We start from the raw sequence: 72,089 nt of genomic DNA on the forward strand, positions 1-72,089 counted from the left end.
CCACGTATTTCACTTGACATACAACCTTCCCTTCACATTGGTAATACCGTCATAGACATTTCCAGTGAAGCACGGTTTCTTGGCGTCATCTTAGATAACGAAGTAACATTTCATAAACATGCAGCATCACTCGTTAAAAAGATTGCATTTGGTATTCACGTTATCATCAAGACACGAACTTATTTTCCGCCTCACATCATATGTACTTTGTATTTTGATTATATTCATAGCCATATTTTGTATTGCATATCATCTTGGGCCAACACATATTTCACACACATTGAACTTTGCAGCGACTTCAGAATCAAGCAGTTAGATTAATGACTTCCAGCCCATTTTACTTCTCCTGTAGCTTGTTGTTTCCTCAGCATAACATACTCCCATTGAGACAATTATTTTGTCGCCTTTAGTCGCTTTCGTCGTCTTTAGACTCATCAGGCATGACATTTTTATTGCATGTATTGATCATCGTCACTTAAATAATAGTAACATCACCCGCTTTTCCCAGTGCAATAATCTTCTTTTGCTGGCCGTAAGAACAAACTACGGCAAGTTCTCAACCCTATTTACTAGCATAGCCATTTGGAATTCATTGCCTTTCGAATTGAAATCATCGCATAACATCCATTTTTTCACTTCGCGCAGCAAGAAATATTACGTTCAGGAATTAATCAACTCATCCGATTTCTGTAATTAACTGCTATTAGCTCTCCGCATTTCTGTGCTATTTTACTACTTCAATTTGCCTTTGCATAATTGATAACACTGATATTGAAACGTGCTGCATTTGTCACGTAGAGTTGTTCATTAATATTGTATTTGTCTTCACTTGCTTTTGACTATTTCCTTGTTATTTTTCAATAGTGAGTACTACCATTATGTTGTGTATTGATCGTATTTTTATTGTTAATCAAGCTTATTCATTATTACTCACAGATTCGTATAACATTGCTGTATTTTTGTAATTACCCCATCCATGTAGCCATAGGATGTCCGCCTGTCAGTTTCTCTGAAACTTTGGGACCTCCTGCTGTAATAACGCTAACTATGTAACTCAACTGAACTATTTAATATACTTGACTTGACTTGACTTGATGGCTTTTCAGATGACGGTTTCCAGCCTGTGCGGAGCCGCAAAGAGAAGTGGAGGAACATGAGGACATCCTAATTCTCAAGTTTTCAAACTACAAGTGAAACACCAAAGTCAAACACTTATATCACCCTGTTTATGCCTGCACTTCTTACCGTCAGCATGAAACGCCTTAACAGACAGTTTGTGTCGAGGTCTCCGGAAGCGCTTGTGCCAAATGAGATCATTGACATAAGAGTAAACGCCAGAAAAGGATATACTGGCTGTTCATGTCCTGTACGCAAGTACTTTGGGCGTTCTGCGCAGTGTAACGGACATAGACGGCAAGCAGGTGTGCTCTCATGTCTTCTTGGGATCTCATGTAGTAACCGGCGTGATCTACGACATATATGTGGCTATTTCAAATAACGACTTACTAGTTTATGTGAAGTCAACAACTGAGGCTCCCATTGTTGATGTCCTCCAGCTGAGCAAGCCTCGCTGTGTGAATATTGCGTTTAAGAGCACATCCCTCCCCCATCGTGTTAAGGTGGGTACTTCAGACATGATGTGTGGCCTTTCATTCTAAAGCCTCTCCAGTGACATATCTGTAAGAAACTTAGACATGTGAGCAGCGTCTGCGAGAATACAATGGTATGCCACCACTGCACCGAGCCCCAAAATGCGGATACGTGCGTCGCTACTGTCAAACATGTTGAAATTGCAATGGATTCCATGAAGCTACATTGAAGGATTGCCTGCGTATTTAAAAAGAAATCGCCATCTTGAAGGATATGGTGCGCAATCACTCATCTCATTGAGAAGCGAGAGTAAAGGTCAGGAGGCGTCGTTCACGTCGACGTTGGAATTCAAGAACGCCCGCTAACTCTTCGATGCCTTTGTCAGCTCTCTCATCGTTACCACCTCCTTTACCTCGCATGAGACCTGCTGGATCACATGAGACCTGCTGGGATCGCATGATCCCACCACGCTCGACTGCACTAGTGGCCGCGAAATGTGACGTGCCAGGCAACTACGAGAACCTCGCCGAGCAAACTCCGACGTTGCTATTCAGCCATAGATTGTCTGTTGCATGAGGTGTCGTCAACATCAAATGCGGACACACACATGTCATCGTTACGAACTTCAGCGCTAAGCACCGGCATCTTAGGCGAGATACGGTAGTCGCGTACGTGGAAGAGTTCACCAAGGTTACAGATTGCCTGACTGTTGAGTAGGATCATTCAACTGACCTGCCGCCCGAACCTCTACCCGTAGATGTTGGTCCAATTTCGCTACCTGCACAGATGAAAAGCATCCTAGAGCCTATTAACAAAATTCAGGACTCTATTTCTTCGACTTCCAGGGTTCGTGAAACGCCGCTGAGAAAGCATCGTACTATGACGAATCATATGTCAAGACCCATAAGGCAAAACCCGTAACGGGTAGCTCCACGCGAACGAGAAGTCATTGAAAAGCAGGTGTGACAGACGATTCAAGATGTTGCTCAACCGTCTAAGAGTCCTTGGGCTGCACCGGTGGTATTAGTAAAAAAAATGGCAGCTTATCCACGAAGTGATAGATGGAGAGTGGGGCGAAGCATTCGTCCGTCCAATAGTTCTTGCTTCCGTCCGTCTGTTTGATCGTCCATGCGTCCGTGCGTGCGTCTGTTCGTGCATCTGTCTCTGCGTTTGTCCATGCATCCGCCCTGCGTCCATTCATGCGTCCATCCAGGCATCTGCCTGCGTGTCCGTTCGTCCATCTATTTAACACTCCAAGTACCACTATCTCGCATCTTTTCATCATACATTCCCAATATAGAAGCGCCGCCATCCAGCGGACATTCTAAGGACTAAACAAGAGGTGGCACACGCACACTTTCTTACGGCTTGCGCTTCAGCTCTACTTCGCTTCTTTAACCACCTCGAGTTCATGGTGTATACTAGTTCACTGTATTCATGGCACGGTGGCCCAAGGCTCGCTAAGCCTTTCTCATACCAAGGAGGTTAAACCAAGTGAGTATAAATTAGCAACCTTTTCCTGTCAGATAGTACTCAACGTACAAGCCAATGGCTGCTAACAGGGATTGCAGCGTGCGCGTTAACTAAAGGCTGAATGCTCCTGTCTCGCATTCTCCCTTAGCAGCCATTGGCATGTACATTGAGAACTATTTTTTATTGTTCAACAACGCACAGAAGAAATCTCTCACCGGCACCACCTTGGAGGTCAAAGGTCAAAATGTTATACTTGTTACACACTACAATGGCTACAAGGGACGAACAGGTGCCGCTATAAGGAGCTTCGCCCCTAAAAAAGAGGGCACCTTAAGCTTCTGCGTGGATAACCGCAAGCTCTATCAGGTCACAAAAAAGACGTTCACCCGCTACCACGTATAGCCGGTTCACTCGATCGACTACACCATGCTAATTATTTCTCGTCGATGAATTTAAGGAGCGGGTATTGGCAAATAGAAGTCAACGAAAGAGACTGTGAAAAAAAACAGCATTCGTGACACCCGACGGCGTTTATGAATTTAAGGTACTTCCCTTCGGCTTGTGCTCAGCACCTGCTACATTTCAAAGGCTAATGGACGCCGTAATATCAGGATTCAAGTGGCAGACGTGCTTAATGTTTTTTAATGACGTCATCGTATTCTCTGCTACATTTGACGATCACACTAAGCGACTGCAACCAGTATTTCAAGCTATTCGTTCTGCAAGACTAACGCTTCAACCGGAAAAAAAAGGGCTTATCCCGTGTACAGTGGGAATCGATGATATGCGAAGCACGAATGATAAGTGTTGATATGTCACTTTAAAATCAGCACAACGTTACGAGGTAGAGTTAAATGATGCCTACATGACTTCCGTGTCAAGATTATCATGTTTAAATGTGTCGTTTCTGTTCTTCATCTATTGACGTCCCGAGATACCAAATTAAATGGGATATATTAGGGCTCAGGGAGGTTAGGAGGACAGATGAAGCCTATATGAAGCTACAGAATGGGCACGTCTTTTGCTATCGGGGCTTGGCAGACAGAATAGAACTGGGAGTGTGGTTCCCAATTCACAGAAACACAGATGGCAACATAGAGGAATACTATAGCATTAATGAAAGGGTGGTAGGTATCGTAATGAACCGAATAAAAGATACAAGATCAAGGTAGTACAGGCTTACGCGCCTACATCCAGCCATGATGATGCTTCAGTTGAAAGCTTCTATGAAGACGTGGAATCGGCAATGAGTTAGGTAAAAACACAGTATACTATAGTGATGGGCGACTTTAATGCAAAGGTAGGGAAGAAGCAGGCTGGAGACCAGGCAGTAGGAGATTATGGCATCGGTACTAGAAACGCCAGAGGAGAGCTACTAGTAGAATTCGCAGAACGCAATCATTTACGGATTTTGATTACCTTCTATTGAAAACGAGAAAACCGCAAGTGGACATGGAGGAGCTCTAATGGCGAAATTAAGAACGAAATAGACTTTATAATGAGTGCACACCCAGGAATCGTGCAGGATGTGGAAGTGGTTGGCAAGGTACGATGCAGTGACCATAGAATGGCACGGTCTCGAACTCGCCTAGACTTGAGAAAGGAACGACAGAAACTCATACGCAAGAAACCAATCAATGAGCTAGCACTGAGAGGGAAAGTTCAGGAATTCAGAGTGTCGCTGCAGAACAGGTACTCGGCTCTTAGTGCGGAAACCAACCTTAGCCTAGATACAATGAATGATAATCTGACGAGTATCATTACGGAGTGTTCAGTGGAAGTTGGAGGCAGGGTAGTTAGACAGGACACTGGCAAGCTTTCCCAGGAAACGAAGAACCTAATTAAGAAGCGTCAATTTATGAAAGTGTCAAGTACAACAGACAAAATAGAACTTGCAGAGCTTTCGAAGTTGATTAATAGACGTAAGATATGCGATGTAAGACGGTATAACTTGGATAGAATTGAACACGCTCAGAAAATTGAAGGAAACGTCCAATTAGTGAAGAGGAAACTTGGGATAGGCAAAAGTCGGATGTATGCACTAAGGGACAAAGAAGGCAAAATAACTACCAATATGGATAGGATACTTAAAATAGCGCAAGAGTTTTACAGAGATCTATACAGTAGCTGAGACAACCACGACCTTAATACTATAAGAACTAGCAGTAACCCAGATGACACCCTACCAGTAATAATAGAAGAAGTCAGAAAAGCTTCGGAGAGCATGTGAAGAGGCAAAGCTGCTGGTGAGGACCAGCTAACATCAGATCTGCTGAAAGATGGAGGACAGATTGTGTTAGAAAAACTAGCCACCCTGTTTACGAGGTCTCTCCTGACGGGAAGAGTACCAGAGTCTTGGAAGAACGCTATCATCTTAATAGATAAGAAAGGAGATGACAAGGACTTGAAGAATTACAATCAGCTTGCTCTCTGTAGTATACAAGCTATTTACAAAGGTAATTGCTAACAGAGTAAAGAAAACATTAGAATTCAATCAACCAAAGGAACAAGCAGGATTTCGAACAGGCTATTTAACAATTGACCATATTCATACTATCAATCAGGTAATAGAGAAATGCTCAGAGTATAACCAACTACTATACATAGCCTTCATAGATTAGGAGAAGGCATTTGATTCAGTAGAAATATCAGCCATCATGCAGACACTGCGGAATCAGGGCGCGGATGAAGTATATATAAACATTCTGGAAGAACACTACAGCGGATCAACTGCTACCATAGTGCTTCATAAAGGAAGCAACAGAGTGTGAATCAAGAAAGGTGTAAGGCAGGGAGAATCAATCTCCCCAATGCTATTTACCACTTGCTTACAGGAGGTTTTCAGAAGCCTAGAATGGGAACAGTTAGGGATAAGAGTTAATGGAGAATATCTTAGTAACCTGCGCTGCGCCGATGACATTGCAATGCTGAGTAACTCAGGGGACGAATTGCAACTCATGATTACAGAGTTAGACAAGGAGAGCAGAAAGGTGGGTTCTAAAATTAATCTGCAGAAAACGAAAGTAATGTACAACAACCTCGGAAAGGAGCAGCGCTTCGAGCCCCGCCGCGGTGGTCAAGTGGCTAAGGTACTCGGCTGCTGACCTGCAGGTCGCGGGTTCGATTCCCGGCTGCGGCGGCTGCATTTCCGATTGAGGCGGAAATGTTGGAGGCCCGTGTGCTCAGATTTCGGTGCACGTTAAAGAACCCCAGGTGGTCGAAATTTCCGGAGCCCTCCACTATGGCGTCTCTCATAATCAAATGGTGGTTTTGGGACGTTAAACCCCACAAATCAATCAATCAGCATCGCTTCGAGATTGGTAATGGTGCACTTGAAGTTGTAAAAGACTATGTCTACTTAGGGCAGGTAATAACCGCAGAGCCGAACCACGAGATTGAAGTAACTAGAAGAATAAGAATGGGGTAGAGCACATTCGGCAAGCACTCTCAAATTATGACAGGTAGATTGCCACTATCCCTCAAGAAGAAGGTATATAACAGCTGTATCTTGCCGGTACTTAGCTACGGAGCAGAAACCTGGAGACTTACAAAGAGGGTCCAGCTTAAATTGAGGATGAGGCAGCGAGCAATGGAAAGAAAAATGGAAGGTGTAACCTTAAGAGACAAGAAGAGAGCAGAGTGGATTAGGAGACAAACGGGGGTTAAGAATATCATAGTTGAATTAAAGAAAAAGGAAATGGACATGGGCCGGGCATGTAGCGCGTAGACAGGATAACCGCTGGTCATTAAGGGTAACTAACTGGATTCCCAGAGAAGGGAAGCGGGTTAGGGGGAGACAGAAGGTTAGGTAGGCAGATGAGATTAAGAAGTTTGCGGGTATAAATTCTCAGCAGCAAGCACAGGACCGGGTTAACTGGCTGAACATTGGAGAGGCCTTTGTCCTGCATTGTACGTAGTCATGATGATGATGTTGATGGTGATGATGATGATGATGATACCAAATTTAGTATATGTGGAGCTAGTGAAACGACTGTGAGCATGCTGTGAGCGTGGTATGTTGTCATGTTCTTACATGACACGGGTGTCGGGATTATCATGTTTGCACCAGTCATATACCTTCGTCATTTATTGACGTTACGTACGTAACACCAAATTTGGTATATACGGAGTTAGCAAAAGGGCTGCGAGCGCATTATGAAGGGCCCAATATATTCTAAGGTAGTGGTGACGTGCGCGCACGTTGGGCACATCAACGCTACGTTAGCATAACAAGAACACTCTGTAGTCTGACGCCAGGCGCGGCTAGCGTCCGTCGGCGTGGCCCGACAACAACCGGCGCGAAATGCGACATGCAGCACTTCACGCCGATTCGTTACCCCGACAACACTGCGTCTCCCTCTTTTCAACGCGAAGGAACGCCGGACGCGCTGAAACGTACGTCAAAGCAACGAAGCGTGGCGCGCACCTGCGAGTATATGGCAAGACCGGTGTCTGGCGTGACAACGCCCGCATGACCCGAAGAAATGAACGTCATTGAGCACGCGCACTGCGTCACATCGAAATGTATTGGCGCTATGATTGTGGCATGTAGCCATGTTCTCACATGATACGCATCTCATGATTATCACGTTTTCGCCAGTCGCATACATCGTCAATTATTGACGTCACGTAATACCAAATGTGGCATCTGTAAAGCTAGCGAAACGGCCGTGAGCGCATCATGAGTGTGGCATGTATTCATGTTGTTACATGCCACGCATGTCGTGATTATCATGTTTGTATGTGTCATTTACATATGTCGTCCGTTCGCGTCACGTAATACCGAGTTTGGTACATGTGAAGCTATCAAAATGGCCTCGAGTACATGAGGAACGTAGCATGTAGTCATGCTGTTAGATGAATCACATCTCATGTTTACCATTTTTGAAAAAGTATCATACTTTCATCATCCATTCATGTCCCGTAACACCAAATTTGAAATAAGTGACGCTAGCGAAACGGCCGCCAGCGCATCATGAACGTGGCATGTAGTCATGTTGTTACATGACACCCATCTCATGATAAACATGTTTGCACCAGTACCATACCTCCGTCATCCATTCATGTACTGTAATACCAAATTTGGTAGATGTGACGCTAGTGAAACGGCCGTGAGCGCATCATGAGCGTGGTAAGTAGTCATGTTGTTACATGATACGCACGTGATGATTTTCATGTTAGGGTCTGTCGCTTGGGTTCGCCATGCAATCATTCCATATCATACCAGTTTAGCAACATTTCATCTGAACGAAACCACTGCAAGAGCTGCAGGACCATGGAATGTAAATCATGTCATTCATAAAATCCGTGTCACAATTTTTATGGTACGACTTGTCAAATATGTTCTTCATACAGTCACGTTATACCATCTCAAGTTTGGTATCGATGCCCTTATCGAAACGGCCAGGGGAGCTAAATGTCTTAGGTGGCTAGATAGATAGATAGATAGATAGATAGATAGATAGATAGATAGATAGATAGATAGATAGATAGATAGATAGATAGATAGATAGATAGATAGATAGATAGATAGATAGATAGATAGATAGATAGATAGATAGATAGATACGTGCAAAGTCACCAAAGTTCGCTAAAAAACGCTTCGCATTTAAAACGTGACGCGTTACTCGTTCCTCGTGCCACAAATAAATATGATATGCGCCAACTTGCATTTGTTTCATGCACGAGTAGTTTTTCTCTGATAATGCAAGCACAAGGCGTGACAGAAGGTAAAAGTTTGCTGTTTTTGGCTAACATATCATGTTTGGCTGAGTTCTGACAACAGTATCTCGGCGAAATGTTGCGAGCATGTTCATGTTTAACGCTGAAAACCATCTAACAAAAGCATGAGACAGGACTTCAAGGATTCGCCTAAATCTACACTCGGTCAAATCTCCACCGTTCCTCTGCTTCTAATTAGTTTGAGGCCCACTCAGCTTTACGTGTCGTAGCGACGGCTCAGTGCTCAGAGTGGGTATGTGCCACATACCCAGTCTGAGCACTGAGCCGTCGCTACGACACGTAAAGCTGAGTGGGCCTCAAACTAATTAGAAGCAGAGGAACGGTGGAGATTTGACCGAGTGTAGATTTAGGCGAATCCTTGAAGTCCTGTCTCATGCTTTTGTTAGATGGTTTTCAGCGTTAAACATGAACATGCTCGCAAGTATGTGCCACATGGGATACGAGATGGTAAATGGCTGTACTTGGCGTGTTCACTAGATGAACGCGCGGACGGCCGGACAGACAGACTAACAGACAGATGGATGGATGGATTGACGCACGAGCATACGAACGAATGGACGCACGAACAGACAGACAGACAGACAGACAGACAGACAGACAGACAGACAGACAGACAGACAGACAGGTGGATGGACGGACTCATGGACTGACGCATGGACAGAGAGACGGAAGTATGTATGGACGCACGGATGATCGCACGGACGGACGGAAGCACGAATGGACTGACAGACGCTTCACTTCACTCATCGTCATTCACTCCGTGGATATGCTGTGATTTTTTTCGAAACTCCAGGAAGTGTCTTCATTTTCGGAGCACGTTGAAGAACCCCAGGTGGTCAAAATTTCCGGAGTCCTCCACTACAGCGTCTCTTATATTCATATGGTGGTTTTGGGACGTTAAACCCAACAATTCAATCAATATCAGGAAGTGTCTACATGTAACATGAATGTAACATGCATGACTAGACAAATATGTTCTTTATACAGTCATGTTATGCCATACCAAGTTTGGTATTGATACCATCATCGAAGTGGCCTGGAGAGCCAAAAGTCGTAGGCGCATAGATAGATAGATAGATAGATAGATAGATAGATAGATAGATAGATAGATAGATAGATAGATAGATAGATAGATAGATAGATAGATAGATAGATAGATAGATAGATAGATAGATAGATAGATAGATAGATAGATAGATAGATAGATAGATAGATAGATAGATAGATAGATAGATAGATAGATAGATAGATAGATAGATAGATAGATAGATAGATAGATAGATAGATAGATAGATAGATAGATAGACACGCTCAATGTCGCCGAAGTTCACCAAGAAATGCTTCGCATTTAAAATGCCACTTTGGCTTCGAAGAGCTTTTGTTCCTTGGGCACCTGGCAGCAGTGAAAGAGTTCGTGCTGACTCCGAAAAAACAGCTGCAGCTGCAAATTTTCAAGTGCCATCTGACAAAAAAGTGGTCTACCGAGTTTTAGGCCTCCGCGCTAACTATCTACGCTTCATTGAGAACTTCTCACGCATTGCCTCGCCGTCGACACGCCTCACCAGGGAAGACGTCACATTCTTGTGCGATGACGAACAGCAAAAAGCATTCAACGAGCTGCGGCAGTGTCTCAAAAAAAAAAAAGAACACCAGTCCTCGGACACTTTGATGATGATGTTGGATGTTTTGTGGCGCAAGGGCCATTTCATGGCAAAAGAGCGCCAGTTAATGTTACAGGAGATATGGACAATGGTTGTGATAAGCGGCTGTATATGGGCCATAAAATCCCTCGCTCTAAGGCGGGTAAAAACATAGAAGTAATAAAAACATAACCATGCCGTGAAAAGTATGCGGTGTTAATGCATTACAAAGTTTGTGAAAATAAAAACGATGGTTGACATGTATGGCATTAGCACAAGTGCCTCCGTCATTCACACTCTTGCGTCCAAAGGCCGTGAGGCAAGTGCTTTGTTGAGTGTAGCCACTGCAGCGGAGACCTCTCGGGAGAGGTCGTGCTACGGAACTCCCGCGTATATAATATAAAAAGTATGAACCTCTCCTTAAAAAGCTAACAATTATTTATGTGTAAAAAGTGGGTCCTTACCGACAAACATAGCAGGGTGAAGGGGTATCTGCTGTCGGTAGGGTAATGGAAAGTGTTGTCTTCTTAGCGTGTCTAACTGGTTACACTGGATCAGAATGTGAAGTACGGTGAGCGCTTCTCCACATCTTTCACACAAAGGTGGATCGCCACCAGACAGAAGAAATGAATGTGTAGTGTATGTATGCCTGTTCTTAACCATGTGAGTATTACTTCTGTGTGGCGTGATTTTGATACTGGCGGCCAATGACCAAGTTGCGGCTTGATGATATAAAATTTATTACCTGTGTGTGTGTCCCATGAGCTCTGCCAGTAATCCCTGAGCTTTCATTTTAGAAAGGCTTTCAAGTCGAGTGCAGGAACTGGTATCGATGTATAGCTAGCCGTTTTGTGGGCTGATCCAGCTAGCTGGTCCACCAGGACGTTGCCTTGTATTTCGCGGTGTCCAGGCACCCAGCAGACTACATCATACTGCTTGGATGAGTACATTGTGCATAGGAGTGAATATAGCGAGACAAGGACAGGGTTTTTGTGCTTTTTAGGTGTTTTCAGAGCTTTTACTACGCTTAGGGAATCTGCATATATTATTGCCTTCTGTATTTTTATTTGCTTAATGTGTTTAACAGCCGCAAGTATAGCATAAGCTTCGCCGGTGAAAATGCTTGTGTTAGAGTGCAGAACGCCGGCTTCCGAAGAGGATGGGCCAACGGCTGCGTACGAGACGAAAGCGTTAGACTTTGAAGCATCCGTAAAGAACTCAAATTGATTGATTTATATGTGGGGTTTAACGTCCCAAAACCACCACATGATTATGAGAGACGCCGTAGTGGAGAGCTCCGGAAATTTCGACCACCTGGGTTCATTAACGTGCACCCAAATCTGAGCACACGGGCATACAACATTTCCGCCTCCGTCAGAAATGCAGCCACCACAGCCGGGATTTGAACCCGCGACCTGCGGGTCAGCGGCCGAGTACCTTAGCCACTAGACCACCGCAGAGGGGCGTAAAGAACTCAGGACATGTGTATTTATGTCATAGTTCAATGACGGATGTCTGGATATGTGTGATTGGTGCAAGCTTTGTTACCTCCAAGAAAGACACGTCGTGATCTATCGCCTGCCACTCTCACGGTGGCAGGCATACTGCGGCAGTCATCAAGTGGTGTTCGAGTTTCACACCGGTTTCCTTCGCTAAGCCCCTCACACGGAGTGAGTAGGGCTGTCTCATAGAAGGCCGTTTTTCAAACACAGCAAGGCTTGACATGTCATTGATTGTGGAATGTGATGGGGTACCCTTGTCTGCGTTTACATTAAGATAATATTTAAAAGACATGTAACACCTCTGTAAGTGGAGCGACCATTCGTTCGATTCCACATTAAGGCTCTCTACGAGGCTAGTGCGAAAAGCACCCGTAGAAGGGCGGATGCCTAGATGATGAACAGGATCAAGCATTTTAAGGGCAGACTGATATGATATTGCCCCATAGTCCAGGGGGGTACGTACGAGGCTTTTATACAGATTCATTAAACACTTCTTGTCACTTCTCCACGTAGTGCTGTACAACACTTTTAGAACGTTCATAGCTTTAATCACTTGTTTTTTTAAATATTTGATATGTGGTATGAAGGTTAGCTTGGTGTCCAAGATTAGGCCTAAGAATTTGTGTTCGGTATTAACGGAAAGACGTTGCCCATGCAGTTCAATATCGGGTTCGGGATGAATACCTCTCTTCCTGGAGAACAAGACACACGTGATTTTCTGTGCATTCAGCCGGAACCCATTTTCTTGAGCCTTATTGGAGACTTTAATCAAACCAAGCTGAACGTGACGGTCACACATGGCCAGATTGCAAGATCTAAAACCGAGCTGGACATCATCGACATATGTACAATAAAACATATTGCGAGGGGTGGACAAGTGCAAAGAATTCATTTTGATGAGAAAAAGTGTGCAACTAAGTACACCACCATGCGGCACGCCTGTTTCTCGAACAAATGTTTGCGAGAGTACGCTGCCTACTCGAACTCGGAATGTCCGGTTTGACAGGTAGCTTTCGATTATAGTAAACACTCTGCCACGCACGCCAAGGTGGGACAGGTCTCTAAGTATTCCAAAGCGCCATGTTGTATCATATGCTTTTTTGATATCAAGGAACACAGAAAAAAAGAATTGCTTATGAGCGAAAGCGTTTCTGATCTGTGCCTCGATACGAACAAGGTGGTCGGTGGTGGATCTACTCTGTCGAAACCCGCATTGAAATGGGTCGAGAAAACTGTTTGTTTCAAGGAAATGTATACAACTCTGCAGTTTATTATTTTTCGAAAAGTTTGCACAAGTCGCTTGTAAGTGCAATAGGCCTATAACACGAAACTGAAGGAGGGTACTTGCTCTGTCTCAAAATGGAAATAACAATAGCCTTTTTCCAGGAAGCAGGAATAGCGCCAGATAGCATTGTACAAGCAAAGTAAGGTTTTTGTGTTCCAATTGGTAGATTTTTTAACATTTCCTACACCACTTGGTCAGAGCCTGGGGCGGAACTACTGCAGAAGTTTAAGTGATGTTTGGAGCTTAGCTAAGCTGAAAGCTTGGTTATATGCCTCGTATCTAGTACACTTGTGTTCGGGTTTCTGCTTTTCTCCTCTTGTTCTGAATTTTTGAGAAGCATCAGTATAGTGTGACGAGCAGGACACCCGTTCAAAGTATGCGCCGAGGAAGTTCTCCTGATCTTCTAAGGCGTCACCCTGTGTGTTTACAAGTGGGAGTGAGTGCACTTGTCACTTGTCTTCCTCCAACCCTACGAAACATGCTCCAGACTTTAGCCTCCTGTGTATATGAATTGATCCCTGATAAAAATTTCTGCCAACTTTCTCTTCTGGCCTGCCGACGTGTTCTCCTGCCTTGAGACTTTATTTTCTTAAAGCTGTCAACATTTTCGGCTGTCGGTGAGTTCCGAAGCAACCTCCATGCTTTGTTTAGCTGCTTGCGCGCATTTTGGCACTCAGAGTTGCACCATGGCACATGTCGTTTTCCAGGGTGTCCATTCGTTTTTGGGATGTATTTTGTTGCTGCATCAATCATAAACGAAGTAAAGTAGTTGACAGCACCATCAATGCTTAAAGTACATATGTCGCGCCAACTTAAATGAGTGATAGTATAAAACTTTTCTCAATCGACTTCGCCTAATAGCCTTTTGGGAACCTGTGGTGGGCATTCACTTGATGTAGGTGTGCTTAAAACTACGGGAAAGTAGTCACTTCCGTGGGGATTAGTGAAGACTTTCCAGTGAAGTAGAGGTACAAGCGATGGAGATACTATGCTTAGGTCTATTGAGGAATAAGTATTGTTAGCGAGGTTATAAGTTGGTTCATTTCGATTCAGAAGACACGCACTGGAATAGAGAAGAAACAGTTCAATCAGTCGACCTCGGGCATCACAACGAGAGTTGCCCCATAGCCTGCTATGCGCATTCAAGTCTCCGAGGAGAACAAAAGGTTCCGGGAGTTCATCAATTAAGGACTCGAATTCATGTTTTTGTAGGTGATAGCATGGAGGTACGTAAAGGGTGTAAACTATTACGAGTTTGTCGAAAAGCACAGCTCGAACAGTCACTGCCTTAAGAGATATTTGGAGTTGAAAGTGTGTGCATGCAATCCCTTGATTGACTATATTGGCCACACCTCCGGATAATGTCATGGCACCATAACGGTCTTTTCGGAAAAGAACGTATTTACGAATAAAGTTGGTGTGTTTTGAATTCAGGTGTGTTTCTTGTACATACAGCAATTTTGGTGAGTGTTCGAATAAATGTTCTTGGATATCGTCAAGGTTTCTGATAAGGCCCCTGACGTTCCATTCTATTATTTGGGTGTTCATGATGAATGTAAAATAGTGCTGTGTGTACGAAAAGCCAGTGGTTGTTTAGCCAGGAAGTTTGAATTCAAGTAACAGAACCATCACCAGGCCCCATTATTTGCTTTTTTTGTTTTCTTGACGCATTCTAAGGAGCCACGCCGCTCTTTCGGTACCAAGTGTAGCGACGTATCCATTGCCTCCTCGGAGACACTGGTGCCCGCACGTGCGAGCTGGTTGTTCGTATTCTGGGCCTTGCCTGGTGAGGTGAGGCCTTGAGAACTGAGGTCCCTGGGGTCTACGGTTTCTGTTCGGGAATAGGCGGTGTAGTCTGGACTACAGCCGCCTTGGGGGAGGTGCCACAACCACCGGCTCGCTATACACGAGCCGAAGGAGTGACGGGGGCTGGTGTGGCGGTGATCTCTGACGCGCCTCATCAGCATACGTTGGGCCATAAAATGGCGAGACTATTTTCCTAGCTTCCTTAAAGGAAATGTCTTCTTTCACTTTCACAATTATTATCTCCTTTTTTGTCTTCCAGTACGGACAGGAACGTGAATATGCAGCATAGTTTCCGTCACACTTTACACAGTGCGGCTGTTCTTTGCAGTTCTCAGACACATGGTCCAGGGCTCCACATTGTGCACAGGTCTGGCGACCACAACAACTTTTAGAGCCATGACCATACCTCTGACATTGGAAGCAACGACGGGGGTTTGGTATGTGTGGCCTGATTGAAGTTTTCGTGTACCCTGTTTGAATGGTTTCTGGCAATTTACTGGAAGCAAACGTGAGTATCAGGTACTTCGTTGGTGTTTCCTTTTTGTCTCTTCTGATAATAATTCTCTGTACATTAGTCACATTTTGGCTCTTTCACCCCTCCAAAAGTTCAGTCTCGGTCAAGCCAAGTAAGTCCATGTCAGATAAACACAACTCCGCGAGTTGTGTTTATTGATCTATGTGGTTTTATGGTTATTAGTATGCCACCGAAATCTGAGAGATGGTCTAGCTTTTCAAATTGTTTTTTCATGGATTTCGAGGAGAAGGTCTCCGCTAGCAATTTTAGTTACCTTGTATGCTGTGCCAAGAGTTTCGGTAAGACATCCGGCCATTACGAAAGGAGAGACGGTCCTGGCTTGCTTTCCAGTTTTTTCACAGTGGATAACATGAAAATGAGGAAATGTTTCTATTGGCCTGTTGAAAAAGTTTATGTCATCGGTGCGTACCCGCTTCAAGCTGGTACGATCGCTAAGTGAGGGGAATGCTTTATGAATGCTGGTTTCATTTTTATTCAGCAGCATTGGCGACCACCCGTCATGGAGCCCAACGAGGGGACGCTACAAGTTCGTAAATACTAAAAACTTGCCGACGCCAACCGTACAACGCTACTATAACCCAGTGTGCCTAGACCAAGGTAGGCTATTCGCACAGGGTTAACCTTCGCCGCCAGGAAAATTGGAAGTAAAATTCGTGTTCCATTCGTTTAAGTCGGAATGGTCCTCCTGGGTAAATTTCCGACCACCTCGGTGGGTTGCAGATAGCTTATAGTAGCCACCGACAACCTCACTTCTTATGTCGAAAGCAAGGCTATAGAGAGAGGCACATCAAGTGAGGCAGCCCGATTTTTAGTTGAGAATGGGGTGCAGCGGCATGGCGGTCCGTCAGTAGTCATAACCGATAACTGCATTCACAGTTAAACTATCGCAAACGGTTCTAAGACTTAGTGGCACATTTCAACGGTGAACAATGGCGTATCATCTGCAAACCAACGGTCTGACGGAGCGTCTCAACTAGACTCTTACGGATATGCTTTGCATGTACGTCGATGTGGAACATAAGAACTGTAATGAGGTCTAGCCATACGTCACGTTTGCATGTAACACGGCACATCAGGAATCAACATGAATGACGTCATTCTGTCTTGTTCTTGGTCGTGAATTTGCTATAATGCTGGATGCTATGCTACCACATGAGTGCGAAGGTGACAAAATGGATGTCGATTACATCACTCAGCTTGTTCGAGAAGCCCGACAACTTGCACGCTTTTGTACTCATCGTCAGCAGGATAATGATTCAAGACGTTACAACCTTCATCACCGATCAGTCTCATAAGAGACGGTAGAAAAAGCCTGGGTCTGGACTCCAATTCGGCGTCGTGGCCTCTTGGAACAACTTTGAAAATGGTACTTCGGGCCGTAGCAAATTCGGCAAAGCCTCAGTGACGTTAACTATGAGGTCGTTCCCGGTAGTGTGGACTGCTCAAAACATTAAAGGCATACACCAGAAGTCGTGCACGTGGTTCGAATGAAACCGTATTTGTTCGAAAGAACACATGCGCTGCCAGGGGATACAAACGCTTGTAAATTTGAAGCATCAGGATGATGCTGTCTTGGAAGGGAGGCTAATGTAACGACTAAAATCCTTCAGGATGGCCGAAGACAACGAAGTAACGGGCACGAGGAACAACAACTGCGATGATCTGAGGAATACAACGTTGGGTCTTTCATTCTGGTTTGCGATTTGTAAATACAGACCTTGGTTTTTTCCTTGTCGCACCGGACTCCTGTCTTCTATGATTTTCCGCGTTGCGACACTATGAGCGTGTCCTCACGGTCATCATCAATTGGGTGGCCGCAGCACTGTGGGATATGCACTGTGCTGCGGCCACTCAATTGATGCCGCCAGCACAATATGCACTGTGCTTCAGTGGCTCATTGTGATTTTAGCTGCGAAATTCCTTCATCAAAACCTCGTGAGAGCCACAACTGACGCCATTATGAAGTTTAAAGAATCTGGGTCAAAAATTACGTTGAGCGATCGTCTGAAGATGCCCTAAACACAAGCCTTCATTTGCGAGGCGATGAGATGCAAACCTGTGAAACGTCTTTTTTTTTATGCAATGGTGAGTGCCAATCTAAATTCTGATTTAATTTGCTACATTAACGGTGCCTGAGCAATAGTTGTAAAAAATATTCGTTCACGTTAGCAAGAAGAAATCACAGAATGCTCAGACACTTGTCAACCAGCTCAAGCGGTCACTTCGAAACACCTTCATTCGATAGAGTGCGTACGTACTCAGCTGGCGGCCTTGCTTCATGTGAAAGGAACAAGATACGCCACCATGCCAAAACAAAATGGCATAAAATTGCGAAATGTTTGCCCAAGCAGAAAAGAAGTGCGGATGATAAAGACGATACTTCTAAGAGCTCAAACCGAAATGTAAATCATGCTTGCCGGGAGCACACTAACCACGTGAAAGTAATATGTACTTCCACTTGAAAGTGTTGCATTTCTGGAGGGTAAACAAGTCCACAAGAGACCAGCAATAGAGCTTTCAGGACTTGAGCAAGGAGGCACTGACCTAAAGTGTGAGTGTTACTGCATTATGGCGGAAATCACAGGTACAAATATGGTAGCGCTTACGCTGCCGCAACCTAGATCACTTACTCAAGGGGAAAATCTTAGGCTCCATTGTCATCAATTTTAAATCATATTCGAATGGGACGGCAGCTGCAGTGCTCTTCGCGGTGAGCATGGGGATTTTTTTTTGTGTATCGTAACCCACCTCGCATCTACAGGCTGTAAAAAGGAAGAATCAATATACGTTTAGAAAAAAGCCTTTAAGTATAAAAGCAACACTGTTGGCAATGTCAGTCAAATTAGTGCAGAAAAATGTTCAAGCTAAAGTACTTTTGAGTTGAATGATGCTTTTTCTCATTTCGTGTACCAAAATTCACGAGCTACTATGTTTCCTGAACACAGTGCGCAGCGTTGACCTCAGGTTAGGCGGCTACTTTCTCCCACGTGGCAGCATCGTAATTCTGGTCTTTATTCAACGAGCCCTTCATTTGGAAGGACCCGGAAGTGCTTCACCTCAAACACTTCTTCTGTAACAGCGGACACTCTGCGACAGTCAGACAGGCAACAAACTTTATTCAAAAATTGTCCTGAAGAGCCGATGCCCTTCAAGTGGGCGGGTAGGGTGCGGCCCGCACCCACGCTGGGATAAGAAGGGCATGCCCCTTCCCCAAAATGGGAGCCCTCTGGACAACCCGAGTTTGGACCTCCTGGTCTTAGCTGGTGATTGCAGTGTTCCAGGCGTCCTCTGCGACAAAGCCGGAGTGATTTATTCCGTTCCGTTCCAGTAATATATTTAAAAATACCACATAAAACTATATTGACTTATGTTGCTCAGATGCTAATATGCTTAGGTGAAACTATTAGGCCAACACACCCATCCACGTTACTCGTTCTTCTTTATATCCAGAGAGCTTCGTATTCATATACTAGAAGAAAAACGTTGTGCTAATGTACAATAGAGCTGCATCGCATCGTAATTCAGTAGGCATTAAAATTACGTATAGTAGAGAAATTTGGCTACGCGGCGTTGCTTTGATGTCGCGTGGCTATACGTGTGGAATGCAGCAGCTTGGTCGCAAGACGAAAGTCCGTGAATGTACAGCCACCTTAACACCGTAAGGCACCTTGCCGCGGTGGTCTAGTGGCTAAGGTACTCGGCTGATGACCCGCCGGTCGCGGGATCAAATCCCGGCTGCGGTGGCGGCATTTCCGATGGAGGCGGAAATGTTGTAGGCCCGTGTGCTCAGATTTGAGTGCACGTTAATGAGCCCCACGTGGTCGAAATTTTCGGTGCCCTCCACTACGGCGTCTCTCATAATCATATGGTGGTTTCGGGACGTTAAACCACACATATCAATCAATAACCCCGTAAGGCTCACTAATTCAACTTAGCCCATAAGTTTTGCATTAACGCACTTATTGATCAGAAGCAAAAGGCGATACGCAACATTATTCACAGCCACAAATGTGCTGGAAGGTGGAACAAAGACTAATCAAAATATGCATACTGCCCATCATTACTAAGTTTTTTTAGTGACCACAGCGCCGCCATTTTTTTTTCAAATATTGTTGGAACCTTTGACCCCACATGAACCTCTACTCATTTCTGAAAGATTCACGAATTTTTAATGTTGACTTGTTATATAAGAATGCGCTCAGAAAGTACTCATTGTGCCTTAAGTTAAATAAAGGAGATCATTTGAAATAGCAGCGATGAACTGCCCAGATCTTTCCCAGAAGTCATCCAGTGCACTTTTCTCGATGCTTCATATAATTGTATCCCCCCAATATTTCTTCTAATGCATCACTCTGTCTCAAACATTCTCGGTAGTTACTCTTCATGTCCATTACAACCGAAGTCGTTCTTCTTGAAGTATTTGCGCAGGCACACAGGGCCAAAGAAGAGACACATAAACGTGCACTGCCCGTTTGGCAGTACAATGAATTGGTAGTACATCGCTGTAGTAATGTCGAAGGGCAAAATACGGAACGCTACAATAGGGCTAGTGACAATGGTTTTGGTGCTTATAATTTTTGCAATTACTTTCTAAATTACTAAGATCAGGGAACCGGCACATTCTTCCACGAATATAGTCTCTGAAAAAGCAATGTCGTCTTTTGCTTGTACCCCATAGTCACGTATTTAACGACACGTCACTTTTTGCATTTTTCGTAGGGAAGCGCTCCTGTCCTGATGAGTCTGTCGCTAGCAAGGCGGCGTTGGTCTACTTCGCAAACATTGTGCATCGTTTTAACATTGAGCCAATAATCAGTGGTGTCAACGCGAAAGACGAAATTCAAGGCACATCAATGTGACGTCAGCCACAGGAGCTTGTGTTTACACCTCGAAAACACTATCAGTGACGGAAGATGCGACGACAGTAATATTTGAAAAAAAAAAGCACTGATATGCAAGGGGTCCGGCCACTCATTACCCGCAATAAAGATATGATGTCGCGACAGTCACTTTCTCTAAGGCATTGCACGTAACACCGGCTTGATGACGCTGTTCGAATCAATTGATGCCGCGCTAGGTAGCTTACTTGGGTTTGTCGGCAATCACGTAGTGAGCATTATGATGCCTTGCCATGCTAATTAAGAACGCACCTCGACAACTATTTCATTTCACGACATGTCGAGGCGTTTAATGGAGGCCTGTATGTGCATACATTTGCAGAATAGCATAATTTTTTACTTCTTGTATATGTTTTCATTTTTTTCTATTTACGTTTTTGGGTGACCTTTTCTGTTTTTGTGGTCCGAATTGGAGTTAACGAAAGCCCTACTTTTATTTTTATGTATTTTTCACTTTTAGAGTTTATTTCTCTTAAGATTTTTATTTTATACTTGGGAGTTAATCATTCCATGGACATTCAGACAGCTGAAGTCGGATGTTCAGCGATGCCTGTTCGCTCAGTTACGGTGTGGGACAACCAGAGACAACGAATAAGTTAACCTTAGATTGGTCGCATGAGAGTGGAACCACAAAGCATTAGTGATACGGTTCTTAAAGCACTTTTGGTGCATTGTTTGCACATGCACGCACACGCACATTCCTGCACCCTCAAGCACGAGATGGTACACCCGCACACAAAAGCACGCAATCAAATTCTACATCATGAGAAGATATCGAAGCCACAGTGATTTGGCAGGAGAAGGGTAATGTTTTACCTTTCTCCTGCTGGCACATTGTATGAGTCCTTCACATCCCTTAAAGAGTTTCTTTTTACGATATACAATGAGTGTCTGAAAGACGGAGATTTCAATATGCCTGATCTGAAATGGGTTGTCGATCAACCTGTCTTTGGTAATTTATCTGCTCTTTCTTTGGCATCTCGCGAGGCAATCGCTGCGAATGATATTTATTAGTTTGTTACAGAACCTACTAGGTGTGGCCATAATAGCTATTTTGTCTTGGATCTGCTTCTTGTTTTTCTAACCATCCATCGCTTTTGTCTAATAACACCATAAATCTCGGTGTTAATAACCATGATTGTACTGTGGCCTATTTTCATATCATTTCCTTTTATGTGCGCATGATTAGCCATAGAAAATATTTTTAGAAACAAAATAGTCTTTTTATCTAATGAATTTTCCACATTCTTGCAGGAATTCAATCGTTTAGCCGAGTCTGCAGATTGCAACACACTATAATATTCATTTTGCTTCACGTTTGTGAAGCAGTTGCTTCACAAATATGTCCCAAGAAATCAGTTGTGTGCCGAAAAACTCTTAAGTCAAGTCAATGAATAACAAGAAATGTCTCCTCCTAAATTTTCATAAAAAGCCGCGCAGCAGTGCCATACTTTTGGGGCTAAAAGCACTGGGGAAGGATGTGAAAATTTAAAAAAAAAATGGCACTGCTCCTAAAAAACAGCCAGGCCTGCACGGAATGCACAGCACTGTCGCAGCGAAAGCTGGAGGAGCGGCCTTTCAGGACCTTTTTCTACACAATCTTTGGGTATCTACTGCTAGCACACTTGAGGGGTACGCGCAAGACCTATAATCATTGCGTGGTATAGGTAGGCATTCACTATGTGGCATCCTTCGTCATTCTTCGGAGAAGCGTGGTACCCGCTGCACCCTTGCAAGGTACGTTGTTGTGCTGTGCCTGACGACGATGAAAAATTATGCCAGAAGCTTTTGTTATCCCTAAAATAGCTTGATGTCGTTCAAGCTATTTCAAGCAAAAGCTTGAAAGCTACTCAAGCAAAAGCTATTCAAGCAAAAGCTATTCATGCAAAAGCTATATCAAGCAAAAGCTATTCAAACAAAAGCTTGATCTCGTTCCCGTATGACCTGCGGACTGTTGCATGTGCCACAGTTCATAGGGGAATGAGATAAAGCTTTTGTAGAGGGTTCGAACATTCGACGACCCACTCGTTGCACAATTAGCATGATCTGACACCTAATTTTTCCTTTGCTGTTGTAAAACTCTTTATTACTCATATTCATTACGACAGAACTAAAATATTCAACCGTTATTTGGGGTGCCCAGCAAGAAGAAGCTAGACAGAATACAGAGACCAGCGGTGCGCTTTATTTGTGCAACGTACCGAAGGAAGGAATCAGTCGCACTGATGTTACGAAGATGCAACCTCAATCCTTTTGAACTAAGTAGAAATAAGTATAGGCTGAAAGTATTGTTCCGAATAATGCACGATCAACTGAAGATAGATAAGCTCGAATATTTACATTCTCCAGGCAAAAGAAATCCCCGAACTAACCAAAATTGTTCCGTCTTTTTTTTTTTTTGCACACGTCCTTGTCAGAGTGAATGGCTGCTTATTCCCCACAAGTGTTTGAACATGTGCGGGCGCTGTATGTGACTATGGCAGTTACTAAAGTTATTTTAATTATTCTTCTCCAAATGATCATAAAGGTATACCTTCTCATGTGTTGAAGGCTTGTTCTGATATAATTGCCCAGTACGTTTTTTAATCTTTCGGAAATAATTGTCTACGTCTTGCTTAACTAGGGTATGGAAAGTCGTGAATGTGGTTCCGATCTATAAAACTGACCCAATATATGTAGTCATTCACTATAGGCCAGTTTCGCTAGCACCTGTGTGTAGTAAACAATGGAACACATAGTCTACCGCGCCGTCACGAAAGGTATAGAAAACAATAACTTTTACAGAGTTTAAGCATGTAATCTCAGAATCATCGAGATTGTATTCGAGCTCGCGCGTCAATTAAGGTGGTTGAGACGCCTGCGGCGACGATCGGAACCACCCACCATGTTTACTCTAGCCGAAGAACAGTGCTCGTACAGTGACGCCAGTGAAGGGCACGATTCATCTATCAGCTTAATCGCACGGGCTTTGCACTTGCGCTCGAAGTAGAGGTTTTATCATAACATGCCTATACGGAGTCTCGCATTTTCTTTGACGGCACTCACGACCCACTTAGTCATGAAGCAAGGAGCTCGGGTGACACTTGCGGCTGGAAACGCTAATAATTTACATGTTTGCGGAGATCGTGGACTGATTCATTGTTGCTGAGAAATATTCGGATATGTAATGTAAGTAGCATACTTTCTTTTATTTTTTTTTACCTGTAACTTTTGATAAGAGTGTAACGACTAACCTGTGCGTCCTTGTTGCCTTCGTGAGCGGAAATATTTATGGTAACAAGAAAGAATTGCCCTGAAAGAGTGCAAACAACCAGAAATGTGCCTGTGGGATGCACATTGTTGAGTTGGCAAAAGATAACGCGACAACTACGCTAACGTCACTGCACTGAAACGTTGACTAAGCGGCGACACTGCATGACGCGTCCGCGTTGTCTTTATGTCATAACCACAGAAGAGCGAGCTCGAAGTGAATTCGCGCACCCGAGAAGCTTGGGTCATCCAGCATAGCTCCTCAGTTGTAAGTAAGCGCCGTTTTCGAGCACTCTTCCTGTTGGGTACAGTCAAAATTTCATGCGGCCTTTTTTGTTCTACAATAAGCGTAAGGATATCATAGCTGAAATCAAGAAGAGGAAATGAACATGGCCCGCACATGTAGCGCGTAGACAGGATAACCGCTGGTCATTAAGGGTAACTGACTGGATTCCCAGAGAAGGCAAGCTAGTTAGGGGGAGACAGAAGGTTAGGTGGGCAGATGAGATTAAGAAGTTTGCGGGTACAAATTGGCAGCAGCAAGCACAGGACCGGGTTAACTGGCGGAACATGGCAGAGGCCTTTGTCCTGCAGTGGACGTAGTCAGGCTGATGATGATGATGACTATGATGAAGCATGAAGGAACTAGTCCAAGCCTCAGCTTTAAAGTCACAATACCTACAAGCAAATTTACTGTTCCGAGCTTCCCTTCGGAGCCGCTTCTATGCTATTTCAAGATCTAAGTCGAATTCGTTAACCCACTAGAAGCATCTGCATACCCAGTTTTTTCACGCAGTAAGCATACATTGCTATTGTTTCGGCTGCACAATCCACATATTATCCCCAGATTTCTGTGATAATGGGCGAAATCATCTCGTGCATGTATGGACATTTAGGTGGCGCACTACATCAGCCTTTATTCAGTTCACATGCCCTTGAGATAATAACGACTGCAGGAAACACGTCATCTGCAATAAGTACCTTGTTTAGCCATAGATAAGGCATGATCTGTGGAAAAAAAATTCGAATTTGAATAGCTTTGAGACCAGAAAGACGTGAACAGTGTCGCTTTAGGACTGTGCGTCTACATTAAAAAATAATCGCATTTCAGCATAGTTTGAGGAATAAAGATGCTGAACGTTTCGCACATAATTAAAGTGATTGCTTGATATTTGTCAGTGATCAGAACTTGCGAGTCACCATGCAATGTAGCAGACATGCTCCTAAAGAACAGCGAAGAAAGCTTGGTACATAAGCTTACAATGTAACTTTTTTATTTAGTTGGTTTAATCAACGACGATCGACAAGCTGTGTTCTCACCAGCAGCTGAACATTCTACTTCACCACGCAACTTAGCCAAGTGTGAGACTGTGGAGTGCGTTATCAAACAAACAAAATGATTTATCGCATGTCAGCCATGACTCTCTAAAAGTCCAAGCTGACATGCTCTTTTCATTTATCTTGCAGTGAAAATACCGATCCTTTATACAGAAATGTGAAGAACGATAAAAAGTTTGGTGGCAAATCGGAGTTGGCATATAACCACCAATCTTAACGAGCTAACTTTGTGACAATCGCAAAAGTACGAAACAAACGTCCCAAATTTGCGTGTTCATTGTTATAAACTCTAAATGTCGAAAGAGTGTTATTGCTTGTCAAGTATTCATAAAGCCCTAATAATGGTATATTTATGAAGAAGAAATTGACAGGCCGACACGAATCTTCAGGAACTTTAAGTCCTGATGCGGAATTCTCTTTTTACACTAATTTAAGCCATTGAATCACCAATAAAGATAGGAAAAAGTGTCGAAGCTTAGGTCACTTTGAACATTTTCTCAATAAATCACAAAAAAATAAATAATCGACCTAATTCAAATGCACCGAAACGCTCTACTTGCCACCAACTAGCAATACAATGGGAAAGGAAAGCTACAGCATGAACACGTTTATGCAGAACTTATCATTCAAACCAAAATAGAGCATACGAGGCACATAAACTTACGCTGCGGTAGTCCATCGTTGAGTCCGTAGGAAACTAAGTGTTTTAAAACTGCCTGTACCATATGGACATTTGATGAAGAAATCGCATGTCATTTTTTAGCCGATCCACTTTTGAAATATTGGTGATCATAATATTTTGTTTGTAACAGTTGTATTTTTGAAGTGCTGTCTATAATACAACTAAAAATTAGATAATAATAATGATGCAATTTATTTCTTCAAGTGAGCTGGTAACAGCATAAAGAAACATACTTACATAAAACACTTCCGTAGGGCCCTGCTGCTCAGCTACTGAGCTGCTTTCAGCACCACGAGTGGTTGGTCGGACTCGATAAGGTCTTCAGAATAAAATAAAATAACAAAACTTTTTTTTTTCCAACGCTGGGATTTGAACCCGTACCCTCATCCTCCGAAAGCGAGTGTCTTTACCACTATAGCTACACACCAATGATACTACAAGGGAACACATGTACAGTACATCTAAACCACATGAATGTGCCTCTTTGTGCTAAATAAATGCAGAAAAACAACACTTTTCAGTCATACTCTACTGTTTTCTGTTGTAACTCATTGCATGTCCTCAGTGGGACATGATGTAGAGCGGATTTGAAAAATCGCACAAATCAATAAAATTTCTTCTTTGCAAAAATTGATGCCAAACTTGGGGGTTCATTATCCTCATGAGGCGGCTATTACATGTGTTAACATAGGAGTAAAAGCAAGCGTAAGTACGCCATCTAGCGGTTGCTCACAGCCTTTCTTGCTGGGCCGTGAAAAGGCTCTAGTGGCCACTCTTTGCATAGAATATTTTTCTTGGCAACAAGGCATACAATATTAAAGACAACATACATAGATAAACGTGCAATGTTCCAAGTAGTACATGCTTCGCTTGAAACAAGAATTAGAGAATTGTTGGGGATAATTTTAGGAGAACATAATAATAAAACCAAAATTCAGGCAATAGCACGCACAATCTGAATCAATTTTCTGAGAAGCAGTCAGAAACAGCTGTGAATTTCAATGTTTCTAGAATCAATTTGTTGATCTTTCTTTTTTTCAAAGTGCAGCTTGTTATGAGCTGTAAATGTCGGTGGCGATGGTTGTGTAGTACGCCAATCACCACAGGAGTGTGCTCAAGTGCAGTGCTCGAAGCTAGGCCAGTTACTTACGTATATGCATATGCCGCATTTTCCAAAATACTGCCTTCCAGATCGCGAGCTTCTCTGATGATCTGTTTCTTCTAAGGTTTTGAGACGTTTTACCAAAGTGACTGGTTATATTACTTCATTGTTGCCAGGGCGCGAAGCCATTGTCACTGTTTCCTCTAGAAACAGAAGTGTAATGCTTCCGAGCGTTGCGTAGGTAAAGGAGCTGATAACTGGTCATTATGTGTGGCAACGTTCTTGGTAGAAAGGAACAGATCGGGAAATATAGTGACCGCTACCAGACCCCTTGTGTTGTCAGTAAGATTTATATCCTACAGACAACTTTCGGGGCGAAAAAGCCCCGACGCTAGATGGAGTCAATCACTTTGCTGTACTTTAATCTGATGCTGTGAAACGTTCCACAATTAGTCCTGAATTCAGAGTACGCATATTATTATCTATCCCCACCCTATTTTGTGCTTTTCACGTGGTAAAATTAGCTGCATGGTGAGAAGCGGCGCTGTCTTATTTACGTCTTCCTAATGACCACAGATTAAAAAAAAGCTCTGATCACAAATGTTTCACGGTGTTTTTGATATTGCTGTTACAAAATTGGGCACTATCAGCGGTAAGCTTTCCCATGCAAGAATAATAATGATCAGCATAAAAATTTCTTTTTGGTTTCTTAAGGTGTCATGCCCAATTCGGAGCAAGAAAAAAATTTTTGGGAGAAATGTGACGCAAAGAAATAGAAGGAGCACTTCAAAATGGTGGTTGGGTGGGTTTTTTGGGACGTAGACAAGTTTTTCCGACAGCTCACAAAAGTAACACTCTGGATCGATCTGGCAGTACAACGCTTTTCTTTGAGCCCACTTAGCTGGGCTGGGTGTTTCTGCACCTTGATGCGGATAAATAGTGGCAAACAAACTAGAAACACATAGCGTGGATTCCAAATTCTTTATTAGCAAAATCAGGCAAGCATCACGTGTACACTCAAGGGGTCTGCGCATTACAAGCTCAGTCTCATTCAATTTGACATAGGATCTGCGCAGTAAAAAAATCACGGTCTCTTAGATAACTTCATTAAAGCTATGCTATAACGCTCGACTCCTCGCGTTTCCTCAATACTATGCGTCTAGCCTAATGAATATGGTTGCTGAGATATGAATGCGCACTGATCGGATTTCGAGCCACGCGAGCATCTTTGTCAGTGAGTTAAAGGACATCACCATCCTTTCATATGCAAAACCAGCGTAAAGTTTCGCGTGCAGTACTTGGCACGTATTAATAGCAGGCCGGGCAACATAATGGTTCTGGCACGCCATGCTCGCTCATCTTGGCGCTAAACTTCCACAGGGTAAGAAGGCTCATGGAAGCCGACTATTCGCTCTTGTGAAAGCTTGAGTCTCCAAAGAAGTGTCCAGAATCCTAGGCTTAGGGTAAAAGTGCGTCGTCTAACCAGGGACGTGTAGCCTGGTGCTGTTTTCCATGTAAAGAGAGACGTTCAGCCTCCCCGTTTCAAGTGAGTCCGAACATTTCCCCAGCAGTGGTGCCGATGTCGTAACCACATGCAAAATTGATTCTGTACGTCAGTCCACACCTTGGGTGGCATCGTGCTCGAGCGTAAACTCACTGCGTGTGCTCAACCTTGACAAGGACGGAGGTCCTGGCGTTGTCTGTTAGCATGTATAAAAGACAGACACTGAAGCTGTGAAGTGTGTTTTTATGTGTAACACTACGTTTTTTTGAAGAAATATTGAAAAAAACAAAGCGAAAAAGATCTGCGACAGATTTCACCTACGATGTAGTCGCCATAGAAGTATACCTCAACTCGAAAACCTACAATCAGGTTGCCCACTCAGGGTTACCGGATCTAGGAACATTACGTGGAAGAAAGAAATGGCTGTTTTTCGGAAAGACAAACTTGACCTTCTCATGGACAAATATTGCTTCAGAGTTAGAGATTGAATCGAAAAAGTGAATTTGTTTGGTACTCATGAATGTACGGCCCTTTATGCTCTATAGATCGACATTAAAAAATGGCAGTGATTCCACAGGGGAACGATGGAGAGTGGGGCGAAGCAACTGTCTGTCCATTCGTTCTTGCTTCCGTCCGTCTATGCATTCGTCTGTGTGACCATCCGCGCGTCCATCCGCCCATCCTTACGTGCGTCCGTCCCTGCGTTTGTCCATGCATCCGCCCCTGCGTCCGTCCATGCGTCCATCCGTCCGTGCAGGCGTCCGTGCATCCAACCATGCATCTGTCTGTGGGTCCGTTCGTCCATCTAGTCAACACTCCAAGTACCACCATCTCACATCTTTTCGTCATATATTCTGCATATAGAAGCACCGCCATCCAGCGGACATTCCAAGGACTAAACGAGAGGTGGCACACGCACACTTTTTTACGGCTTGCGCTTAGTAACGTAGCAACCCTTTCTTGTCAGATAGTGCACGATGTGCATGCCAATGGCTGCTAATGGGGAATGAGAGACAGGAAAATTCGGCTTTTAGTTAACGCTCACGCTGGGAATTTTTTATTGTTCAACCATGCACAGGATAAGTCTCCCACCATCACCACCTTGCGGGTCAAAGCGTAAGACATGTTACGCAGTACAACGAGGGACGAACGGGCATAGCTCGGCATACTCACTCATGAGTACACTCACTCACACTCATTCATACTCATTTGAATGCGGTGAGTGTGAGTATGAGTGAGTACTGATGAGTATGAGTAGGAGTGAGTAGAACGTGAATGAGTACTTATGAGTATGAGTAGGAGTGAGAATGGACGTGAATGAGTACTTTCAGTGTGAGTAGAAGTGAGTATGAACGTGAGTGGGTGCTCATGAGTGTCAGTAGGAGTGAGTATGAACGTGAATGAGTATTCTAAGTGTAAATAGGAGTGAGTACGAACGTGAGTGACTACTCTGAGTGTGAGTATAAGTGAGTATGAATGTGAGTGAGTGCTCTGAGCGTGAGTAAAACTGAGTATGAACGTGAGTGAGTATTGTGAGCGTGAGTAAGAGTGAGTATGAACGTGAGTGAGTACTTTTAGTGTCAGTATGAGTGAGTATGAACGTGAGTGAGTACTCATGAGTGTGAGTAGATGTGAATTTAAACGTGAGTGAGTACTCATCAGTGTGAGTATCCGTGAGTATGAACGTGAGTGAGTACTCATGAGTGTGAGTAGATGTGAATTTAAACGTGAGTGAGTATTCATCAGTGTGAGTAGAAATGAGTGAGAGCTTGAGAGTGTGAGTAGGAGTGAGTATGAACGTGAGTGAGTACTCTGAGTGTGAGAAGGAGAGAGTATGAACGTGAGTGAGAACGTGAGTGAGTAGGAGTTTGAACATGAGTGAGTACTGATGAGTGTGAGTATTCGTTAGTATGAACGTGAGTGAGTATTCGTGAGTGTGATTAGGAGTGAGAGCTCATGAATGTGAGTAGGAGTAAGTACGAACGTGGGCGAGTACTCATGTGTGTGAGTAGACTTGACTGCGAAGGTGGGTGAGTTGCTGTGAGTGTGAGTAGCAATGAGTAGAAACATGAGTGAGTTACTATGAGTGTGATAAATATTTGTAACCATCGCAACGGCGTCCTCACTACGTTGTAAATAACGGGCATTATGGCACGCAAGCTTACTGTACGTAAAAGCCTTCAGTTAGTTTGGAAACTGGGGGAGCCATCCTACATCGGATGGGGTTGGGGGGGCGAGGTGACTGCACAAAACTCGAGTTGAGGGTAGCCGTCCATTTTCTTTTAATTTGAATTTTTTAGGCTGAACAAATTTGAACTGCCTGTCCTTATAGCTACCGTTCTTGCTGCACTTACTTCTTGCGCCTTCAGTCTACGCAACCCGCTGATAATACATGTAAAACAACACGGTCTTGAGAAGCCCTTTAACAAAAATCGCCGCGCGAGCCGGTTCAGAAAAAAGAAATGCACTGCGCAAACGACAAAAAAAAACGCTGAAATGGACCTCGAGAGAGAGCACATTGTGTGCGCGACGCACATTGTGCGCAGCGATTTTGCAGTTTCTATCTCTGCGTTGTCTCTCAAGTGAAGGTTGCCTTGAACGAAAACTTTAAGTGATCCCATGACCTCTCAAGCGCGAAGCTTTGTGCAAACTTCGCCTTCTCAGTGCCCCATTAAGAAAAAAAAAGCTTGGAGGACGGTTGAGCTTCGCCGTCAATAGTATAGTACGCGATAGCGTAATCGGACCCTGTTCGCATCGCCGTTTCAATCTCTACCCTCCCTTCAGTTTTCGGCGGCTTATTATGCCTTCAACAGTGCAGACACAATGTGCAATAAGCGCCCAATCACCCTTGATAATTTATTTTATCGTTCACATAACGCGGGCTAATACAAAAATACGCATAACGCAACTCGTTAATTACCGTGTCATTCGGCTGTCCGCGATAACCCTGCGTATGCACACTGCCAATGAACGTTAACCGCGTCCGGAGATACATAAATAGGGCCCCCTGCAATCGTCAATGCCGGCAGGGAGCCAACGAAGTCTCCGCGTGAGCGCGACCCACAGAGGAAGGAAAACATCTCCGAAGATGCGCACAATTTCTCGAATGCAAAACTGCCGTACGCAACGCATTCGATCTGAAGGCGAGGCAGAGAGGGGAGGTGCCGTCTCGACGGTCGCACCGGGCCACAGAACACCTACCAGTAGCCGGGCGGCCGGGGCGGCCGGGGTGGCCGCGGCGCTGCGGCGCCGACTTGGCGGCGAGGTCCCGGCGCCCGCCTGTCCCGCTAGTGCTGTCAGAAGAAGCTAGGGGCAGTGGAACGAACGAAGCGGCCGACTCGAATGGCACGGCAACGTCTTGGGTTCTGGCGGGTAATCATAGCGGCGGCCGTGAAGTATACTGAAGCTGTCGAGAGCGTCTCTATTTCGCGCGCGTGCATCGTAGCCTACTAAAGCGCGTTTTGAGTGCTTGTAACACATTACTGAGATTCTAAACGATGTCTCAGCGTCTACTACGCGTCATGGGACACAAATGAATGTGCAGGTGCGTCGTAATTGCGCTGAGTCGTTGCCTGTTTGTGGAACTTACTGACCCTTAAAGAAAGCGACAATTGTTCAGCTCGATTGTTTATTGAGTAACCTGAGTACACGTAACGCTACCTCAATGTTAATATTCATCATCGGCCTGACAACGTTCACTGCAGGTCAAAGGCCTCTCTCATTATCCGCCACTCAACTCGGTCGTGTACTTGCTGCTGCCATTATGTACCCGCGAACTTCATAATCTATTCTGCCCACCTAACTTGCTGTCTCCCCCTAACCCGTTTGCTTTCTCTGTAAATTCGGTCAGTTATGCTTAATGACCATCTGTTACCCTGCCTACGCGCTACATGCCCAGCCCATGTCCAGTTTTTCTTCTTGATTTCAACTATGATATCCTTAACCCTGATTTGTTCCCTGATCAACTCAGCTCTCTTCTTGACTCTCAAGGTTACAACTACTATTTTCCTTTCCATCGCTCTCTGCGTCGTCCTCAAGTTAAGCTGAACCCTCTTTGTAAGCCTCCAGGTTTCTGCGCAGTAGGTACGTACTGGCAAGATGCAGCTGTTATATACCTTCGTCTTGAGGGGATAGTGACAATCTACCAGCCATGAGCTGAGAATGTTTTTCAAATCTTCTCCACCCCACTCTTATTCTTCTAGTTACTTCAGTCTCATGGCTTGGCTCCACAGGTACTACCTGTCCTAACTAGACGTATATATCTTTTCCAACTTCAAGTGCACTGCCACCTATCTCGAAGCGCTGTTTTTTTTTTCGAGGTTGTTCATTACTTTCGTTTTCTGCCGGTCATTTTGTAGATTCCAGGAGAAGGAAAGCGGGAAAAGGGGAGACAAAGTTTACTGGGCAGGTGAGATTAAAAGGTTTGCGGGTATGATGTGGCAACAGCAAGCAAAGGGCCGAGTTGAATGGCGGAACAGGAAAGAGGCTTTTGTTCTGCTGTAATGATTATGAGTATGTGAATGTAAAAGTACGTGGATGAGTGCGCCTGAGTGTGGGTAGGCGTAAGTATGAAGGTGAATTCTTATGTGAGTGCGGAGGTGAGTGAGGGCCTATGAAAAAAGGAGACACCTGGACACAGCGCACTGTCTCGAGGTGTCTTCCTTTTGTACTTCAATTTTTCGCGCACCTCAGTTAAAATGAATTACCAACTCGCCCAGCAGTCCGTCTTTCTCTAAGTGTGTGAGTAGTCGTGAGTATGAACGTGAGCCATGAACAATGAGTGTGAGTAGGCGTGAGTGACTGTGAGTAGGCGTGAGTATGAACATGAGTGAGTACTCATCAGTGTGAGTAGTAGCGAGTATGAATGTGAGTGAGGGCCTATGAGTGCTAGCTGGCGTGAGTATGAACGTGAGTGAGTACTCACAAGTGTGAGTAGTCGTGAGTATGAAATGAGTGAGTACTCATCAGTGTGAGTAGTCGTGAGTATGAACGTGAGTGAGGGCCTAGAGTTTGAGTTGACGTAAGTTTGAACGTGAGTGAGTACTCATGAGTGTGAGTAGGAGTGAGTATGAACATGAGTGAGTACTCTGAGTATGAGTATAAGTGAGTATGAACGTGAGCGAGTACTCATGAGTATGAGTAAGAGTGAGTATGAACGTGAGTGAGTACTCATGAGTATGAGTAAGGGTGAGTATGAATGTGAATGAGTACTCTCAGTGTGAGTAGAAGTTAGTTTGAACGTGAGTGAGTACACATGGGTGTGAGTAGGAGTGATCATGAACGTGAGTGAGTACTCTGAGTGTGACAAGGAGTGAGTACTTTGAGTGTGAGAAGGAGTGAGTATGAACGCGATATAGTAGGAGTGAGTGTGAGTAGACATGATATGAACGTTAGTGAGGGTGAAGGCTGAAAAAATTGTGTTGAGTCAGTATGAGGGAGTAGTCTCTCAAAGTGCCGACCTATGCGAACGGGTGCTGCTTTGAGAACCTTCACCCTTAAAACGTCTATTATTCGATACTGCAAGCTGCGCTCCGCGAGTGTGCTGAGGCAAGGAGTGAAGGTACACCCGGTCCATAACTTTTAGAATAAAGCTGGAATGTCTGTCGTAAGCTTCCTAGAAATGATATTCTCGTACATTTTATCTATTTATATCGCAAGGATGGGTGTGTCTACTTGGAGCGAAGTCAAATGAAATAAACTTTATTTGGTCCTGAAGAACTAGTCACACACACCCCTAAGAGGGGTCTGCCGCAGTTGCTGACCGCGTCCACGCCGGGACTGGAAGACTGTGGCCATCCGTTTGTTCGCAGGCCTCCTGGACTGCCGAGTATTGGACTGAGAGTTCGGGGCTTTTAAGAGCCCTCTCCCAGTCTTATTCTGTGCTAAACTTTGCGACACGTAACGCTGGACACTGCCAGAGCACGTGAGCCAGTGTGCAGCTATGTGCCTCACAACTAGAGCATCCTAGAGTTATGCCAACAGCAAAGTTGCTGAATGTGCTACGAGGTGGGAGTAAACCTGCCTGTAGCATCCGAAAAACCAACGACAGCGGCCGAGTGAGCTAAAAATATGGAAGCGGGTAACCCCAACTGATAATGGGACGTCCCTTCATTAAAGGTGCCAAGTTGAACATTAAAGTTAACTTGAAAGTTTAAAGTTAAAAAGAAAATGTGGTTGGTGACGCCACTTTCAAGTTTGCCCACCATTTGTCATGACTTCCTATTTTTTTAATGGCGTCTACTACGGCCTACGTCATTTAAATCAGCAAAAACGAGAAACATTGTCCTCTGAGGGGCCATTGACTTCCCCCCCCCCCAAGTACGATGAAATTTCAGTAAGCCAGCGACACCGAAACATGATAAATATGTTTTGAAACTTGTAACCTCAGGCAAAGTTTCAGCATGACATTTTAAAACAAATTTTCTGAACACGAGGTTTTCTTCTAATAACTAACATATGAAGAAATGGACAATAGAATTATGAGAGTGCAATTGACCAATCTAAACCAATTCATCATTTTTTGTTTTATTTTAGTTTTAGAACTAGGCGTCACTGTTCGTAAGTTCCCGACAATCTGGGGTTATCAACCAAAAAGTACCCTCCCTATATTCTGCATTTGCTGCCTGTACCTCCTAATTCATAATGTGAAGTAGCACTAATACTTGTCTAAATAAAGAACTTGCCAACTCAAGCCCTTGTTTTGCGGAGCAATGTCTTTTTTTTTTAAGAGGGAATAGATGTCAAAATATTGTTCCTGATCTTAGGTGCTAATAAAATTATGAGGCAATACTTTTGTCAATAGCACAATGATGACTTCAACGAGAACATACACGTAACAGTCATTGCACACATGTCTAGCATATCACGCAATGATCGAAAAGCTCCGATGGCAGGTGTAAAGGTTGTATTTTCCGCGACTAAAATCATTGAGACTGTGGAAAGGGTCACGCCTCAGTAAGCTCCATGTAGGCGACGTGAACAGAAAAGTAAAATTTGTTCAATGCTAAAAGGGTGTAGTTTACAGGATTGGTCTTCTATGTGCAAAAGTTTGCACAAGAAAAACTAGGGAATGATTAAATAATTTCCTAAGAGAACACAGTAACAATGTAAAGGAACCAACGGTAACATAGCCACTGAATATAAAAGCGCCTCAAAGATGCACCCCGAAGTTCGATCAACTCACCGTCATACGCTGCAACCATAATCAATTGGCGACGCTCCAAAGAAAATAAATTTCGGACTGCGCAGAGTCATGTGTTAGCCTAGCTTCATTGGCGTTGCCTAGGCGGCAGGTAGTTTTTAAGTGCTCGGCATTTTGTAATGCGTAAGATCTGTGTCACCTGCTTCAGCACATTTATGTGACACTCGCCTTATTTTATATTGAACATGTTGTAATTGGCGCTGTATGTGTCCCTTGCTTTTTTTCATTTCTGTGTCTTGAAAGCGCATTTCTATTGTCCTCCTTTATGTAAATTTTGTTGCCCGCAGATCGTAAGCTTAGCAGGCACGTTAATACACTGGCGCGTACATTACAGCGTAACTGTGCAACGTAAAGGCGGCACTGAATGCATTGTCGCCCTTTTATAGAAACAAATTGTACGCGAACCTTTAGTTAACGTTTTTCTGGGGGACTCAACGCTATATACATCTTTACAGTATTATGGGAGTACATAGGCTTGCTGTTAATCACATTACCATAAAGAAGACAGGCGGCCCCGCCGCGGTGGTCTAGTGGCTAAGGTACTCGGCTGCTGACCCGCAGGACGCGGGTTCGAATCCCGGCTGCGGCGGCTGCATTTCCGATGGAGGCGGAAATGTTGTAGGCCCGTGTGCTCAGATTTGGGTGCACGTTAAAGAACCCCAGGTGGTCTAAATTTCCGGAGCCCTCCACTACGGCGTCTCTCATAATCATATAGTGGTTTTGGGACGTTAAACCCCACATATCAATCAAATCAATCAGAAGACAGGCGAAAATGCAGCAAGAATGGAAGTTGACCAGGTATATATGAAACCTCGTCATGTCGCGTTAGGCTGCAATTCTTAGGCTGAGTTCATTCTCAAGATGTACCACAAGATTCGAATCCCTTCCACAACGGCTGCATTTTCAAAGAGGTGGGCTCAGGTGGACACAAAAAATAGCAGTCATACAATACTCCCAAGAGCTCTCCACTACAGCGCCCCGCCGCGGTGGTCTAGTGGCTAAGGTACTCGGCTGCTGACCCGCAGGGCGCGGGTTCAAATCCCGGCTGCGGCGGCTGCATTTCCGATGACGGAAATGCGGCGGAAATGTTGTAGGCCCGTGTGCTCAGATTTGGGTGCACGTTAAAGAACCCCAGGTGGTCGAAATTTCCGGAGCCCTCCACTACGGCGTCTCTCATAATCATATAGTGGTTTTGCGACGTTACACCCCACATATCAATCAATCTCCACTACAGCATTCCTCTTAACTATATATAATGGTTTTGGAATGTAGAAGTTCCCCGAAGAAAACCGTTGTGAATGGCAGAGTTCTATAGGCTGAGTGTTGTTGCAGCACTTAAACTTTGTTCACTGCATTATAATTTATTGACACCATATAAACTATCACTTCTGATTACATCCTCGCAAAATGTCTTTTAGCATTCACAGGGTCTACTCAAGCTATTCTAGGGTTCATACCAGCCATGGATCAGGTTTAGCGAGTACCCGCACCCGAAGGGCCGTGCTGTTGGGAGAATCGGCTGCTTGTATGGAAAATATGCAGTAATGCATGTTGTGGGGGCTGGTTGGTTCATAGATCTTGAAGACCGTTTAACCCACGGGAAGATAGTGATAGATATGTGGGGTTTAACGTCTCAAAACCACCATATAATATGATGAACGCCGTAGTGAAGGGCTCCGGAAATTTTGACCACCTGGGTCTTTTAACGTGCACCCAAATCTGAGCACACGGGCACACAACATTTTCGCCTCCATCAGAAATGCAGCCACCGCTGCCGGAATTTGAACCCGAGAACTGTGCGTCAGCAGCCGAGTACCTTAGCCACCAGACCACCGCTGCGGGGCAACCCACGGGAAAAATAGAACCTGTTAGACACATAGTAGACGCACGCGCAGCAATCGTGGGATTCAGAACGCGTTTATTTATTCAAGGTTCACCACATTTGACAAAACATCAGCACCGATAATTTTACAACCAGCCGCGAAAATGTGACAAGACTACCTGCACGCGACAAGCCCGGCCGGCTCCTAATGGGACCATCAAAGAAATGATAAATAAGGCGAACCAAAGCACGTGTCGCCTGTTTTTCTTGCGATAAGGAAAACCTCTAACGCTGGCTTTTATATCCTTGTCGCTGCCACAGATAGGAATTTTGTTTATTTGCAGCTCAAGAAAGCTCATGCTGTCGCTGTTCTTGCATTGCAAGGCAGAATTACTGCCCGAGTCAGTGCACTAGCTCAGGTCACAATTTCCTAACACTGCAAGAACTGTGACAACGCAAGCTGTTTTTCTGAGCGGCAAAAAAATCCTTTCAAGGCAAACATGAGGACGAAGTGAGAGGTCAACGGAATTTTCTTTATCACAAAAAGAGGCGACACTTGTGTTAGGTCACCCGCATCATCAAGAAAGCAAATGGATTTCTTAGGTTTTCCATTCGCAATCTTTCCGGGCTTGTGATGCGCTCGAGATCTTGCCCCATATTCGCTGTCGTTTGAAGGAGTATTGGTGCTTTTATGAATGTCAAGCCTTCGGAGGGGATGGTTTCGGGGTATACACGACAGGCGCGTCACTTTATTCACTTTTTTGTAATTTATTTTGTCCTCCTGCGCCAAATTTGAAACATACGAATTCAGGGAGACGACCTCAGGCACACAAGACGTACACACAGACAAACAGACAGGCAGGCAGGCAGGCAGACAGGCAGGCAGACAGGCAGGCAGAGAGACGGACGGAGAGACAGACAGACAGACAGACAGACAGAGATAGATAGATAGATAGATAGATAGATAGATAGATAGATAGATAGATAGATAGATAGATAGATAGATAGATAGATAGATAGATAAACAGGCAGGCAGGCAGGCAGGCAGACAGACAGACAGACAGATAGATAGAGATAGATAGATGGATAGATAGATAGATAGATAGATAGATAGATAGATAGATAGATAGATAGATAGATAGATAGATAGATAGATAGATAGATAGATAGATAGATAGATAGAAAAGCATACAGACAGACTGACAAACAGACAGACAGGCAGACAGACAGGCAGGCAGGCAGACAGGCAGGCTGGCAGACAGACAGACAGACAGACAGACAGACAGACAAACAGACAGACAGAGATAGATAGATAGATAGATAGATAGATAAATAGATAGATAGATAGATAGATAGATAGATAGATAGATAGATAGATAGATAGATAAACAGGCAGGCAGGCAGGCAGGCAAGACAGACAGACAGGTAGAGATAGATAGATAGATAGATAGATAGACAGAGATAGATAGATAGATAGATAGATAGATAGATAGATAGATAGATAGATAGATAGATAGATAGATAGATAGATAGATAGATAGATAGATAGATAGATAGATAGATAGATAGATAGATAAACAGGCAGGCAGACAGACAGACAGACAGACAGACAGACAGGTAGAGATAGATAGATAGATAGATAGATAGATAGACAGACAGACAGACAGAGATAGATAGATAGATAGATAGATAGATAGATAGATAGATAGATAGATAGATAGATAGATAGATAGATAGATAGTAAGATAGATAGATAGATAGATAGGCATACAGACAGACAGAAAGACAGATAGATAGATAGATAGATAGATAGATAGATAGATAGATAGATAGATAGATAGATAGATAGATAGATCAGACAGACAGACAGACAGACAGATAGACAGAGATATATAGATAGATAGATAGATAGATAGATAGATAGATATAGATAGATAGATAAATAGATAGATAGGTAGATAGATAGATAGATAGATAGATAGATAGATAGATAGACAGACAGATAGATAGATAGATAGATAGATAGATAGATAGATAGATAGATAGATAGATAGATAGATAGATAGATAGATAGATAGATAGATAGATAGATAGATAGATAGATAGAAAAGCATATGGACAGACAGACAAACAGACAGACAGGCAGGCAGGCAGGCAGGCAGGCTGGCAGACAGACAGACAGACAGAGATAGATAGATAGATAGATAGATAGATAGATAGATAGATAGATAGATAGATAGATAGATAGATAGATAGATAGATAGATAGATAAGCATAAGGTCTTATATATGGTCATATATATGTACCACATATCACATATATAGTTACAGCACCTTTTCAATGCCAAAACAATCCTTAATATTAAAAGAACTTACAGTGACAAGCATGTTTACCGCCCCGTACAGAAGCTATTAAAACAATTGGCAGATCGCACGCACAGTGGGAATCGATGATAGGCGAAGCACGAATGAGGAAGGTTTTATGTCAGTTAAAAGTCAGAACAATGTTACGAGGTGGTGGTAAATTATGCCGTACATAACTTTCATATGGTAATTATTATGTTTGGACGTGTCATTCACCTTCATCATCTATTCGCCCCACCTGTTACTGTCACAGGTCCCGTTAATTAGGGAGGCGATCGCCGGGCTGATTCCAAAGGCCGAAGGATCGGCCCCCCGAACCGCAGCACGAAAGCGTGGACCATTCAGAAGTGGTCCATTTTGGCGCGCCAGCGGACGCCGGCTGTGGCCCAAAGAACAAGTCAGAGCCGAAGAGTTGATAAACAAAACAAAATTATATTCTCAATAATGGCAGATCAAAAACAATACACAAGTATGCACACTCCACAATAGTTGAATACATTACATCACCAATCAAACAACGTACTACACAATACAATCAGCCACACTCGAAACAACGGACACAGACAACAATATGCACTACAATGCAGTCGCATGCATTGAACAACCAAGACTAAAGACTTAAAGACTAAAGAGTTAGAAAACTCATTCAGGCCAAAGTTCTTGGAACAAAAGTCTGAATGATACTCTTCCGAGAATCACTCCCTCAAAGTCCAGCGTTGTTGTCCTTTCGCTGTCCCCGAAGTTTCTCTTCCAGGAAACCTCGCGTCTTCAATTGGCCACTCTCCAAGCTTCGAACTTCTTCGCCGGAAACACGTCGGCTTCCCACACGCAGCTGTTGCCACGCGTCTTCGCTCGATAGCGGTAGACACACACTCTTGCCTGTAGCTCGAGTCTTCACCCCTCAGGTGGAAATTCTCTTCTTCTCCTCCTTTGTCACGGAAGACAAAAGGCTTCGCCCACAAGGCGGAACACCGTACGCACTCTTGCGCATACTTTCTTCTTCTTCTGCTTTGTCACTACGGACAAAACCTTCGCCGACTACACGGCGGAATACCCTACGCGCTCTGGCGTTAACTTCCTTCTTCTCCTGATCTCCCATCTCGGCTGCTCGATTAAGTACCTTCCGTGCGAGATTCCTGAAAGTTCTCATCATTTCGTCGGCACGATACGCAGCGAAGGCTGGGAGAAAGGGCGAGACGATACGGGGGCCTTCCGCGGCGGATGACGCAACCCGGCATCACCACGCCCCTTTCCATCGAGAAATTTCCAGGGCTTATTCGGCCACCGACGCGAGGAGGTTCGTTGGCGAACCTACGCTTCCGAGGGAAGAGGACGTGTGCCCGGGGAGTCTTTGGATGCTTGTTTTTTTTTATCGTTGACCTCTCGGCGCTTCGTCGCGAGAATTTGGCGGCGCGCCCTTTTTTGAGCGCTTGTTTTGTGACAATTACCAAATTCGGTATATGTGGAGCGAGCGAAACGGCAACGAGCGTGCTATGAGTGTAGCATGTAGTCATGTTTTACATGACACGAATATATAGATTATCATGTTCGGATGTGTCATTTACCTTCGCCGTCTATTGACGTTATGCAATACCAATTTGGTATTTTTGAAGCAAGAGAAACGACCGCGAGCTCATCATGAGCGTGGCATGTGGTCGTGTTCTTACATGACACGCATCTCATGATTATCATGTTTGCTTCAGTCACATACCTTCGTCGTCCATTCACATTCCGTAACACCCAACAAAAATATATGAAGCTGGCGAAAAAGCGGGGAGAGTATCATGAAGGGCGAAATATAGTGCGACGTAACATTGACGAGCGCACGCTAGGCGCAGCGACGCTACGCTACCAAAACGCGAACACTATAAACTGACCCCAGCCGTGACCAGCGTTTGTCGGCGCAGCCCGGCGGCAACCGGTGCGAAATGCGACATGCTGCTTTTCGCACCAACCACGCTACCCAGAATGCACCGCGTCTGCCTAGCTTCGTGACGCAGCGACGCCGGGCGTGCTCAAACGCGCATGCGTCAAAACAATGCAGTGTGGCACGTGCCTGCGAGTATATGCCAAGCAGATCGGCGCCTGGCGTGGCATCACCGGCATGACGCGACGAAACGAACGCTGGAGCACACAGGCCCCGGGTCGCTTCTATGTGTATTAACGCCTTAAGTGTGGCATGTAGCCATGGTCTTACATGACACGCATTTCATAATTATCATGTTTGCACCAGTCACATACCTTCGTCATCCATTCACATGACATAATACCAAATTTGGTATATATTAATCTAGCGAAACGGCCGCGGGCGCATCATGAGTGTAGCATGTAGTCATGTTGTCATATGACACGCATCACATGATTATTGTACTTGCACCAGTCTCATCTCTTCGTCATCCGTTCACATCCCGTAATACCAAATTTGGTGCTTGTGAAGCTAGCGAAACGGCTGCGAGGGCATCATGAGTACTCACTAATAGATAGATAGATAGATAGATAGATAGATAGATAGATAGATAGATAGATAGATAGATAGATAGATAGATAGATAGATAGATAGATAGATAGATAGATAGATAAATAGATAGATAGATAGATAGATAGATAGATAGATAGATAGATAGATAGATAGATAGATAGATAGATAGATAGATAGATAGATAGATAGATAGATAGATAGATAGATAGATACACTGAAAATCGCCGAAGTTCACTAAGAAATGCTTCGCATTATAAAAAAAGAATTTCTTTATTGATATCCTAACCAAGTTTGCTTTGTTTCTCATTTCCTCTGCTGATGGAAGGTTTCACGTTTCCTCTGCTTCATGGATCAAGAACAACTTGTCGCACACATCAGTGCAGAATTTTCTCCAAGTCAATATCCAGCCCATTCCGAGAAAATGTGGCCTTTGCTGAAACATATCCTTCAGGAAATGCACTCCATATTCACTTCAGGTGAGAAAGTGACCACGTGGATATGTTTCCATAATTCACCTGAAAAAAAAATGAGCGTATTGGATGAAGGTGAGGAAATGGCTTTGCCACGCATCTATTCCTTCCAACGTCTGAAGAGACAAGCGCTTATAAGACGTATATTCATGATACCAGATGCTAAGAGATAGCTTATACCAAAGCGCTTACATTTTGACGAATACCCAAGGTCGACAGCTCCCGAAGATCAGATTGCGTTCAAAGGAGACAATTACACTTTGGAAAAAAAATGCGAGAGAACAAGTTCAAAACAAACATGAAGTGCATCATTTTGATCAGCCGATAACATTCAGAAGAGTTGTAGGCGGACCAAAATGGTTACGGAAAAGTCAGTCACTACTGGTACCTTTGCAAAATTGAAGGAGTTAGGAGAAAACACGAGGCTTGATAGCCAGGGTTGCACTAATTATCACAGTTTTCTCGCAAAAGGCAAATAAACTTCATGGTTTTACGAGAAAGGACAACATAGTGTTTTGACTGGATATTTCAAATAGAGAACTCGTATTGCAGTTTTGAATTTTAGGATATCTGTATCAACATCGTGGGTACTCGATCTATTCAGCCACCTTTGCAGGGAGCACAGAAGGCTGGTATTGCAATGAAAAACTAATTGGGTCACATATATGGACGACTAGATTGTTCTTTTGTCGTAATATAAAAAAAGTTATTCTGAAATGTTAAAAATAACGCATAAAAAAGGTGACTCGATCCTCAAAAATGATTTAGTGAGGGTAATCTCAAGTGTTCGGAACGCAGTACAGCAAGCTCATTCCTGCTCAACATGGCATACTTCGCATTACACAGTGGCGCCCACTTTAACAAACGTCTTATGAACGCAGGTGATGCACCATAAAATTATAAAGAAATAATTTTTTACCATCTTTTCAAGTGACTTATTATGAAAAGCACAACAAGATATTTGTTAAACCAATATGTCTGCAATAGCAAATTAATCTGTCAGAACCTTTTTTTTTTTCAGCTGCGAATGTCGTCATCTTCGTGTTTCTTGTAACCGCTTTCATGTTTCATATTTTCAATCTTTTTCATATAAAGTCTTAATATGTTGTAGCTTTCTCCTTCATTTACATTTGAAGCCTCAATCATTATTCGTATAGGCTACTTGTTGCTCCTTTTTTTTTCACGTCCCTGCTGATAAGGCCGAAGATTAGCCAGCGGCACGGTTTAATAAATTCGAGTTTACATGCGTACAATTAGGCATATTAGAAGGAGAAAAGCTTAGCACAATTTCTATAACAACTCATCTACACGATATGTTTTTTTTTTCCTTTTGCCTCAGACCAAACACACATACTTGTTGTCGATGCTTGTGGCCAATGACAGAAACTACTGTATATTACGCTATAACGTCCTCCTTAGACCCGCTTTGTATTATTCCGTCATTCCATGACACACCTGCTAGTGGCTGTCTGCATACGCATTGTCTCTTCCCTGCTGTACTTTTTTGCAATAATTAATTGAAAGAGGCATGGCATCCAGGAGGCAGTGTTTGAAAGTCGTATCTTCGGTTTCATGTCACTCAGGAAGTTAACGGTTCGACTAATATGGCGTATTCTGTGTAGTAAATTAATGCATGGGGTTGGTGCCAAAGTTTTTCACTTCAAATCGGGAATGGCGCACGTGTTAGTGAGTACTCACGTGCTTTTTTTGTAACCAGTGGAGGGTCACCTTCTAAATTTTACTGCTCAACTATCCATTACACGTCATCGCTAAAATTCATGAGCCTGAGTAGCAGGGTACCCAAGGCGAGGTCAACACTACTGCTCAAAAAAGCCGCTTCGAGTGCTCCGGTCAATTGGTCATGCAATGTCAGAAATGAGAAAGAACATAGTGTTGTCCCTTTCATTCTACTGATGTGTACGTCGTACCTCTTTAAGAACGCTAATAAAACTTATCAGAAGCATTTGGTGCTTGTGAATACTAGCGCGACCGCAGTTATCGGACACGACCACTTGTAGTAGACTGGGCAGCGTATTCTCGGTTTATAGTGCAGCTACCACCCTTCTGCGGTATTTCTGCTCGTCCTAAGCACACAACAATTTAAAAAGCTTTGTCAGCTTTCCTTCCCTTTCTCTCATTGTTCATCTTTTCTTGCTTTCGGTGCGTTGAACCTCACCTTGATTCCTTTCGTTATCTTCCTCTTCCCGTTGCGAATTCTTTTTTTTCTTGCAGTGCGAGGTTCTGGGTTTACTATAGAGAAATAACCGACAATATATAGTCTACTCTAAAACTGTTAATGCGCGTATTTCTTGCTTCTGCTAACCAGAGCTTTCTACAATGCTCAACTGCCAGCGACAACACTACGTTGTTAGTTCGGCTTTCTCACAGTACGGAGTTAGTTCAAATCCTTCATATACGAACATAAAGTTTGGCAGCGTTCTATATTATGTCCTAGTGCTGCTCACAAAATGTACAACTTTTTCCCTACCCCAAGATCTCGTTAAAGGCGGAGTTCTTCTAGAAGTGGGTTGCGGTCCCTGTATGTATACGGCTATGGCAGCGTCAGTGGCATTCCAGCATATCGTCATGGCTGACCTAGTGCCTGCCAACATCCGGGAAGTGCGCAAGTGGGTGGACGCTGCGCCCGACGCCAAGGACTGGACGCCGTTCGCAAAGCGTCTTGCCGTTATCGAAGGACATGCGTAAGTTATGGCAGCGTCTCCATGACTTTCAAGCTTAATATTTAAGAACCACAGCATCTGTAAGAAGTACATCGAAAAGCTTTTAACGGCGAGTATAGTGTGTTCTAGGCTAACAAAAACATAAGCTAAAGATTACGTGTAAAAATAACTAAAATCTAAGGGTCAACTACGCGGAGACTGTTGCTCATATTTACCAAAAAACTGCGCTCAAACAACGGTATTTTGGTCTACACGAGTAGTTCTATGGTGTTTTAGATCATTTCTTTCGTTTGAAGATGCCGGCAGCTTTTGTTTTTTTTTTCGCAGTACATTGGTGTCCTGCAAAATAACGTACGAAGTTTAGCAACGGCTATTGGCTGTCGTTGGTTACACATATGGTTCTTCAATGGTACATGCGAATACGGGCTGTACACGTAATAGTGCAAGTATGGTCACTCATGTCTAAAAGTTTTATTGATAGGTGTTCGTTACGTCGCTGTGGCCCTGAGAGAGACAATAAATGAAAACATGCTCCAGGTTTGTTTTTTTTTTCGTCACGTGGTGATCTACCATAACTTCTGCGGATAACAATTTCATGTGACACGAATATTTTCAGTGACTCCGCCAGATTCATATCACCGAGATTTCCCTTTACCAATCGATAAAATTTGTCAAAATGCAACCAACACCTACATGGAGCTTTCATAGATTACGAGAAGGTATCTGATTCAGTCGAAATCTCAGCGGTCATGCAGACATAGCAGAATCGAGGTGCTGACGAAGCTTAGATACTGGAAGTAATCTACAACAGATCCACAGCCACCATAGACCTCCATGAAAAAAGCAACTGAATCTCGATAAATAGGGGTGTAGGAGAGAGAGACACAAGCACCCCAATAATAAACACCGTGTGTCCCTATTGTGAAGAAGTAGGGTTTAGAGTTAATGAAGAGTACCTTGGTAACCCGCAAATCACTGATGACGTTGTATTTCTGAGTATCTCAGGGGACGAATTTCTACTCATGATTACTCAATTGGAGGAGCAAAGTAGATGAGCGGGTGTGAAAATTAATATGCATAATAGTGAAGTGGTGTGCGGCCACCTAGGGAGAAGACAGAGTTTTGCGATAGGTATCGAGACACTGGGAAAGGTTAAGAATACGTTAAGAACTTAGAGCAGGTAGTAACCATGGGGTCAAATTAAAATAGTGAAATAACTAGAAAAATAAGGATGCAGTGGACCTTATTCGGCCAGCATTTTCAAATCATGAATTATAAGCTGCCACTATCCCTCACGAGGAAGGTATATAACAGCTGCACCTGACCGGTAATTAGTTACGCAGCAGAAACCAAGCGACTTACAAAGAAAGTTGAACCATAATTGGGGACTACGCAGCGATCAATTGAAATGAAAATGATGGGTGTAATCTCAAAAGACCTGAAAAGCGCAGAAGGGCTCAGGAAACACACGGGTGTTAATGACACCATAGTTGACATCAAAAAGAAAAAGTGCCGCCATATCCACGAAGTGAATGATGATGAGTGGGCGAAGCTCTGGAGGAAAACCTGGTAAACCATGAATCTTCCGTACATTTTGCCTACTCGATTTTATTACAATGCTCCCCCTAGCGTACGTCGCCCCACTAAATCGAACGATTGCCTTCCACCAATGACACGTGCCATATGTGACATCTTTCCTATTTTATAACATCTCGCATGTTTCATCATCAACTACAAGTACCGCCGTCTAGTTTATAACATCTTGCATCTTTTCATCATCAGCTACAAGTCCCGCCATCTAGTAAGCACTGAAAGAACTAAACGAGAGGTAGCTACATGCAGGAGACGGTGCAGCCATCTTGTGAACACTGCAAGAACTAAACGAGAGGAGGCGACATACAGGAGATGGTACCGCCATCTAGTGGACACTGCAAGAACTAAACGAGAGGTGGCTACATACAGGGGACGCACAGCCCACGCCTTAAGGAGCTTCTCCCCTAATAGATATGAGTGGGGCGTGTAGTGCGTAGGCAGGATAACCACTGGTCAGTAAGAGTAATTTACTGGATTGCAAGAGAAAGATAACGCGCGAGGGCAGACAGCAATTTACATTGGCAGTTGCGCTAAAATTTGCGGGTATAACGTGGCAGCTGCAAGAACATGACAGACTTCATCGGCTGAACATTAGAGGAATCTTTGTCCTGCTGTAGTCAGGCTAATGATGTTGATTTTCATGCTGAGTGGAGACCAGTGCTGCGTGACGCACAGTCGTTTCTCATTACAAATATAGAGACACTAACGTATATTCCGTACGTTCCCTGCGTACTTAAAGGTACTGACAACAATAGCGCGCAATCTCTGCTGCTATCAACGCGATTAACACAAGGCGGCATGAAAACAAGCTGCCGAAAGAAGCTTTCAATAAAGGAAGCTAGCACTAAGCGCATTCGACCATCGCTCCACACGTTTCATGTTACTTAGAAGCTGAACGTGGTTTGACGAGGCGAAAATTCTTTCGCCATTAGAAGCGATGTCTTTATTGGGTCCGCCTTAACTGGCGTCGTTCTCAGAGAACGACGTATGCGGCACAACCACGCGCGCGCACCATCGGCAGCACCGTCGTTCGTCTTATCGTATATACGTGCCGCAGAGCCCAATAACAGCATTTTCAACTTACAATTTCCACATCGGGTGATCATAACTTTCAACTTCCACATGAGGAGCGCATGGCACACTTCCACTTGGGAAGGGCATGGACAACTTCCACAAAGGGAGCGTTTAGATCGCACGGACTCCGAAACAACAGACAACTTTACAATAACGGTGCCGACAAGTGATTCTGAGAGAATTCATGCAGTACATCGGGCGCAAAAGCAGGCCCGGGGGCCGAAGCGCCAGCACCGACTGCGCACCGGCCGCTTTCACAGGGGAAAGTAAGCGACAATAGACAGTTATAGTTTACCAGACTTAGCGAGATAACGGTCTTAGCGGGACAACGGGATCGAAGTCTTCATGCGCACCAACGCACGTGACCCGTACCGCTCACGCACGCTATTCTTCAGATTGAACGTTACTGTATTAGCACGGTGTACGTAGTGTACGTAAGCATAATGGCACTTTCGGACGCCCGCTTTGAAGTGATTTTGGCGTATTTGTTGAAAGATTAACTTATTTCGCAGCAAACGTCTGCTTAAAAAGGATTCGCTTGCCTTCACTTAGCTTCGATGACCGAGTATTACGGATAAGTTACCGTAGTTTTTGAAATATCTTGCCATTTCGAAGGTCTCTACGGCTAAATAGAGAAGAATGACTTAAACGAATTGGCAAGATGTATTTTCTCGCGTTTGAAGCACGATTTATAATAATTAACTTTTGTTATCACTAAAAAAACTTTTGACACTGCTTCGCGCGGTAACACAGACAGACATTCTCGTTTTAGTTTTTAATTTCTTTTTTTAGTTAACTTAACCCTCCGACAGATGCCGCCACCATCCAAGCAAGCCACATCAACCACGTTAACACTATCCCGCTAAACTTTAAGAGTCTGTAACCAACGAATGTTTGCTGCACGGTAACGCTAATATTTTAACCCTCGCTATCACGTTAACGGTAAACTAAAACTGTCAAATGTCGATCTGAGAGAGCGGCCTTACAGCAGAACAGCGTTGACGTGGCATTGGTGGGAAGGCATTCGCCAAGCCCTTGCGGTTCGGTTGGAGTTTAACGGGCGGTAGTTTTGTATGGGCTGTGACTTCTGCAATCACCTGTGGCCGCACATTTTAGCTTCACCGGTTAAGAATCTCCACGAAGCGCCTGGGTGGTGTCTCCTTTAGCCTCGCCCAACCGGATATTCCAAGATGCTCCTACTGACGACCAACATTTTGTGTGAAAGCGGTTCACCTCATCCAGCTTTGTTTTACACGCTAGACTCCTGTTCTTCGTGGCCTTTGATTTAGTAAACTTAGTTGAAAACGTAAAGTCGTGGAACAAAGTTTTATTAGTTTTCCTATGAAGACAAGTGCCATCCAGACACAGTACTTGAACTCTTCCGATTTCACGCGTCATTACGAAGGTCCGCATTGATGCCCTGAAAAAACATGGCACATATAAAAGCGCACAGAAAAAAGTAATATGGTCATCAGTGTCTTGCTTTCTTTTAATAAATCATCGTGTATTTCTTGGTTGCAGGGATGTACAGTGCGGCGCCGGCGATGTCATTGCGAGGACGCGCAATGCAATCAGTGAAGTGACGCTCTGCGACATTTCCAAGCCCGGTGTTTTGTTGGGCCCTGCTAAGGAAACACAGTTCGACGCTGTAGTCGCCTGTCTATGCTTGGACAGCGGCTCAGTGAACCAGGCCGCACACGAGGTGGCAGTAGCCAACCTCACCAAACTGATAAAACCCGGTGGCGTCCTCGTAGCTTGTGGAGCCACGGGAAATCCCAGCTTCACCGTCTGCACGAAAACATTCTCGTCGCTAAGCTCCAGCGAAGATTCCATAAAGAGTTCCTTCACCAAGGCGGGCCTCACCGTGGAGCATTGGAGCAGCGAAGAAGGCTTACCTAGCATGCAGCCTTACATCAGCTACGAAGCCACTTACGTTATAGTGGGACGCAAGCTGTACGGGGAAAATGGTACTGTGGTGTAAAACATGGATGATAACGACTGAATGCTTGCTCATATTGCTATTTTTCGGCAAAATACAATGGATTGTATAAATTCTCTTATGTTTAGAAAAAAATTTTTTCGCGCAAAAGAGCACAACTGGTCAATGTTCGTTCTGGAAAGGTTTACCTGTGCTAATAAAAACGTAGTCAGAGAAAGTGAAGATCAGCAGGTGCGCACAATCACAGTTGAAATTTAACTGAATGAAGTATGGCATATACACCGTGAACATGTTGGTTGTCGTCATTAAAACATCCATCTGCTCACCTATAGCTCGTTTCGCGCTACGTCTTCAAGGTTACGACATCCGTGTAGTCTATCGAACAGGCCGCAAGCATTCGGACGCCTACGCTGTGAATTTAGTATAGTATGGTATAGTAGAGTAGTACAGTATAGTTTTTACATCCGGCGTTGTCGTTAATCCAAGGACGTACGCGCGGGGCGTGGTGCTCTAAAAGGCCTAGACTGTGTGGACGCTAAAACGTGTTCATTAATACTATGAATAAACATTTCTCCGAGAAGTGTGTTGAAAATTTGTGACTTGAATGTATAACTTTCGATGTTACCCCCCCCCCCTCTTTATGTAATATCCAAACAGGAGCATTTAATGGGAAAATACTTAATGATGATGATGTATAGGTGGCAGCCAAACTGCCGTGAAAAACAAGTCGAGACTCGTTACAAGCGAAGGAGAGGGGGAGAAGTGGAGCACCAGACGCCTGCAGGTGCAGTGACCGCTTAGACGGTCGGGGCTCACTCGGGAACAAAGGTGTGAGTGGAAGCCGGGACATTATGCAGTGGTCACGGATCGGTGCTAGGAGGCACCAGTAAACGAAACATAAACACGGAGGTGAAGCAGTAGAAAAACAACAAAAATGAAAACATAGAACAGAACATAATTAATCGAAAAACAAATAAGATAACCTAGAGCAAAGAAAGCAAAATGATGTAAAGTATCACACAGACGTGCGACAAAAAAAACAAAAACAAAACATTCTTTAGACACCATACATACCGAAGGTAAATGCAGGTGAATCATTGTTCTACAGTATACGTGGAGTTTGTAAATCAACTAGGACTGGTTTTTTTTATCAGAATTTGAGAAGCTTTCGATCATAAACTACACCACCACATCATCAGTAAAAACTTATTAGTCTTCGTTTAAAACCGCCCAGAAGTATAGCGGTCACAGAACATTCCAAAAAGTTGAAGGACGCTTGAGCGACACCCTTAATATTGAAACGCTATATAGCAGTCGGGCTCTGTGTGCATTGCCTCCTGAATTGCTTATCCGGCCTTGGTTCCGATTTCATGCATCATCCGTGTCGCGTAGAAGGAACGTCTATGCGCGTAACATGCCTAGAGTGCAGGTACAGTTTGTGAAGTGCGCTCAACGCCAAATTATTTTTCTGAATCGGTGAACGGTCCACCACGTGTTCGTAACGCAGCTGGTCACTTTGTTGACGATGTTGTTCATTATCACGATTAAATATGCCGCAACGTTCTCTGACGAGTGGCCCTTAAAACGTCCACTCACCACTGAATTCATAGGTTGACGTCTGGCTCGATTCCAAGCTTCTGCCCGGCAATAATATATTGGTTAAGGTGACTCCTCCTACTGTATGACTGCTACTGGACCATTCCAAGAGAACGCTGAGACCACGCACCCAAAGGCCGATGACGTTTGAGAGTGCGACACACTGTGCAAGCACCGGGTCATTGTTTCTTCAAGAACTTATGCGGGGTTAGTATCGAGCCAGCAAACGTCGCCGCTCGGATGACGACTGGGTATAAAAGAAGGTGGTCGGCCGCCAGAAACGTTGATGAGCCCCGCAATAGGGGAGGAAGCCTGGCCGCCCCGGCGTCAATGTTTCCGCGGCGAACTTCTGGGCAGTGCGAACTTCTGGGCGGCGAACTTTTGGGATGGAGCCATCAGAGATGGGGGATTCTGTCAGAGCCCATTGCAGTGAGCTAAAGGCACCCACTTGTTATGCAAACGCCATGGTTTAACAATATTTAAAATACCGTGTATCTATCGCTGTTACAAGCTGCCACTCTAGCGTTGCCAGCGTGAAGTCGGCGACGGGAGTGACAGCAGGTTAGTTCGTTCCGTACGCAAGCAGAGACAGTGAAGAGATCAGAGACGTGAGAAAACAAAACAAACTTTACTCTAGTGATATTGCAGCACACGGGATCTTATACAACACTTCAATACAACTAACAAAATATATCAACACTTGATACAACAAAAAATACATATAAAAAAACAATAAATCAGCTTGCGCGAGAGAACTATTACAAACTACACAAACTAACGACAATAGAACTACGGAATAGAAAGCTCGAAGATATAAACAGGTGAAGGCATACGTGTGATGACCGGCAGCGTTGCGTCCCCGACGATTGGATGCGAAAAGTCGAAGAGAGTTCTGGCACGACTGCGATGTCGGCGGTGTTGCAACGCTGGTGGCTCCGGGAGGCTTGTGCTTGCAGGTGACCTCGGGCTGGTTGAGCTAACCTGAAGCGAAGTCCCGATGTCTACGTTGTAGACGTTAATATCACGTCAAAACTAGACAAACGGCTAAGTTTAGGTGGCCGGCCGAGACAGAGCCACACTAAAAACTTCTAGATGAGATACTTGTTGATCTGTTTCTAAACCATGTTGGTCAGCCACTAGCCGGCCTAGCAGGGCAAAATCCTGCGCTTAAATCCCCCTCGTGCCCCCTCGCTCTCTTCTTTGGGGACAAGAGACCTCTACATGGGTCCATTCATGCGCGTTTCATTGTTGGAAACTCCACCCCAAAAATATATTGACCCCACCCCTTTTTAATTAGAAGAGGGCCCTCAACTAGCGAGAGTGACAACCTGTTGGGGTGCTGTCATACGGTTTGGCCATCAGAAGTTTTCCCGTGGAAACGGTCAGACTGTTTGGCTCTCACCCAGTGCGTCCAGTAGTCTAAACCTTGTTCGGGGTACATCGCGGCCTTCCACGACCCTGCAGACGCCACCGTAGGTACAAAGGATCAAACGTCGGCGGCGACGTTCCAAGAACACCCCATTCTGCACTTCCCGGCTCTCTTTCACGCGCCCGCAGTTCCCGCCGGTCAGCGGGGTAGTACGGCGCCCGTTAATGGCCGTGACGCCGGGTCGCAAAAATGGCAGTCCGTGATATTACTTCCCGGCTCTCTTTCATGCGCCCGCAGTTCCCGCCGGTCAGCGGGGTAGTACGGCGCCCGTTAATTGCCGTGACGCCGGATCGCAAAAATGGCTGTCCGTGACATTACCCACCCACTTTCAGAATGTTATTCATAACATTTGAGCACACGGAGAATTTTTTGACAAGGAACAAAACACCACCAACAAGAGAGACATGAGGACTGTCCTTCTCATTCACAACATAAATAGGCAGAGTGCATCAAAGTAACAACAAAAGGGAAAAAAAAACAATTGTTAGAGTACCAGCTTCAGTTACACGCAACAATATCAATGCACCATACAAACAAGAAAAAGAAATAGCTGTGTACGGCAGCCATCAATACAGAATACACTGCACGAATGTATACTACGAAACAAAACGGAACAGGTGCGCTCCTCTACTGCAGTGAAATCCTTTAATGTGCATTACAACATGTAAAAACAACCAATGTACCAAGCAAAAAGAAAATAACTCAAAACACACTTCTTATACAATGAAATACGCACATACAAACAGAAAACAAATGACGAAAGGAATAAAAAAATAACCTGCTCCCCAGACCTCAAGAACTATATCCGGCTCAAGTAATCGGCTCCCACGTTTTCGCTACCCTTAATATGCGTAATGGTGAACTGGTACTCTTGGAGTAGTAAACTCCATCGAAGTACTTGAGCGTTCAGCTGTTTTGCCTGCTGGATATAACTCAGGGGCTGGTGGTCTGTCTGCACACAAAAATGTACTCATTATAAGTACATGGAGAATTTCTGAATTCCCCATACCAACGCGAGACATTCGCGTTCGATGGTACTATAGGAAGCCTCCCGTGGAAGCAGCTTTCGGCTGGCATAAGCTGTGGGGTGGAGCTTGCCTTCGTGGGCCTGCATGAGCACGGCTCCGAGTCTTCTGCCCGATGCGTCCGTTCAAAGTACGAATGGTTGGTGCAAATTTGGTAGCCGTAGTATCGCCTCCATAGAGCCATGTTGTTTGAGACTTCGAAAAGCCACCTCGTGGGCTGCTGTCCATTTCACCGAACTAGCTTCGCCCTTCCGGGTCAAATCTGTAAGCGGAGCGCTGACTTCTGCGTAATTCGGGATCAATTCCCGATAGTACCCGGTCAAACCGAGGAAGGCGCACACTTGTCGCTTGATTGAAGGACGTGGTGCAGCTTCGATCTTGTCGAGTGTTTTCCCCAGTGGTTGCAATCTGCCCCTGCCAACTCGGTGTCCCAAGAAGTCGATTTCTTCCACACCAAGTTTGCATTTACTGGGGCGCACTGTAAGCCCGGCCCTCTGTATGCGTTCAAAAGGCAGTCCCAGAGATCTCAGGTGCTCTTCCCATGCCTCGGTGGCTACCAATACATCATCGTAGTAATGGTTTACACCGGGTATACCTTCCGCAACCTTCCGCATCAACTTAGCAAACACAGCAGGCACTGTCTTGATGCCGAATTGCATGAAGCGGAACTGATATAGTCCCGATGTCGTCGAGAAGGCCGTCTTCGCTTTTGACTCTTCGGTCGGCGGGATCTGCCAATAGCCCTTCACGAAGTCGAGCTTCGAGAAATACTTCTTCTTTCCCACTGTAGCAAACACCGCTTCAGTTCTTGTCATAGGTTCAAAGTCGGCCACCAGAACGTTGTTCAGGCGTCGAAAATCGATAAACAGTCGATTTGTACCGTCGGATTTCTTTACCATAATAACTGGCGAATTATAAGGTGACTCTGATTTCTCAATGATGCCGAGCTTCTCCATCTCCCGCACCTCTTTCTCTACACCTTCCCGCGTTGCAAAGGGAAGAGGGTATTGTTTCACGTGGATTGGGTTACTCGTGGTGAGTTCGAGGTTGCAGTGGACCCAGTCAGTTTTGCCCGGGACATTCGAGAAAATACGAGCGTGTTCCCTGACAATTCTTTGCAGCTGTCTGATCTGCTGAGCGTCCAGTTTGTCGGAGAGCTTCGCGTATTCTTCCCCTTCCACTTTCAGCCAGTCAGGGGTTGGAATATTCTCGTCCTCGCTCGATTCCACAACACCAAACGTCACGTTTCCCACCTTCGTGGAGGGGCTGTCCCTCTGCTCATATCTGTTCAGTAAGTTGGCGTGGAAGATTTTTCTGCCGCCAGCCGTGTCTACGACGTAGTCAGCTTCACCTTTCTTTTGCCGGACTTCAAAAGGGCGCTTCCATTGCAGCAGAAGCTTGTTCGTGTCGGTGGGAAGTAAAATCAGTACCTTTTCTCCGGTAATGAAACTCCGCTCCTTCGCTTTTCGATTGTACAGCTTCGTGTACCGTGCTCCGGCTGTTTCCAACTCCTCGTGTGCCAGGCGGCACGTTTCCTCAAACGGTTCCGAAGGTCGAAGACATGCTGGTACGTCGTCTTAGCTTCTTCAGTCAAGTCGGCGTTCGTCCACAGCTCCTTCAGTATCGCCTAGGGTCCCCTCACATGGCGGGGTAGAGAAGCTCGAAGTGTGAAAACCCCATACTGGCCTGCGGAACCTTCCTATAGGCAAAGAGGAGAGGTGCCAGGTAGCAGTCCCAATCTCTCGGTTTTTCGGCGCACATGTGCTTCAACATTTTTTTAGGGTGCCGTTGAATTTTTCCACCAAGCCATTCACCATAAGGTGATATGGGGTGGTGTGGAGCTGGCACACGGAAAGGAGCCGCGCTACTTCCTTCATCAGGTCCAATGTGTGCCACGGTCGCTCAGTACCTCGCGGGGGACGCCAAATCGGGAGAACATCTCGACCAGGGCTTCGGCCACTCGCTCAGTTTTGATACTCGGGAGCGCCACTGCGTCTGGATACGGGGTGGCATAATCCATCAAAGTCAAAATGTATCGGTTCCCATGCTTTGAGGGCGGGTGAATCGGTCCCACTATATCGATCGCCACTCGCTTCAACGGGGTGTCGATTATGGGTGCCCTCCCCAGTGAAACATGTGGTACATGGCCCTTTGATACGGTGCGCTGACAAATGTCACATGAGGCGACGAACCTTTTTACGTCAGCTGTGATGCCTGACCAAAAGAACTCCACCGAGATCCGGTCCTTGGTTTTCTGCGTGCCCAAGTGTCCTGCCATTTATACCATCGTGTGCTGTTTTAAGCACAGCTTCTCGGTGGCAGTGCGGAACGACTAATTGGCGTACAAGCCGTCCGTTGGCCACTTTGTACTGTCGGTACAGCAGTCCCTGTTCTTGCTTATACTCGACGCTTCCCTTCTCATTTCGGCATGTTTGCTTCCTGCCGATATTCTCAAAACACTGTTTGAGTGTCACATCTCCCCTCTGCTCGCAGCCATAGTTGTCTCCCGGCAATCCGGCCGTGGTCCCAGGCGTACGAAGCTTGGCAAATTTTTCAGGCTGTCCATGTGCTTGGGAACAGGTGATCACTGCTGCTACAGGCTATTTCCTTAACTTCTTTGTCGAGATAGGTTTTTCAGTCTTCTTTCTGGGATCATTAGGAGGTATTACGCCATCGATATTGCCCAGAATGAGGTCATACAGTGTATCTTGCAGGCATAGTGCTGTCAGATTGCCAGTAAAGTAGGGGTTGTCAACCTCAATCCGTGCTTCGGGCAGGATCCTCGCTGTTCAATCAACCAAGTAGACGAGTCTGCTTGTACCTGTCAGCTCGTCTTCCTTCACCAACTTCCTCCGCACGATTACTGTGTTGCACCCCGTATCTCGCAACACTGATGTGTCTGTGCCTCGGAGGGTCCCTGTGGCCACTGGCAGGTTCTCGGCCAGATTTTTTGGTGGTGTCACCCTTGCGGCATTGACGACGGAGACTTTTCCGCCATTACTAAGCTCAATATACCCGTCGCATATGGGATCCTCACGCGTTTCCCTTGGTGCGTAGAGGCAGGACGCCTGGAGTGAGTTATTTGCTTCTGACCGGCAGTCGTTTGCCCTATGTTCTTTTTTCCCACACCTGAAGCAGACGATGGCTACATTAGCGGCAGGTCTGTTACGACACAAGTGCGGCGGGTGATTCCCATGATTTCAAATATAGCACCGTGGTAGTGGTGCGTGGCTGTTGCCTCCTTTCTGGTATTTTCCCTTCTCGTCCGTTATGGGACCATCTTTCTTTGTTTTTGCTGGGTTCGCTCCACCCTGAGCTTCCAAAAACTGGTCTGCCAGCTTAAGCATGTCTACCAGGGATTCCGCCCTCCTTTTTTTTAATTATAATGCCAGGTTCAAACCACATCCATGCAAAAAACCTCTTTCTAATTAACGATGCGCGCAGGGACTCAAATTCTGTCTCAGTTTTGGACAGCTCAACCCATCTATCGAAGTAATGTCTTAAGCGAGCCGCGTACTGTGTTGCTGTTTCACCCCCTACTGGCCTCTCCTTATTAAACTTGTCTCGGAACCCAACCGCCGTGAAACGAAAGCGCTTCAGGAGGGCGGTTTTAACCTTGGTGTAGTGCGCTGCATCTGTAGGCGGTAGCCTGCATTAACACTTAGCGCCTCTCCTGTAAGACATGTCGAAAGCACCGTCGCCCCTGGCTTTCAGGGAACTTTCGCCCTCTGGCGATGCTCTCAAACCGGCGTATAAACGCATCTAAAGCCTGTTTCACATGCGAGCGATTTTGCTCCAAGAGCGGAGCGGCAGCCGCCGCGCGAGGCCAAAACAGGTTTCTACCGCAGCGACTAGATGCCCTTGTGAAATTCACCAGAGTTGGAAAAATTCGCTAGTGGCACAAGTGGCAGAGCGACCAGTGACGCCGTTTTACATGTGATGACGGCGGTGGAGTCGAGAAGTTGACGCGCGCCCTGCGAGAAACTGGTTCCACAGAACAACTCGCTTCGACTGAGTAGCAGACGACATCCGTCCTCTCCCCGGCTCACAAATGCTTCGCACTGCTTTCAGCAAGTCGCTGATAGAAGTTCTGAAACGATCTCTTCTTTGGGACGTCAAGATGAAGGATTTCCGCAAGAACCATAAGAAGAGCATTCGTTGGAAAGAAATTGCCGAAGTCACATACTTCCATAAAGTAAACGTCGCGGCTTGAACTGGCCATGTTCACTGGTGAAGTCGAAGTGCAGCTGTTTTCCTTTCGTTGCTCTCGACGATGCTTTCGCCGTAGTGAGAATCACGCGCGGTGTCTTTTTTTTTAATTTCAATAACATTATTACTACTTCCTTCTTTCTGTTTTTGCGTTTTCATCGAAAGTTATTCCCACGTAAAGGAGCCGCATGGCACGCCGTACTTCTATGTCGCAGCAATTGTTGCTGGTTTAACAAGTGATGACATTTGGTGCCACGGTGCATAGATGAAAGGCTTCACACGAACGAGAGAGCAAGGACGGCTTCTACGGTAGTGGACTTGAGAAGTAGCATTCCACACAGGTCACTGAAAAGGAATTTCGTGATGTTACTCAACAAAGAAGGGGCGCGAAGCTTCCTGTCATGGTTCAGGGAAATAAGGCACTCATCAGGGGCCTTTATTTTTGTTCTCCCCTTCTACAACACCTCGATTTCTCACTAATTCACTGGCTGACATGTCCGCGTGCTCTGTGACGCTTTTCCCACAATGAGCAATTGCACCGCAGAGCGCTCACGTTTGCAGGCTGTCGACAGGTCCTGCCACACTGGCCAGCTGCTCTCCGTGACATTCCGTGCAGGAATTGGCGGCTGGGTAGGCGAAAATAGATGTTCGGTCGCGAGCACAACATACGCTGCGTAGATAACGAAGAACAGCTGTTGATTTCAGGCACCACGGCAGCAACACATGCCTAGAAACATGCATCTAAATTACACGGTCGAATGCTACCAATTGAATGTCACTATGTCCTGACGGCAAAGGTGTGTTGTGTGAAATGATGTGATACTTCGACTTTCCTGCTCACCACCGCAGCATTTATGGACGCAAATGCAAGCTGAAGCAATAATTGCTGCGTAGTCTCTCACCTGCGCCGCGCACAAGTGTATATACAGCAGTCAAAGAACCGGGACAACGAGCGTATCACGTATATTATGCTACGTGCCGTCGATGAAACTCTTCATTTTGGAGTGCTTTACTGAATTATCAAAAAATCTAAGAGGCTTACTCTTTAGGGTGGAAGCATAAAAATTCGAGCGCCAGAAGAGATGTAGACCATTCACAAAACCCCAATGAGGGATGCGTTCGCATGAGCCAAAGGGTGACCACAAACACTGCCGAAGCTTACTACTTAGAGTTTTTATAAAACTCTTATTTTGACTCGAGCGAACAGGTACAAAAATTTAGGTATAAATTTTGCGAGTTGTGTATACTGGACTGTCAGAAACCTCGTTCAGTGTTCCAATGTAGAATCGCTGAAAGCCAAAGCAATGAATCGGAGAAACATGGGAAGTGCTGCGCAAAACACGCTCGCAGTTCTTAAGCATTCACCTAGCTGGAACAGCTGTATAATAAAACCATACAAGCAAACTTTTTTTTAGCTTCTCCATGGTCAGTTATATCAGTTTTACACTCTAAAAAGTATCGAGTAAAAAGGGTGTCTCTTTGTCCCACAACAATAATCGTCATCAGGCTTGCGTGCGCTTCCTTTCTTGAAAACTCGGCGCTGGCCACTTTCCCATCGAGAATGCATTGTAACACTGATAATGGGCATGTCGATCGTGACCAGAATGTACCGGGCGTGGGGCGATATCGCAAAATGGAACGCAATATAGATGACGATTATTGTTGTTGAACAAAAAGACACCCTTTTTACTCACTCTTTTTTTTAAAGTGTATGGGTGCGCAACAAGAATCATACATGAGAAAGCCAGGAGAAAACAAAAAGCAACTGCAAATGTTGCTTATTTGTTGTAAGATACATGTTAAAGCTAGTGCAATCAGTGTACAGACGCGTAAAAGTCGAGCGGCTATTGATGATGAACCTCGTAGCAAAGGGGCGGCAAATGAAGGACACTTGGTGGAGAGCGCGGCTTTCAGATACCACTGAACACAGCGGTTGACTGGCGCCTTCCGCGGAACACACTGCCCGCTAGAGCGGCGGGCGTCACGCAACAGCAGCGGCGCATGGGAAACAAACGCGCGTCCGCGCGTCCTCCCGCCGCTCATCGCCGCGACCACCGCCGCTCGTTCGCTCGCATGTGAAACAGGCTTAAGTCATCCCTTCCTTCGTCAAAGGTGACGAGCAGTCTACTTGTGCGTATTCTCAAACTCGGCTCCTCCGCGGCATCGCCGTGCTCACTGTTGGATCGGCTCACACTGCTACTCTCACTGAGGCAAATCTTTAATTGCAGTAACTGCACTTCCCGTTCTCCGGCTTCTCTTGCCGCTTCTCGTTCTTTCTCCCTTTCATCGCGTTCTCTCTCTCCTTTTCTTTGCACTCTCTCTTCTTTTCTTCGCGCTCTCTCTCCCTTTCTTTTTCCTTTTCTTCCCTGGCCAGTGCCCGCTCTTCTCTGGCTAACGCCTGTGCCTGTTCCTGCTGCTCCTTAACCCATTGTCTTGGTTCAGCGCCCTCGAGGCCTAACTGTTTACCGTGCGCGATCCACTTATCAAAATCCATACACTCCATACTGCAAAGTGTCACTATAATGCCACTATAAAATAGCGCAATCACATGCAGGATGCAACCGCTTCAAGTGTGCGGCTCTATCACCACGCTGTCCGCACGGTTCTCGTTCACCCCTCACTGTCTTACTCTTGTACGGAACGTCCTCGTCGCGGACGCCAGTTTTGTTACAAGCTGCCACTCTAGCGTCGCCAGGGCGAAGTCGGCGACGGGAAGGACAGCAGGTTAGTTCGTTCCGTACGCAAGCAGAGACAGTGAAGAGATCAGAGACGTGAGAAAACAAAACAAACTTTACTCTAGTGATATTGCAGCACACGGGATCTAGTACAACACTTCAATACAACTAACAAAATACATCAACACTGAATACAACAAAAATACATATAAAAAACAATAAATCAGCTTGCGAGAGAGAACCATTACAAACTACACAAACTAACAACAATAGAACTACGGAGGAGAAAGTTCGAAGATATAAACAGGTGAAGACATGCGTGTGATGACCGGCAGCGTTGCGTCCCCGACGATCGGATGCGAGAAGTCGAAGACAGTTCTGGCACGACTGCGATGTCGGCGGTGTTACAACGCTGGTGGCTCCGGGAGGCTAGTGCTTGCAGGTGACCTCGGGTAGTTGAGCTAACTTGAGGCGAAGTCCCCATGTCTACGTTGCAGATGTTAATATCGCGTCATAACTAGACGAACGGCTAACTTTAGGTGGCCAGCCAATACAGAGCCACACTAAAAACTTCTAGATGAGATACTTGTTGATCTGTTTCTAAACCATGTTGGTCAGTGACTAGCCTGCCTAGCAGGGCGAAATCCTGTGCTTAAATCCCCCTCGTGTCTCCTCGCTCTCTTCCCGGGGGAAAAGAGACCTCTACATGAATACAATCATGCGCGTTTCATTGTTGGAAACTTCGCCCCAAAAATATATTGACCCCACCCCTTTTCAATTAGGAGAGGGCCCTCAACTAGCGAGAGTGACAACCTGTTGGGGTGCTGTCATACTGCTTGGCCATCAGAAGTTTTTCCGTGGGAACGACCAGACTGCTTGGCTCTCAGCCGGTGCGTCCCGTAGTCTAAACCTTGTTCGGGGTACATCGCGGCCTTCCACGACCCTGCAGACGCCACAGTAGGTACAAAAGATCAAACGTCGGCGGCGACGTTTGAAGAAGAACACCCCATTCTGCACTTCCCGGCTCTCTTTCATGCGCCCGCAGTTCCCGCCGGTCAGCGGGGTAGTACGGCGCCCGTTAATTGCCGTGACGCCGGGTCGCAAAAATGGCAGTCCGTGACATTACTTCCCGGCTCTCTTTCATGCGCCCGCCATTCCCGCCAGTCAGCGGGGTAGTACGACACCCGTTAATTGCCGTGACGCCAGGTCGCAAGAATGGCAGTCCGTGACAGTCGCCTAACATTTGCAACACATACCTACTCACGTGACTCTACACGCTGTGAAAGGCGACTCTTTTGCTGCCATTGGTGTTGGTCGTAATTTATTTAGGTATAACTCTTGGTGCTGGGATGTAATCTGCCCAAAGACACCAATTTTCAGGACTCTACACCTGCTAGGAAGCTACGCTTCTTGAATGTGGTAATTATTTCGCAGGACACGTGAGTCTTCGTAATAGAGTGCCACTGTTGACTCTGCCATGACTGCTCCTAAACGATGTTGAATCGGAGCCGGACTCGTTTTGCTTGTCGCACAAGTGAGTTTGTGCAATGCTCTCGTATGTGATGGCTATGGTGCCACGGGGATGGCCTTTCCACTTTGAAGCTGTTAGTATTCACCCAACGTGTGTTATATTCCCTGCCATTACTCACACGCTGGCCTTTAGTAAGGTGCGTTTGTGACGTCATTTGTCGAGTCCCACAGCTGCTGCCTACCTGATCTCTCCATCAGCACAATTAGCTTAAAGGCAGCTAAATAAGATCCAGGCACATCTGGTAAGTAATTAATAAGCAACTGCGTGGACGATTTTAATTGTTTATTATTGATATGTGTCGGTTCTCTGAAAAAAAATTGCATTGGGCCCCAGTGCCCCATTGGGCCTCATTGAACATCAGGTACACAATGTCACCGAGCAGATGACTTAATACCGGGTGCACGTTAAAGAGCCCCAAGAGGTCTAAATTTCCGCATTCCTTCACTACGGCGTCTCTCACAATCATTACGTGGTTTTGGTACGTTAAACCCCACATATCAATCTATCATGACTTGATGCCGCTATGCATCTAGGTGCGTCACCTAGAAACGTTCGACTTCCACCGATTTCCGACTATGGAATCATCTCTAGGAGGGAAGCTCTGCAACTGCTGGTCGTTGTGTCCTCCTCTGCACGCTGGCAACCTTCTGAACATACATGTCCTGGCACCGTATTCCCGTGGTTGGGAAATATAAAATACTTTGTCTTAACATTCACGCATAATCCTTTCGAGGGTGCGAAAATTAACAATCAATCAGTTATTGGCAAATTTTTTTAAAGCTACATTGCGATCATTTCAGTATTATTTATTTGATTATTCCAATTTAAATATATACTTGAACGCAAGGCACGCGTGTGAAGTGCTTTCGTCGGAACGAGAAAAGAGAGAATGCAGTTGCAGTGTGCGACAAACCTTTGTAACTCCGGCAGTACTGGAATAATCCTAAAAATTTTTGTGGTGGTCACTTTGTGAGGTAATGAGCTTCTTTATTGAACCATTATACGGCGGCATGAAAAAGTGTCGCAAGGTTCCTTTACACTAACTATAATCAGCCTGGCATAGTGTAGCAAAGCTTCAAATTTGGCTACTTGATACAGAATTCTAAAGTGGTTTTACTAAGCAAAAAGCACAAAGGACGAACATGACACATAGAATTAAGTAGGCAGAGTTCTCTAACGTAGTATGTGTAGTGGAGCATACGCACTAACGCGTATGCGCCTTCCAAAGAGAACAAAAAACCCCGTGCTCTGATTGCGCGCGAACCTGTGCCACCATTGCCATACTTGCCGTACGCCCATTTTCCGTCGCGACCTCGTTGAGACTTCTCTGTTTGAATAAACATCATCGCATTTGGTGGAGGCTGCTGAGAACCCTAAGCAGACCTGGAGCTCAGCTCTCACAAGTTGGCCGAAAGACCACCGTACAACATGACTGACGCAGTCACCAACCAGCCCGTCCCAGCACAGCCAGCACCATCGGCTGCCCCGTCGACCTGCCCCGACGCTACCCGTCAGCGGGACCCACCAATCCTCAGCGGCAGTGGTGAGCAAGACATCGAAGACTGGCTCTCCTTGTATGAACGCGTAAGTCCAGCAACAAGTGGGACGACGACTCTAAGCTCGCCTATGTTATCTTTTACTTGGCTGACGTCGCTAAGCTATGGTTTACCAACCGCGAAACCACCATCGCCAACTGCTCTACCTTTGAGACCCTCGTGACCAAAGCGTTCTGCCGACCAGAGGTCCGCAAACTCCAAGCTGACCAGCGTCTACGCCACCGAGTCCAGCAGCCTGGCGAGACGTTTACTAGTTATATTGATGTGCTCGACCTCTGCAGGTGTGTTAACCTATCTATGCCTGAAGAAGAGAAACTTCGACAGATTCTCAAGGGTATCGAGGATGGCGCATTGCAGATGTTGCTGGCGAAAAGCCCGACCACGGTGGCAGTCCTCGTAAGCCTGTGCCAGAGCTTCGATGAATTGCGTCATCAGCGTTCCATCGCCCGACAGTGTCCCATCATCAGATTCAATCTCGGCTATCGCACTCGCAAATGGCAATGTTCACCAAGGAACTCTGTCGAACCGGATTGAGGACTTCATCAGGAAGGAAGCCACCCGACAGCTTTCCCTGGTGCCGCATAGTGACGCGCCCACCACAAGCCTGCCGTCGACACTGCAGCAGACCATACGCACTGAAATTTGCGATGCCCTCCTTACAATTCCGGCCCCTTACCCATGCACTTCGGTACCATCTGATCTCTAAACTGCCGGCTACGCACCACCTGCGCCACCTTCACCTCTCAGCTACGCAGCTGTGGTCGCACGGCCCCCAACGCATCCAGTCGCCTTATCGGCTCCACCTCCTCCGGCCTCGCCTCCAGTTTACAGGTCCCCACCTCGCTTTTTCTGTCCATATAATGAGCGGCACACCCAAGACAATCGTCCTATCTGCTTCGCGTGTGGCATCGCTGGCCACATTGCATGCTTCTGCCGCCGCCCGTCCCACACCTGCACACGCATACTTCGGAACTCCTACCTTCGCGCCGCAGCAAACCACCACTTCTGCATATCAACAGAGGCACTCCGACTCAGATCGCCGCCCATCAGCTGCTCATTTCCCATCCCCTCGTCGCCGATCGCCATCGCCTATGCGTCGTCGACCACCTCCCGAGGAAGGAAACTAATCAGTGCAGTTCCTGAGGCAAGAACTGCAACTTGTGCGCAATTCTCAAGGCTTCCATTTTGCCCGCAAAATGTTGTTAATGTCGATGTTGAGGGAGTCGCCACATTAGCGTTAATTGATACCGGGGCCGCCGTTGCTGTGATGGACGCAAAATTTTTTCGAAAACTGAAGAAAGTGACCACATCTCTCTGTGACATGGTGCTGTCCACGGCTAGTGCGCAACGCATTGATCTTTCGGCTGTCTGTACGGCGCGCGTCATCATCCAAGACGTTTTGTACGTCGTCCAATTTTTTGTTCTACCATCTTGCTCTGATGACCTTATCCTGGGTTGGGATTTCTTATCAAGTCATGAAGCTGTCATCGATTCTTCCCGTGTTGAAGTGTCCCTTGTGCCAACATGTCAATTTCCACCACATGACCATTCTCCTCTGCTCTGCAAACTCATCGCTGACGACAACATCACCTTGCCTCCGGAAGCTTCAGTCCCTATTAGCCTGTAGCGGGCGATGACGCCGGTGATCGCGACAATTTTATTTCTGTGCGCATACCAATTCAAATGCCGAGGCGCATGGCGCAGACGCGCCCAACATGCCTCACGTTATTTCCGGAAGGCCGCGGAAGATACGCAGCCACGCCTCTTTTGCTTGTCGCTTTCGAAGCCTGTTTTTCTTTGAACATAAACTAGTCTTCCCCTAACATCAAGGATTGTAGGTGCCTTCTTTTCGCGCCTCCGTGTGGCGAGTACGGTACAAAGTGGCGACCCGGACCTTTAGAAAAACAGCAGCCATGTCAGACGAGGAAGGCACTTTAAGCTCACCCACAACGAACGCCTCGGAGTTAAAGCTTCCTCATTTCTGGCCGAAAACCCCAGGGTGTGGTTCAGCCAAATCGAGGCCCACTTCGAGCTTCAACGCATCACAACGCAGCAGTCGAAATACCTGCACGTCGTTTCAGCACTGCCACTTGACATCGCTGACGCCATAGACGATGTGCTCTCCTCCACTCCATCGGAGAAGCCTTACGACGAACTAAAAAGCACCGTCCTGAAACGTCATGAGGTGTCCGAACAGTGCAGACTGCAACAACTCCTGTCTCATGAAGAGCTCGGTGACCAGCGTCCCTCACAACTACTTCACCGAATGCGTCAGCTGCTGGGCCAACAAGTGTCAGAGGAGCGTCAACATTAATTCCTTCGCGAGTTGTTTTTGCAGAGACTGCCACAGTCAACACGGATGATACTCGCTGGCTCGGATGACGTGACAGTCGAACGTCTGGCTCAACTCGCTGACCGCATCACCGACTGCACTGAGCCACCAAAAATGTTTATTGCTGCAACGGGAAGGCCTGAACATGCAGACCAGTTATGTCGTTTAGAGGACAGAGTTGACCAACTGGCTGCAGCAGTTGAAAACCTCGCCCTGTCCAACAAACACCGGTCTGCACGGCATCCTTCGCCGTCCCGTGATCGAAGCCCGCAGCACCACGGACACTCAAGCGAGGCAAAGCAGAACATCTGCTGGTACCACCATCGTTTTAGAAAGCAAGCCACTCACCACACCCATCCATGCTCGTGGACGCGAAACGCACCGGGCGGTCGCTAACCGCGTAAAGCGACACGGGCCATCGTTCAAGCCACCTCTTCTTCGTTGTCGACCGCATCACCGGCACACGGCTCCTTGTCGATATCGGAGCGGAACTATGTATCCTACAAGCAGCAGCTCAACATCGCCGGGGCGGCAAGTCCATTTCGAGCCTAATTGCAGTCAATAATACTGCTATTGCATCATATGGAGCCCAGTCAATGACGATAGACATCGGACTCAGGCGTACATATTGATGGCTCTTCGTTGTGGCCGACGTCAGAATTGCCATCCTGGGAGCGGATTTTCGGTGCCACTTCAATGTTGACGTCAGCGTTCGTGATCGTCGTCTCAAGGATAACGTCACTTCGCTCGCTGTTGTCGGACTGAAGTCTGGCCTGTCCTCATGCGGCATTTGCCCTTTCAACCCAGAGTCAAACTTTCAAAAGATTCTGGCTGATTTCCCTGAAATCACCAGACCTCGGAAAACCGAACTGCCAATCAAAACACAAGGTGACGCACCACATTGTCACCACCGGACCGCCCGTCACCGCTAGACCTAGGAGACTCGCTGGACAAAGACACGAAGTCGCCCGCCGTGAGTTCGACCACATGCTCCAACTTGGCATTATTCGACCTTCTTCCAGCAACTGGTCTTCCGCGCTGCACATGGTGCCAAAACAACAGTCTGGTGGCTGGCGGCCTTGTGGTGATTATCGGGCACTCAATGCTTTGACAACGGTAGACCAATATCCTCTCCCCCACATCCATGATTTGAGCACTCGCCTCGTGGGAACGACCATCTTCACTAAGCTTGATCTGATGGCCGCTTATCACAAGATTTCAGTAGAACCAAGCGACATCCCGAAGACGGCCTTGACAACGCCTTTTGGCCTCTTTGAATCTGTTCGTATGCCGTACGGACTGAAGAACGCGGCACAAACTTTCCAGCGTTTCATGAATGAGATCACTCGCGGACTTCTCTTTGTTTTGTCTACTTAGACGACATTTTGGTCACCAGAAAAACGCCGGAGGAGCATGAAAATCACCTGCGCCTCCTCTTCAAGCATCTTGACGAGCACGGTCTGGTTTTGAAGCACTAGATTTCCTAGGTCATCGAATCAGCCCGCAAGGCATCTTGCTGCTCGAATCACGGGCGCAAGCAATCAGGGAATTCCCCACGCCTACCTCTTTCCGCAAGTTGCGCGAGTTTCTCAGGCTAATCAACTTCCGTAGGCGCTTCATCTCATCCTGTGCACACATTCTACAGCCGCTAACTGACTTGCTGCGCCGGGACGGCAAGAAATGCCCGAGTTTCACTGGTCAGCGGAGCACGAAAAAGCCTTCCAGGACGCGAAAACTCAGCTTGCTTCCGCAACACTTCTGATGCACCCGCTTTCCAACGCGCCAACGCGGCTGATGGTTGACGCTTCAACGACGGCAGTGGGAGCCGTGTTGCAAAAATATGACGGCAAGGACTGGAAACCGATAGGTTTCTTTTCTAAACGTCTGAAACAGGCGGAAGTGTGCTACAGCGTATTTGGAATAGAGATTCTGGCCTATTATTTCTCCGTAAATCATTTCCGTTTCTTCCTAGAAGGCTGCATTTTCCACATTTTAACGGACCATAAGCCTCTGACGTATGCGTTCAAGAACAACAGCTCCTGATATTCGGAAAGAGAACTGCGCCAACTTTCTCTCATTTCCGAATTTTCCACGGACATCCGCCACATAACGGGGAGCGAAAACCAAGGAGCTGACGCACTCGCCCGTATCGACATCGTTTCAGCGTCCGTCGACTTTGAGACATTAGCCGCCGCCTAGCGGGAAGACCCAGAGCTAACCGAGATGAGGCAGAATCCACTGTTACTGGTGCTCGAAGAGATCCCGCTACCATACACAACGACTATGGTCACATGCGACACATCACAGAAATCTCCAAGACCCTTCGTACCCGTCCAGTTTCGGCTTGCAGTGTTTGACAGCCTTTACGACCTCAGCCACCCAGGATTCCGCGCGACGCAGAGGCTCGTCACTGACCGCTTTGCGTGGCCCGGAATTAACGCCGACGTTCGACGCTGGGCGAAGACGTGCTGAACGTGTCAAGCAGTCAAGGTGACTCGTCACACGCGCACAGCACTCAAAGCATTTCGGCCACCAGAGTGTCGTTTCGACCACGTGCACTTGGACTTGGTGGGACCTCTTCCTCCTTCCCAGGATTACAGATTCCTGCTTACTTGTGTCGATCGATACTCACGGTGGCCCGAGTCGAAGCCGATTCTGGGCATCGCAGCCGGGACCGTCGCACAGGCGTTTGTGGCCACATGGGTTTCACGCTATGGCTGTCCACTGAGCATAACGACCGATCGTGGACGACAATTCCTGAGCAACCTATTCTCTGCGCTGGCAAGGCTTCTGGGAACACGGCTTCAGTACACCATGGCTTTCCATCCAGCGAGCAATGGAATGGTGGAGCGGCCACACCGTCAACTAAAGGCATCTTTAACGGCCACATTGGATAGAGAGCACTGGGTGGAGAAGCTCCCTCTCATTTTTCTGGGCCTGCGTACGGCGATGAAAGAAGACCTCGGATTCTGTGCAGCAGAAATGCTGTACGGCTCTACAATCCGACTACCGGGAAAATTCTTCGGTGAGAAACCAAGCGCTATGCCAACGCCTTCAGAACATATGGAAAGGCTACATTCCTGGTTGGAGCACCTGCAACCCAGCGCGCCACGCGTCAGCCTCAACCAAAGAGAGTTTTCTTCCCCAGACATAAATAAGGCAACCCATCTGTTCATGCGACGTGACACAGTGAAAGCGCCGTTGACTCCGGCGTACGACGGGCCCTTCCGTGTGTTGTCGCGGTCGCACAAAACTGTGGCCATTCGTGTTCGTGACAGAGAGGACGTCGTTTCTCTCGATCGCGTGAAACCAGCTCAGCTCATGGACTAACTCGCACATTTGCTTGTTTTTTTTTTCTTTTCCCAGGCTCCGCGGTCTAGGGGGGGGGGAACCCTTGTAGTGGGTGATGACGCCGGTGATCGCGATAATTTTATTTGTGTGCGCAAACCAATTCTTATGCCGAGGCGCACGACGCAGACGCGGCCAACATACCTCACGTTATCTCTGGAGGGCCGCGGAAGATATGCAGCCACGCCTCTTTTGGTTTTCTCTTTCGAAGCCTGTTTTTCTTGGAAAATAAACTAGTCTTGTCCCAAACTTCCAGGAGTGTAGGTGCCTTCTGTTCGCGCCTCCGTAGGGCGAGTACGCTACAAGCCTTTCATGTGTGGCGCAACCTGACGCCACGGTGGTGTTTACGCCATCTCCGATTTTTACTGAACGCAAGGGCATCATTCTCTCATTTGCAGTTTTTACAATTGCGTCTGGTTTAACCGTAATGCTGATTACTAACTAGTGCAACTACACAGTTGCCTTACTTCGTGGTGAAACGTTAGGATATGTACAACCTGTCGACCATATCGATGATATTATTCTTCCTGACGAAACGCCATGTCACATTGCCGCAATCACTCATGCGTCTGAGCCATCAAGTTCGTCAGCCTTCGACAATCCTAATGACGCAGACCTTCCCCCCCTCACGTCGCCACCAACTTGTTGCTCTCCTTAACAATTTTCGCTCTTCTTTCGACTTTCAAGAACCTGCTTTGGGCCCCACCACGATTATTACTCATACTATTGACACCTGCTCACATTCGCCTCTGCGACAGGGTCCTTACTGCGTTTCCGCTGAAGAGCGCCACGTCATTACGGAGCAAGTAAATGACATGCTTAAACGTGGAATCATACAGCCTTCTCGAAGCGCTTGGTCATCTCCTGTGGTTCTGGTAAAGAAAAAAAGATGGCACCATTTGATTTTGCGTGGACTATTTCCGCTTAAGCAAGATTACAAAGAAAGATGTCTACCCGTTACCCCGAATAGACGCTGCTCTTGACTGTTTACAAGACGCCGAGTACTTTACATCCTTGGATCTGCGTTCTGGGTATTGGCAGGTGCCAATGGCTGAATGTGATCGCCCTAAAACAGCCTTTGTAACGCCGGATAGCCTATATGAGTTCAAAGTCATGCCATTTGGGCTCTGCAATGCGCCTGCCACATTTGAGCGCATGATCGATACCATCTTGCGTACCCACAAGTGGAAAACTTGCTTGTGTCACCTGGACGACATCAAAGCCTTTTCATCTGATTTCCCGACACACCTTGTTCGTCTCCACGAGATTCTGACGTGTCTAACTTCTGCAGGCCTACAACTTAACACCAAAAAGTGCCACTTCGCAGCTCGAAAACTAACCATCTCGGGACATGTCATCACAAGAGACGGTGTTCTTCCAAATCCCGATAAGCTGCAAGCTGTCGCTGACTTCCCGTTGCACACATCACTAACAGCCCTAAGATGTTTCGTCGGCCTCTGCTCCTACTTTCGTCGCTTCGTGCTCAACTTGCCCCGCCGCGTGGGTCTAGTGGCTAAGGTACTCGGCTGCTGACCCGCAGGGCGCGGGTTCGTATCCCGGCTGCGGCGGCTGCATTTTCGATGGAGGCGGAAATGTTGTAGGCCCGTGTGCTCAGATTTGGGTGCACGTTAAAGAACCCCAGGTGGTCTAAATTTCCCGGGCCCTCCACTACGGCGTCTCTCATAATCATATAGTGGTTATGGGACGTTAAACCCCACATATCAATCAATCAATCAATCAATTTAGGCTCAACTTCGCGTCCATCATCGCACCTCTGACGAGTCTGCTTTCCGACAGCAAAGGTATATCTGCATGGTCATTTGCATGTGACGATGCATTTCGCCAGCTGCGCCGCTTGCTGACCTCACTACCTATTCTTCGACACTACGACCCCCTGCTGCCACAGAAATTCACACCGATGCAAGTGGCATTGGTCTTGGTGCAGTTTTGGCGCAACGGAAAGGCACCCAAGCCGAATACGTAGTCGCTCATGCAAATCGCGCTCTCAAAAAGGCTGAATTGAATTACTCCGTGACAGAGAAGGAGTGTTTGGCCATAATCTGGTCGTTGACGAAGTTTCGCCTGTAACTTTACGGCCGCCCTTTCGACGTGGTCATCAACCACCACGCTCTATGTTGGCTGGCCACATCGAAAGACCCGTCCGGATGCCTGGGGCGTAGGGCACTTTGATTGCAGGAATATGACATCCCTTTCGTATATCGTTCCGGTCGGAAGCATGCGAATGCCGAGTCACTTTTGCGATCACCATTAACACCAGATGTGGCTTTTATGTCACCTCATTTTACCACCTTGTCACCAATCGACACCACTGACATGCTTTTGGAGCAGCGTAAAGACCCATACCTTGCAATGTTACTCGACTACCTTACTGATCCGTCTACTGTCCCTTCCACGAGAGC

The 72,089-nt window shown here is 45.9% G+C and overlaps 1 protein-coding gene across 2 annotated transcripts; it reads left to right on the plus strand.

The window, feature by feature from the left end:
- Positions 1–23,865: 23,865 nt before the first annotated feature.
- LOC119163187 (nicotinamide N-methyltransferase-like) lies at positions 23,866–50,548 on the plus strand. Of its 2 annotated transcripts, none has more exons than XM_075873918.1 (4): positions 23,866–23,988; positions 42,537–42,687; positions 45,176–45,383; positions 49,551–50,548. In XM_075873918.1, the coding sequence occupies exons 2-4, from the start codon at positions 42,558–42,560 to the stop codon at positions 50,008–50,010; spliced, it is 798 nt and encodes a 265-aa protein (XP_075730033.1). In that variant the 5' UTR covers positions 23,866–23,988; positions 42,537–42,557; the 3' UTR covers positions 50,011–50,548. The 2 variants fall into 2 exon arrangements, with proteins under 2 accessions (XP_075730033.1, XP_075730034.1); XM_075873919.1 differs by having other exon boundaries at positions 23,885–23,992.
- The last annotated feature ends 21,541 nt before the right edge of the window (positions 50,549–72,089 follow it).

The sequence above is a fragment of the Rhipicephalus microplus genome, chromosome 9 (assembly GCF_043290135.1).
Source record: "Rhipicephalus microplus isolate Deutch F79 chromosome 9, USDA_Rmic, whole genome shotgun sequence".
NCBI classification, from domain to species: Eukaryota; Metazoa; Arthropoda; class Arachnida; order Ixodida; family Ixodidae; genus Rhipicephalus; species Rhipicephalus microplus.

What these genes read in the sequence shown, in the direction of transcription:
- LOC119163187 (XM_075873918.1), top strand. Translation starts at nt 42,558, where the DNA reads ATGGATCAAGAACAACTTGTCGCACACATCAGTGCAGAATTTTCTCCA. An exon ending in GCACTCCATATTCACTTCAG is followed by an intron (nt 42,688 to 45,175) that starts GTGAGAAAGTGA and finishes CCCTACCCCAAG; the next exon opens with ATCTCGTTAAAGGCGGAGTT. An exon ending in GCCGTTATCGAAGGACATGC is followed by an intron (nt 45,384 to 49,550) that starts GTAAGTTATGGC and finishes TCTTGGTTGCAG; the next exon opens with GGATGTACAGTGCGGCGCCG.